A 65,241-nucleotide genomic window follows, 5' to 3' on the forward strand; every position below is an offset into this window, starting at 1 on the left:
AAAAATATTTTTTCATTTTTTTACTTTAAATTATTTTTTATTTTGAACTGTTTTGATACACTGATGTCATAAATAAATTTTAATAAATAATATTATTTTAATATATTTTAAAAAAAAAATATTTAAAAAAACAATCTCAGACACTACTGTAGAAAGTGAAAGTGCTGTTTGTTTATGAGATGTTGTCATGCTTTTAAAAAATCTTGATTTTTTTTGTTTTAAATTAGTTTTTTGTGCTTTTAGTTAGTTTTGATTAACTGATATCATAAATAAATTTTTAAAAATATTTATATATATATTTTCAAGTAAAAAACACTTTATAAAATAATCATCATCACAATATCAAACACTATAGAAGATGAAGGTGAGGTGAAGAACCGATGAACAACAAGCCATAGATTAATTTTTTATACCAGAACCGTTTATGTTTGTGATATTGTGTGATACGGTATGTATTTTATTTTAATTATAAATTGAAAGTGTTTGATTAATTAATAAATAATATAATTTTGCATGAATTTCATTAAAAAAATATCTATTTAAAATATGGGGTAAAACAAAAGTATAATTTATAAATTTACTTTCTTCAATCACAACCGCTATCAAACAAATACTAATTTCGGTCTTATGCCGAGGCAGGGCTTCCGACCAGTCACTTGATATGCACATATGAAAGGTGAGGGGCGATGATAAAAGGAGTTCAAGATCAATTCTGAATGAGAGAACATGAGAAGTAATGATGAGAACCGTCCAATCTGATTTGGGTGGAATAATTTAGGTGGAGGGTCTTTCCACCAAAAACGGAATAATTATAATTTAAAGACAGCCAATGAATAGCCTGAGATTGTTGACTTGTGTGCTTGCCATTGTTTTTATTTTTTGAAGCTAAGTCAACAGGCGGCAGGATGATAGTTAGGTCTTTGCAGTATGAGGACAAATTGTACAATTAGTATATAAAATGAAAAAACATATGATGAATTCTAATAGTATCAAAAAAATTGGGATGAAATTTTATATTTTTAGATGTAATGATTTTGGATTGTGATATTTAATTAATATTATGGTTTAAAAATATAATATTTATTTAAATATAACAATTAAGAATCATAATATCAATTAAATATCACAGTTTATAATAACAAAAAATATTTTAATTGATGTTGCGGTACATAAATACAAAATTAATTAAATTATAGTATTATTAGGAAGGATAAATCGATAAACCAATTAATAATGGTTAGCTAAATCGACTGACCAGTTGACACTAAAAAAAAAAACAACTATTGTGTAAAAATTAGTTTTTGAGATTTTAATTGAAGTTTATTTTTTAGTTTATAAATTGGACAAAGATATGTACAAAGGTTGAAACACATATGTGCAACCCTATTTAAATAATAAACTAAATAGGTCAAGCCAATTAAAATTGAAATTAAATAAAATTCTAACACAATAAATCTAAAAATAACAGAAAAAATATATATTTTTTAAAATAGTAGCTTTCAAGCCTAATTTGAATATAATACTGACCTTGAATAGCACTAGCGATTTCAATTTATAAGGAATTAGGCATGTAGAATGTGTTGGCTAAATTTTAAATTAATCCAACAATCAAATAAAAAATTATGTATGTTTTTATTAAAAAATTCATTTAACTATAATTTTTTTTCTTGAGCTTATCAATATAATTTATAAAAATATAGTAAAAATATCTAAAACAAAAATCACATAATACACATCCCTCATCATCAATCAAAATTATAATCATTCTCTAATAAACATTACTTGGGATAATTTAAGGCCAACGGTTAAAACTGGAGGAAGTTACATTCATATTCTTGTAGGGGATCCAACAACACGAAGATCATTATAAAAAACGTTGGCCAGATAATGTTTTTCCTTATCAATCTATTAGATATTACGACTAGTAAATTTCTATATATCTTTCATTAGATTCCAACACTTTACTATAAAATTTAAGTTATTATAACACCTCTTCAAGTTAAAATTATTTAAACTTAAAACTTCCATGAACCAATAATTTTAAGTGAAGATTATATAATTAGACTTGACCGCTATTTTACATTTTATTAAAAAGTTAAAAATAATAAGAATTGAAATTTTAATTATTGAAAAACCATAACTTTGATGCCAAATTAAATAAATATTTCAATAAAAAATAAAACGGTAGGATAAAACTCAATAAATAATTTTATATTTCAACCCGTATCCTTTTGATCTTGACCTTAAAAAAAGTCTAATAGTAAAGATGAAATAAAAATAATCCCTTAACCTTATAAAGGTGTCCAATTTATTAAGTCAATTAATAGTTTGCTTGCAGAACCGATATTTTTTTAGCAATAAAACCGAGAGTCAGTCGGGATATTAGGCCAAGGTGGCCTTTATCGATGATTTCTGCTTCCAATATTTCAGCCGTTTGTTTCGTTTTCTTTGGTCAAGATTGAACTAAATTAGCTTTTATCTAGACCCAAGTAATGATGGAAGTATGATTTTGCCGTCTGAATATTGCTCTGGCATTTACTATTAGAGTCCCATCGTGAGACCTTATGCATATAATTTGTTTGATTAAGTGCACAAAGTCTTAACAAATGCTACAATTGTCTTGTGTAGTTGGGTCACATATAGCTTAAATCACAATCAGGATTCAATGAGCTCTGTTGACTAGACAAGCACGAAAGGGAGCACCATGCCATCTCCACTAGATAATTCTCGACCGAATGATACCGCAAAGGAGACCGAGATGGATACAATTTCATCTAATGGCTCGGGAACCAATCTTACAATGATCAGAAGTTAATATATATATATATATATATATATATATATATATATATATATATATATATATATATATATATATTGTACTGTTATATTCGTTATTTTTAAAATAAATACATTTCTAGAACTAATACAAATATATCAAGAGTCTTAGATAAGAAAACAAAGAACTCTTTAAAGAAGGTTTTAAAAACCTTTTTAATTCCATGTAAAAGAGAGAAAATAATAAAAAAAAAGTTTACAAACAACCAAATGATTTGTATTTATAGTGTTGAGTGACCGATACCGCTATTTATCTAGAAAGTGCAATTAATTTCTCAAGAACAATATTATGACTTTTGAAAAAAAAATCCAATTAAGGCTTCAGTTGCATATTATAAACAAGCGGTTCAAAACTCAAACTTAATGTTTGTTCAAGATTATTTTTATAAAACTTGCGCTTAACATTTGAACCTGATTTTTTAAACAACCAGTTCACGCTTAAAATTAAAATTCGAAAAGATTTTTTGAACTTTCATTCTATGTATTTTGGTTGTTAAACTTTTAAAATTATTTTCACTTTTAATCTCAAACTCTTTTTATAATACAATCTCATCATTGAATTCAAATTTTCTTATACTCTGAATTCATCAAAGTTTAGTCATTAATTATGTTGAAAATTTACTTTTTTCGATACCCATTCATAGTTATCACATGAAACACAAATCATGATTGATGATGATATGTGTAAACACTTGTAAATAATAAGTTTTTTTAAAAGGTATTGTCGCCCTAAAATTACATAATGAGTTGTTTTTTTTTGTTTTTTTTAAAAAAAAGAAGCTCATCTTAAGGTAAGAGATGTTTTTTTGCACTATATAAACAATTAAGAGTCTCATCTCCTAACTGGTATGAGATAATAACATCATAATAGCCTCCGAATATGGGGTTTAAGTAGTCACACATGACTGTTATCTCCACAAATAGTGCCAATAATTATATATGTTCACATCCATGGTAGGCTTTCTAAGAGATATATTATCTCAATAGAATAACATAATAAATTTTATCCTTTTAATTTAAAAGGCATCTTTTAGAGAAAAAAATATTTTTTATACTATATAAATAACTAAAACTCTCGTATCCTATTTGATATATGACAGGGTATCATCACTTGTCGTTCCATTAAATAAACTCGCAAGCTTGTTAAGCAAAGAACAACTTGAATGGATAAGCATGACGGCAAACCTAAAGTTATATACGGTCAGGAATATTAATGTATGTTTGGACGGGAGGTGTGACAGCTTTTTTTAATAAAAAACATGTATTTTTTTGTTTTTAAAAGAAATGATATATACTTTAAAAAGATTGTATTAAAAAAACAAAACCACTCAAACACACCGTTAGTCTATATAAGATTGAAGATGCTGCGAAGATAACAAATAATTGTGTAATTGTGCTTGCAAAAGTCAGACAATTGACTTTTGTTACTGTACTTAATTTCTATAAATCTACCCAATCTACTTTATGAAAAAAAAAATACATGTTTGGGTTTTTAATTTAATAATTATGGAATCATACTGTCAGATAATTCAATTATATAACGCCAGCCAAAGCAAATATTCAAACGTAATCAGATTATTTTAAAAATATTGGTGCTGTCTAGGACTCGAATTGTTCTTGACTATGTAGCTCCCAACCACTGAAGTGTTTAGACCATGAGTGAATCCATTCCACACCGAAGTCACTTGTCTTAGATTGATCTCGATTAATTAAGATTAAACACACATAATCCTACTCCACCGAGGAATTAAGATACTATTCTTTGGAGAGAGGATGACATTGAAAGATCATGACATTCGTATATATATATATTATATATATATATAGACTGACTGGTTCAAGCGTTTTTTTGCTCGGACTCTAGCATCACAAAGGTCAAAAGTCCACTCAAGAGCGTTGCTTTAGCAGTTTCAAAAGGGTAGTTGTTCGGCTCCACCACATCACATTATTAAACCAGTTGAATATATATATATATATATATATATATATATATATATTTCCTCTTGCAGTGAAGTGGGGGATAGGAGATTGACTAGGTTATTGTAAGCTGTCTTCTAGATTCCAATAATTAACATCAATTCAGTTCAGTTTCTCTTTAAGCAAGCCATGCATGTGAGTGAGAATTGGATGCTCAGAACCATTGAAGATGAATTGCTTGTCTCAGAATTAGAATATATTAGAGATTATTTTTTAAAGTGTTTATTTATTTGGAAATTTATATTTATATTTTTTAAATTTTATTTTAATATCAACACATCTAAACAGTATAAAAACATAAAAAACAATTAATTTAAAGTTAAGAAAAATTAAAAATTGTAAAAACCCTACAATATAAAACAGTGACTAAAGCAATACCTCTTTGCTAGAACCTGCCTTTTTTAAAAATAAAACAAGAGTAGATTGAAATTAATAAAGGAAAAGACATAAAGCCAAAAATCAACAGCTGGGAAAAGACAGCCAGACATCACAAAAGCAATATATTTAATTTTAATTAATTATTTTTGTCTGAGCTCGGAGCCTTAATTTCATTAGCTCAACCATCACTACTTGTAATTAATAATCTTTTACTTGGTAAAACAAGTCAATTTCCGTGCAAATTTAAAGTAGAAATTCCTATATATATATATATATATATATATATATATGCATGTATGTGTTTTATAGTCAAGACTATGTACCATGCATAAGCAATAGTTTTTGTTTTTATGCTGATATTTTTAATATAAGAAAATATATAATAATCTAATTTATATTCGAAGGTATTATGTGAATACATGATATTATAACATAAATGAATAATATTATGAACTTTGATATTTATTTCATCTACTTATATAAGCTACAAATTTTATGAGAATTTTAATTCTCAAAATTATAAGTTAAAACTCTGCAGTCCAGAAAAAATAAAAATGCACTGACTATTTTTTTTTTTTTTTATCACAAAGAAGCATCTATCTCTCCTTGATCACTTGTGACTTGACCTCCCCAAATCATTAACTTTCTAATTCTAAATCTCGCACAAATAAGAAAACGTTGCCTTACAATCAGAAATATTTTTTGTTATATAATTACATAATATTTAGCTGCATAATGATCGATATATAAAAAAAATTAAGAGTCTGGCTTAGTTTAAAACAAATAAAAAATAAAAAAATTATTATTATTATTTTTTAAAATAATTTAAATATAAAAACAAACCAACTTTTAATTTTTTGGCTTATTAAATTTTGGGTTGACCAACTGTATCAAAGGATTAATTACCAGACAAATTGACCGAGATAAAAACATACTTACATCTTAGGTTGAACTATCAATTTTATTTTTTTTCTTTTTATGTCGAATCAACCTCTACTTCTTCCATAGATCATAGTTCCTAGGAAGTGATTGATTGATGTTTATATCCTCAACAACTACAATTTGTATTGGCTACTTTATCAGAAATGTGTTGCTATAGATGTATTTGTGTCGTCTTTTTAAGAAATCAAAGGACGTTTCACTTTATTTCCCTCTCCTCGACATGTCACTTACCATCGTTCTTTCAGTGGTCCTTAATTTCGTGTCTCAGGCAATGCAAGACTTCCTTGTCTCTAATGGCTCCCCGAGTGTGAAATTAGGAGATGGTCAAAATCACGTTTTTTAGTTCTTAGTGGACGTTGTTGATGAGTAGCTTGTCATGCTTATTTATATATGCGCGTGTGTATATTGGTATAATTTTAGTTAGTTAAATTCGGGTTGATATATAGGTTAAAAAATAAAATATTTTTTTATGTTTTATATAAAAAAAAACTGAGTTTTTTCACAGAACCAGTCCCGGTTCAAAGCCCGGGTTGATGGATTAGGGGTCCAACTACGGAGCGGGCTGGTTTCCGAACTATTTTTCCGAGATTAAATAATGGGCTCGAGAGTGAGTCGTCTCGAATGTCATTTCATGTGGACCCAACATTTGATGACTCGATTTTACCAAATCCAAGGAGGGAAGAAATCAAGGAAAAAGACTCATATTCGACGGAACCCATGTAGGCCCACTCTATGGTGGAGTGGGGCCATGAACCATGGTCGAGATAAGAACCCACACACTTTTCTTTGCTGATCATGGCAACCTTTTCAGCTTGTTAGCGGCGTTTGATCGGGGAGTCTTTCCTTTTATTTTTAAGACAAAAATCAAATTTACTCTTAAAGTTAAAACTATCGAGGGTAGTATTGATTTTTTACTTCAACTCTCTTTTATCATTTTTATCTTTAAATTATTTTGATTTCTTTAATTATTTTTTCGTTAGATTCATTTAATGAAATCATCAAATTTTATACAAATCGATGTCGTTTAATTATAAAATAAAAATATAATTTAAATATAAATATGGATAAAAATCTAAAATTAATCAGGAATTTTTTATTGAAGATTTTTAAAAAATTGAGAATAAAATTGATATCATCAAATATTATCTATATAATTGGAGCGTGTTTTTTAGATTTTTCCTTTATTTATTTATTTATAATATTTTTTTTTCCTGAAAGTGTAAATGAACTTTTTAGCGAATAATTATTGAATATTGCCGATAAACTGTATACCACTTTTATCTAAGGCCCATTTACGATGTAAAGGCTTACGGTTCCTTAGAAATCTGTCTTTCCGTTAGGCTTCAGCAAGCCCCAAATTCAGGCCTAACAATTATTTAAGAGTCTGCCCAAATCAAATTCACAGTCGTTTTCCTTTTCCAATTATCAAAAAAAATAATAGCCGTTAAGCTGTTCGAAACAGCGTTTTAAAAATTGTGATTTTAATTGTTTTTTAAAATATTTTTAATTTTAAAATATATTTAAATATTTTTTTTATTTATTAAAAATAATTTTTGACATCAAAATATTAAAATAATTTAAAAACACTAAAAAATTATTATTTCAAAGCAAAAATTTATTTTTTAAAATTATTTTAAAAATACTTTTAAAATATAAAAACAAACAGATTTTCTTAGATGCTTTGCAGGCTTGAACTGAGGAAGGCGCTTCTGTGCTTAGCTTCCAACACAGACCAGCTTCGCACTCAACTATACCAAAGTTTATGATTTATATAAATAAAGTAATTGTGCTTTCGAGTGCTTATTGGTTACCGATCTAAGGTAACTAAACGTGGAACTGGAAAGAAGATTTGCACTCAAATGCACTTTCTTTTTCTATAATGACCTTACTCACTTTGCAGTTGTGATGCTGGATGAAATAATTTTCTTGTCACCTTCATAATGCGGTTCATTTTGCGTTCAAATACCGTTTCCCAAAGTCAAATGTGTGTGCCCTCTTTCTGCTACTTCTGTTTGGTTGACCAGCTGAAAATGGCCTCCAGGAGGGTATATTTAGTTCTTGAAAGAAATTACTCCTCGAGTAATTGCCATGGCAGGAGAAAGACCGTTGTCCTTTTAATTTCTTTTTCCGGTGATTTTCTTGTTTTCATCTTCTTTGATTCCACATGAGTCAAAATACACCTGCTAACTATTCCATCTCAAGTTTCTTCTTTTAGCCATTGACTACCAGGTCCAAGCATTTCGTGTTGATCTCAAATTTAAGCAGTCTGTTGCTTGGACTTGGTAGTCTAAGAGAAAAAACTTGAGAAGGAGAAGTTAGCACCTACATTTTGTGTTTTTGACTGTTTTATTAGCATCTTTAATGGTTCTTTCTTCGAATTACAGCTGCTGGGAAAACTGCATGAAGCTCCCTGGACTCATACAAGGTCATTCATTAATTAAACCTTGGAAGTATGCCACTGTGGATCCTGAGCAATATTATTGCGACAAAATTGAGGAAATTTGTTGGTGAGATGCTGCTCGAGGATGGTTGCACTTTATTTTATGCCACAATGTCCACAATATCAACTTAAATGATTCTTTTGTAGTTAAAGATCAGCCTCAATTCTAGATTTGAGAGGAAAAATAAAGTTTAAGATCTCGTTTGATTGCTGGAAAATATTTTTTTTTAAATGATTTTCTTGGAAAATAAATTCCTGAAAAGAAAATTATTTTTTGATATTTGATAGTGTCATGGAAAATAAATTAGAAAACACTTTCCAGTATTTGATTATGTCTTGAAAAATGAGTTGGAAAATAACTTATTAATATTTTTTTTCAAGTTTATTGAAATAATGAGAAACAAATCCTACAAATTAAAAAGTTGAATGAGAATGAAATTGAAAAAAAATAATCTAATTTCATAAATTATCTCAAATAAAATAGATAACAATCAAAATAATGGAGATCAAATTTGATAAATAAAAAATTTCAATTAAAAAAATAATAAGAAAAAAGCAAATAACAATCATAAAAATAAGAACCAAAGTTAATATAAAAATCAAATTCTAAGGGGTGAAATTGAAAAACAAATTCAAAACAAAATATATAGCAATTAAAAGTTTGATTACCAAATTTGTTACAATTAGTAAATAATATAATATTTCTAATTTTTTCACAACTTCTGAAAAATGTTTTTCGCCCAAAATAAAAGAAAAATATTTTCCTGAAAACTAAGCCAAATTTTCCTTTGAATGGAAAGTGTTTTCGTTGACCAATTTTTCTAATGACAAACAAACATGAAAAAGTTTAAAAATAGTTTCCAGAAAACCTCTTTTTACCAGACAAACAAGGCCTAAAATAAAAAGATAACATTAGAGCATAAGTGAAGAAAAATGTATGAAAATCTAAAAAAAAGTTATTGGAAACTCTTCATTTACCTTTCTGCAGTGGATTTTAAAAGCTAAAATATTAAATAATTAATAATGGTAATAATTATAATTACTTCTCAAATTATCAATATTTAATTAACCATTATATAAAAAAATTAAATCTGACCATAAATCTATATTTTTTACCTGAAAAAATTGTTCAAATTTGCATCTGGATGAGATTATTAATATTCATAGGTTGAACTAAATAACTAATGGGTTGAAAGAAATAGTTCTTTGTGGATGAGGATAAAATTCAAATTTTAGCTGGCAAAAATAATCTTTTGTGAACTAAAATATTATTTTACAATAAACTCAAACTCAGACCCGAGCTGGGTCAGGCTAGGACACGTGCTCGTGGATTTAAACCAAAAGTCTACTTTGCCTATGACCTCTCCCCTTTAAGAACTTAAATGTCTTTAAGTCTAATTTGAACTTTTCAACTATTCACTTTATAAACATCAAGAAAGTTTTGTTTTTTTCTTATATGGAATAAAAGCTTTTAAAGAGTTTTGGGTTTCACTAAAATATATCAACCAAAAGTTCTTTGATATCAATTTCTTATTTACCTATAATTTATCTAAATTATATTTAAGTCATGTTTAAAAGTATGGTAAATGTTGTTTTTCAAAGTGTTTTTCGTTTAAAAATAATATATTTTTTTATTTTTTATATTAGCACATCAAAATGATTCAAAAAAAAATTAAAGTTAAATTTTTTTTAATTTTTTTAAAAGTATGGTTGGACTACACTATAAACAAGATCTTAATGTTTCATTTTGACAAAGTTTTAAGCCAAAAAAATTATGAACCCCACTTTTGATTTGAGTTCAAATGTGAACTATGTTCTTAAACAAATTTCTCAACAATGATACCATCTGGCTTGTTGTAAATTACCTTTCTTCTTGTTTACACCGGAGAACATCAGCCCTAGTCACGTTGCATGAGATCCGCAAGAGTGATTTTGCCACAGCTGGTACTAACTAATGAATCAAATTGGTTGCAGATCTGAAGCATGTCTTTCTCTGCTATCATCCCCATCTCCTTAAGCTTGTAAATAACAAATTCAGATTTGCTGCAACCATAAAAGAAACCAACAAGGCGTATCAAGCACATACAGTTTGAACAAATTGCTGTACAGTGTGTTACTAGTATTATGCTTGCATTGAAATCTTAAACATGCTACATAATCTGATTTACAAATACCGAAATTGCTAGATATAACTTTAAGGACATCCTTTAGAACAATCCTAAGATGTAAGCTGTATTCATGCTTCTTTCTTCCCAGATCAATGTTGCCTGGTAGTTGTGCGAAGCTTAGAGAAACCCTGTTTTTATTTCTATCAGAACACCGCATTATTGTGCCAAGTTATTGATTGAAATCAAGTTTGGAAATATCAATTTGGGAGGGAAAAGTAAAAGAATATAGCAGTTGGCGAAGGATTTTGATCAACCTAGCCTTAACTAGAATCCTGTTTACAGAAAATCATGAACATTACCTGATGGATCCATCATTATCAAGGTCTGCAGCTACTAAATCGCCGAGTGTCATCTTTTTGTGAAGAATCCATTTCGCAATCCTGCGATTCCTCTTGTCAATCCTTAGCTCAGTCAGGTATAGAAATGCCCTGGCAACTGCCAATGTGCTTACTGATAGCCAAATAATGGCAAAACATCTTCCAGTTATGGTCGAGAAAGCAAAATCCCCATAGCCTACGGTTGTCACAGAAGTAACAGACAGATAAAAACTATCAACCCAATCCAACTTCTCTAGGTAGCGCGCCGAAATAGTTCCTACCGCAATGCAAACAATGACAACTGCTGAAGCCATGCCCACTTTCATTCTGATCCTCATTCTACCTTTAGCTTTGTCTATCATATAAGCTTGAACCATAGTGATGGACTTACTCTCATCCATGGTGCTTAACAGAACTGCTTCTTGCCTGTCGCAAATGTATGTGACTAATCCATTTAGCAAAATATCGATGAAACCAAAACCAACCAAAACGAAAACACAAGTAAATAACTTGGTAAATATTGTATCTGGAACAATATCACCGTAGCCTATGGTGCAAAGTGTGACCACGGTGAAGTACAAGGCGTCTACAGGCTTTATTGTTTCAGTTCCCTTAAATCTACCACCGACAAGGAATATCAACACAACGACCAATATATATAAGAATACGGCAATAAAAGCCTGCCGAACGATCAAAGGAGTAGATTTTGGGGCTTGTCGGGGGTCAAAAGAATCCGTAAAAGACTCCTTGGAGTCAGTAAACACAGATGGAGCTGAATGGGATCGGTGAGCGAGTCTTGTTTTCTCTTTGTTCAAATTGGCTATGAGATTTACAAATGAAGAAGTGTTTGGTGTGGTGATAATGGGGATAATGACATCATTAGTTACAAGATGTGCAGTCGATTGACGTAGAGACTGGCCAAGATCAAGGTAGTTAGAGGGATGTTCTCTTCTTGGCGATGGCCTGCTGATCTCTTCTGCTATTGTTTTGGAGAGAAAAGGCTCATCCATGTTAAATCAGCATGATTTGAGACGGGGGCATAAATTCTTTGGTTTTCCATGCTAGAGATATTCTTGTTTTCCAAGGTGTTACCGAACACTTCCAACAAGAAGTCAATACACTTAAGGGTAGAGTTCTTGTTTCGATTTTGGTTCATCTAACAGTCAAATGTAGCAACTCGCTATTTCGAATGTCAATCACGTGCATGTTGTTGTTGGGAAAAACTTCCAAACATTTGGGTTAGCTACCCCCCCCTCTCCATTTAAAGCCATTAGTCAATGATATAAAACCGATTGCATCAAGCAAGGGCCACTCCCTCAATTCCATTCTGTTATAAGTTGCTGTCAGCACATTCGCATGCAGCTGCAAAAATCAATGTTTAGTGGCGACGACTGACTACTAAATCACTGCTTGAACGGTTACGACTACACATTCGCTTCAACATTGTGAAAACATTTATAGTATTAAATCTTGCTAACGGCTCACTAAATCTTGAACAAAATGATTATTTGGCAAGGCGACTGAGCTGCCATATGTCGAATACATCTTGCTGCATCATTGTATATAAATCAGAGCTTTCGGTTCTAAACAACAAAAAAAAGCCCCACTCACTGAATTGGTATTGACAGAACCTAATCTTCGACAATCTCATTAATGGGTTATGAGAGTGCGAAAGTGATGAGAAAGTGAAAATAAAGAGAACGTTGTTTAGTGGCCGAGGCCCAAGGATTCGAGAATAAGCCTTGAGGTTGGAGAATTTTCAGATTTAGGTCCCCTACCAAAAAAAAAATTGAATGAAAAAAGTTAGCAGCAGCATTAAGAGAGAAGTATCATAGGCTTTAGCTTGCTACAAAAAAAAAAAAAGATGGCATATAAATGCACAGAGGGATTAATTCGTTGTTTAAAGATTTTCACCCACGGGGATCAACTAGGTCGTGGTCAATTTAAACCGCAAAATGGCGAAGCACTCGAAGGCAATGAGTTCGTCAAAATTTGTTTTCATGTGAAATTGGTGGATACGAGTATGGAAAACATGTTCGCAATTCTTATACTTAATTCTGTGGATGTGTTGGCCATCTATAGTCGACAACTACTGGCAAAATGTGGCACATAAATACAAGTGATATACACTATTTAGAACCATCTGCACTTTCTGCCTTGACATTCATTAGCTTTCTCGCATGTAATTTCTTTAACTGACGAGAACATAAGCACACGAGAAGCACTAACAGGGAATGTACCTGCAACAGTTAGGAGCTTGATAATTGGACAGCTTTTTTCTGACCTGTGTTCGTGCTCAAACATCCTAACCAGTTGATAGAGCTCTAATTTTCAAACTGCAACATGCTCTTCAGGAATAGGTTTTTTCGATCCAAGGCATGGCGACCCAGTTGCAATTAGTATGACTACCAGAGAGACAAGGACGCCAGAAAACAGAGTGGATGCGTAAGGTAGCCCTGCAGCTTCCAGCATTCCACCCATATTGATCCCAAAACATTCCAGTGATGATGGATAAAACAAGGCCACCACCTCCAAAACCTGCTAAATTATGTCACTGAGAGGCTGTCTCCCTACAGAAAGAAGCACAAGCACCACCTCCAAAACCTGCTAAATTATGTCACTGAGAGGCTGTCTCCCTACAGAAAGAAGCACAAGCATAACGAGGAACATCATAACAGAAATCACATGCATCGAGCCTTGACACTCAATAACCCTGGAAAGTTTATCCTTTTTGTACACCTTGGTATGGATTGGCAGAACATTGGAACTCCATGAACAGAGATCGAAATAAGATCTGCCATGTTGCCTTATTATATGCATAAATGATCAAATATAATCGTTACCATTGACGATGTTTATTTATCTTCCGAGAGATCAACTTTGGAAGAAATTTTTTGTCAAATACAGTGATGGGCAATTCATATTTATGAAACAAAACTATTTTTAATCATCGTTTAATCATTTTGACTAAAAATATTTTTGTACAATTATCAACTCTCAATCTTCGATGATACCATCGTCTAATCATTTTAACTACTGCTTGCCAATTCATTTGGCCGTTGTTATTTTCATTGCTGATAACATCCTTTTCATCGTATCCATCCATTAATTAATTATACCTCATCATGATCAAGCTCGTTTTCACTGTTACTTTCTTGTTTCGAAACGACTATATTGCCTTCACAATAATCACAACATCACCATCAATCTCCAATGAATTCCGATGTACAACTTAGATTTCACATGTCATAATTACTCCTCAAAATAACTTCAAGTATTTTCGCTTTATAGTTTGGTTGAGCTTATAATGCGCTGTATTGAAACTGCCTCCCTCCGAGTCCTTTTGGAATGGAAGTCCAACTGAAAGTTTCCCTCCCATGGGGATCCTCTCTCCCTGCATATTTTCGTGCTGTGTTTGATAAGGTTCATGAAATTAGGGTGGGGAGTAATGCATGATAATTCAAGTCTCTGGACAGGTGTGCTGCGGGGAAAGTACCTAAAGACAGATGGTAGTCTACCCTTTCCACAAGCTAAAGGAAGAGACTCTCCGCTTTGGAAAGCTTTATGTAAAACTTGGCCTATGATGATGGATGCAGGCGAATCAAGAGTTGAGATGAGAGTCATTCGCTCATCTACTTCCTATTCAGTCAGTAATGGTGGTGGTGATGGCAATAATTCAGGGGTCTATAGAGTGTTATAACTTTTAGAATTATTATAAATTTATTTGATTATTAAATTCAAGGTCACGAGATTAATTAAAAAATATATAAATTAATCTAAATATACGCAATTATAATAAAATAACAATAATAGCACTAGCAATAATAATTACAAACCACCCACCAGCTGCGAATTTAGGTGGAGATTCGATTTATTGGAGACAGTCTAATAGTGGTTACTTCCACATTAATTCAGTCGGCTTACAAAGCCTAGATAGATCGAAGACATTATGCTACGGATCCTTGTTGCGGCCAGCCGGCCACTGTCCTCAAGTGACAGAATCTGTGGTACACGTGTTAAAGAGATTGTCCTTTAGCGAGGAATGTCTGGAATGCCCTTGTCAAGCCTGGGGAAAAAGATTATTTCTTTGCTGGCGAGCTCATAACATGGTTCATTAGTAATTTGTTACAGTGAAAGGCATCCTGGTCTAACCTATTTGGAGTCACTGTTTGGTACACGTGGAGATGGAGGAATAATAGAGTGCTTGGTGAGGATTCATTTTTACTATCTAGCCCTTTGAACTCTATTTGGGGGCTGATCACTGATATTGAAATAGCAAAGAAGGTGCTTGCAATAGATTGAGAACTGACGATAACTCATGTATTTCGGGAGGCAAACTCTGCAACTGATTAGTTAGCTAATTTTGGTTTGATCAAAAGTCCTTTGAACCAAGATCTTTTGTTAATTAATGTTCTGCATGTTGATTCGATCTTGTACTATGATATGGTAAGATCTACTTATCATCGTTTGATGTAATAATTTGGGATTTAAGCCCCGATCTCAACAAAAACAAAAACAAATATTTTCATTTTATTTATAAAATTTAAGAAAAAATATTCGTAAAATAACATAAATAAAAAAAGTTTTAGTAAAATAATATAGTTTGACATGTCGCTATCAAAAAAAACATAACATATAAAGTTGTCATGATGGTAAAACATGATATTTTAAAGAAATTGATAAATGAGCTTACATAATTTACAATGAAAAAAGACGAGAGAGGAAAAAAAAAACATTAGAGACACATCGAAGATCAAGTTACTGAACATTAGCGCCATAAAAATAATTCCAGCAAGACAAATTCAACAGCATCAGGAAATGTCACCAACGATGACTAAAGTGGATTATATATTCCGCCCAAAGACAAGTGAGTAATTACAATGAGGAGAGACGAGAAAAGAAAAGAAAGAAGACATCTTGGAGGCATATTGAAGCTTTGATGATAATATCATCATAAAAATCTTGACAAGATAAATCTAACGACATAAATAAATGTCATTAATGGTGATCAAAGTTGACCATTTACGCTACTCAAAGACGAGTGAGCAATTATAATGGGGGGAAAGAAAAATAAATAAATAAAAAAATTTCGGAAGCACATTGAAACTTTAATTATGACACTATTAGCACTATAAAAAATTTCTTGGTAAACCAAATCCAATGAAACCAAAAAATATATGTCACACGAACCGCCCAAAAACAAGTGAGCCACTCGGCGCCTTTGGACATAATGTGTGGCCTACTTCAGTAATTGTCGGTGATCTTTTTTGGTGTTGTTGAATTTGTCTCATCGAGATCTTTTTGATGACATTGGTAGTGTCGCAATTGGAGTTTTAATGTGTCTTTAAGATTTTTTTTTGTCCCTCTCTCTCTTCTCTTTTATTATTATAATTTACACTAGCTTATTTAATAATTTCTTTGAAAATATCATATTTTTCACTAGTAACATCTTAAAATATCATGTTTTTAACAGTGATGTGTTGCTATTTTATCCAAAAAAAATCAATATCTTCTTGAATTTTTATCTTGAAGATACTGTAACACAAAATGAAGGGTCCTTGATTGCATTTTCATTAAGGAGGTATAAGAGAATGGTAACGGTTGTTTTTTAAAGTGTTTTTTATTCGGAAAATATATTAAAATAATATATTTTTTATTTTTAAAAAATTATTTTTAATATCAGTACATCAAAACAATCTAAAAATATAAAAAATTAATTTTTTTTTTAAATTAAATTTTACCCACCCCTATTTAAAACATAATACAAAAGAGGGGCTAAACTTTCTTGGGTTGGGTAGAAAGGAAATTTGCCCCACCGAGAATAGGTGAAGGCAATTTAATGTACAGTACGACCGGAATGGTAATTTCACGATGAGCCTACGATCTGAATAAAAAAGAAATAGAAAATCAGAAGAAAAATAGTGAAAATTGAATGTCATTGGGAAAGCTCAAACATATAATTTATATCAAAAGAGATGATTTTCCTTTTCCAGTAAAGGGAAACGTGGAACCGCAACCAAAGCAAAGTCGACTTTTGCTTCTTTTTTTTTTTTTTTTTTTTTAACTATTTCACTTAAAACAGTTTTATTAAAAAAAATTAGGTGAGTCTATTAAAAGGTTCAGTGTTTAGTTTAGCTTAAATTCAAAAAAAAATAAAATTGACAGATCAAATTTGGATAATAATTCAACTTGATTTGATTTTTATTTTTATTTTTTTAAATAACATTGTTTTAATGGTATTAAATCCACTAATCCAATCCATAACATTAACCATAAATTGTAATGATCGTTTAAAAGTGAAATAAATATTATTTTTTAAAAAAATATTTTTTTTTTTTATTTTTAATTTTTTTTAAATATTAATATATTTAAATAATTTAAAAATATATATAAAAAATATTTTAAAACTAAAAAATATTTTAAAATATAGTTAAATCACAGTGTAAAACAAAAAAAAAATAAAAAAACCTCATAAAAAACCAAACCCCCTACGCCGAAACAAAACCACACAAAATCCCACCATCATATCCGTTACAACAGTCACACCGTTAATTAAATATCGCAAAAACATCTCTTTTGCGGGACCCACTAGATTCTCAAACGCATGCAAATCGAACGGCTGATAATGAACCGTAAGAAAATAAAACCAACAAACTTGTTAGATCGAAACACTATAACTTAAAAAAAAAACAAAAAACTGTTTATACTTCTAAAATAAACTATATAAATAAACCTAAAAGAGAGTAAAAAAAAAAAAAGAATAGGTTTTTGTTCCGTTTTGTTGGGAATCTGATAATCCAAAAGGAAGAGGCCGCAGACACACAAATAAAAAGAACAGAGAGAGAGATAGAGAGCGGAGAAGAGATGGGGAGTGAAAGCAAACACGAAGGGGGAGTTATGCAGATACCGGGGGCGTCAAAAAAGGTAGTGCAGAATATCAAAGAGATTGTTAACAAGAATTGTACGGACGCAGAGATCTACTCAGTACTTTGCGATTTTAATATGGACGCTGATGCTGCCGTTCAAAACCTCCTTAATCAAGGTTACTTGAATTTTTCTTTTGAGTGTTTTTAGTGCGTGTTTTGTTGATAAAAATAGTGGCATTGAGTGGAGTACAGAGTTTTGTTTTGTTTTTGTAAAAAAAAAAAAATTGGCGTTGTTTAGGGTTTTGATAGTGGATTTTTTTTTTTTATAAGGAAGATTTTCTTAATTATGTTTTTAGTATTCTCTGTTGAATTCTGTTTGGCTGTCGGGAAAACTGTTCAAAATGACTAGTACCGTTGCCTTTTTCCTAAAGGCTTTTTTAATTTAATTTGATTTTCAATTCTTTATTTTATGCTATAAGAAAACGCCGAGTCCCCAATGCAGTTGCATCATATTAATTTTTTTTAAAAACGGAACTTGATTTACTTTCTGGTTTTAATTTACATCAATGCATTGATAAATGCTGGTGATTTTGTATTTGCTATTGTTTTCTTGAGTATGGATTGATGTTTAACTTTTTTTATTTTAGTGAAACATATACTTTTTTTGTAATCCTTTTTCTGGTCCAGCGTGATTTTGCTTGCAGAAATAGAATCAAAGAAATTGCAAAGAAAAATTTCTCTTGGTGGGCAATATGTAGCTTTGATAAGATATTTCGGCTTGAGTTACCCTTGGTGCCATAATAGAGGGTTTATATATAGATCTTGTTATTTGAAAATTCACTTCTTCTATAGTTAGTTGATCTAATTCATTTCTTAAATGTAAAGTTTACCGATTGTGATGTGCTCGGTTAGAAGTCCTTATTAAATTAGTATTTTCAATTGTGTAGATCCTTTTCATCAAGTGAAGAGCAAACGTGAAAGAAGAAAAGAGGTACCTTATGAAAATAAGAGCTCAAGTATTTTTCCTTTTTTGGGGTAGGGAGGGGGAGGGGGTTGTATTCTTTCCATTTCAACGGATTATAAACTTTGGCATGTGAAATGTGTCAAAATAGAAGGTTTTTCTTTGGCTGTTTGGGATGCGTTGATGATTTCCCAAATATTGCTTATGAATTAACTTGTTCAGCATAAGAGATCAGTTTATAGGCTGATTTTTAGTCGTCAGGGATTTCAAAATCAGTGTTTAACAGCTGCTGAAGGTTTCTGTTGGCATATATCTGCTGCTTGGTTTTTTAGTTAATTATGGTCTCAAGTATTTTTCTCTCCACTTTCTTTTACTGGTTTTATTTATTCTCTGTGCTGCACCAGATCAATCATTTTGCTATATTTGGCTTATTACACATAGGCTCGCTTTATTCTCCTTACCATAGACTAGGGTTTTATTCATGCCTATTTTTTTTTTTTAATATCATAGATTGCATTCCTGCAGATGAAGGAAACACAAGAATCAATGGCTCGGGGTAGTAACAATGGTTATCATGGAGTTAAAGCTGGTGGTGAATATAATTTTGGGCTTGTACCATGTCAAATCAGCGATAATGGTGTGTTTATTATACTGAACAATGTTAGACGCTTGTGGTGGATGAATTGGTGATACTGATTTGGATTTGCTATTGTATATTCTTACTAAGTGAACTTTTCTCCCCTTCAGACCTTGGTAAAGCTGCATATAGGAAAGAGAATGGGTCGGTTGCTCATCCGGGGCCTTCATCAACTTTAATATATCGTGTGAAATTGAAAAATGAGCAGCCTTCATCCAACAAGTTAGTTCTATTACGAATTCAAGTCAATTGATCTCCAGTATACATCAAAGTTTTAAAACAGATTATCGATAACTATACTATAATATACCCATACTTAGTTTTATTCAATTTTATTTCGTATTATTGATTAGTTTTGGTGGAGTAACTTAAAAATGTTAACTAATTTGTCTAGTGATTAGTCTCTGAATTCGAAAATGATGTATGCGCGTACCTGTCTGTCTCATGTCAAGTTTCCTCTTGTTTCAGCCAGCAAATGTTGTTTACTATGTCCTTTAAAATCTTCTTGCCAGTTTTATACACACGTATATGGGTATGTGTAAATGCATGCATGTATCCATCTCTCAGTTCAATCCATCTGATTTCTACCATGCACAATTCTGCTTTCTCTTTAAATATCTCACAAGTTACCCCTTTCTTGAAATGGTATGAGTTCAGAAGAAACTCATGTTTGTGCTATAAACGTTCAAGGTCTTGCTGCCTTTTCTTTTAAGTTTAACTATGAAAATGATATTCTGTATTTGATAGTTACATGCTATATTAACATTTGAAAGTATATGATGCTATCTTTACAAGAAAAATGAGAGGGGAAAGTATTTTAATTCTTCTGAAAAGGCTTGAATTTTTTCCAAATAGATTATGGCATTGCCTATCTCATTTTAGTTATAAATTTTCATATAGATGAGAAGCAGGGGGTTTCTAATTTTTTCCAGGTGGATGCTTTGATTGCAACATTGCACTTGGTCCTGGGTGATGTTATGCAGTTAGGACTTTTTTGCCATCTTAGTTACTATCAGCATGCTTTACTAATCTGTCTCTTCCTTAGTTTTTAGCCCATTTAGTTTAGGAATTTGCTGCTTGTTCTAAATGGTTGTGCTTTTAATAACTTAATAGAGATATTTTTGAGATGAAATGAACTTTTTACCATGGCATTGACTTGATTGTAGATTATAGATTATAAATTCATGACCCTAGCCCATTCCAAAAATAATATCGCACTGTGAAATCTTTATTCTCGTCCAACTAGTTTCTAAGATTAGGAATTTCTATTATTCTTTTCGAGGTTTTACATTTACAGTCTTTGTTTTTATGGGGTTTTTTTTCTAGATGTGCAATCTTATTACCTCATTTGAATGTTTTGATGGTATATACATTTCATTATTTCTTTGGATTGATCTTGAAAATTCTGCTGCAGTGATTCTTGCAATCCTGATGACAGCAGGCAAACTAAAGCTACAGGAACTGGAGATACCATTTTGTCATCTGCACAATTGTCATCAGGAACTCAAGCTGCTTGGTCAGGAGGTACTACAGGACATGTTTCAATGGCTGACATTGTTAGGATGGGTAGGCCGCGCAGCAAAGGTTCCCAAAATATGATGGACACTTCTTGCACACCTCAAGATGTAGTAGGTTCAGTAAACTCATCCCAGTACTGTCATAAATCTTCGTGTGATTCTTCTCCATCTCCACCAGAAATGCACAAATGTCTGCAATACCCACATCCTTCTCAGGTGCCAGAGACAATTCACGAGTCTGGTGTTGCTGCAAGCTCTCATGATGAATGGCCAGTGTTTGAGCAGCAAACAGCTGCTGGTGGGTTATATAATTTCAATGTGTCTAATTCCTCCAGCACTGATATCTTTTCTAATCAATCTTACTTTTATGGTGATGGAACTAATTCGAATGAAGACCACCAATTAGAGGAGGTACAAGCATCAGATAGGGATGCTGCTAACAAGAATCCAGGTTCTTATTGTGCTGAATCTGCCTTTTCATGTAGAGGACAGGAAAATGTGAATACTGTTGTAGGTGATTCTCATAGGGGTGATTGTTTACTGAAGGATAAAACTTACGATTCTCGGAGCTGCATGGATGATCATTGTGAAGGTAATTCACATGGTTTTAGGTTGATGCTAATATTTGTTTCTCCTTTCCCAATAAATGTGAGTGATCCCTTGCCAAACAGTTATCATGCGCTCTGTGAATGCCAACATTGCCTTTGTCAAAAAGCATATGGTGCTATGATTTACACGTTCTCACAGATCCAATATTTACCAGGAGTGTTTAAAGAATCGAAAAATCTGCTATGTTAGTTTTATCTAACCTGCCCCAATTCAATTTAGTAAGCCTTTGTAATATAGCATGTAAAATTTCAAATGTCATGTAACAGATATGATGGGCTGGGTTGCAGGTCTTAAACCTGACATGCCCATATCATTGCATGTGCATGTATCCCTATTAAAAATAGCCTATCTCATGTGACAGCATTATTTATTCAGTTCACCCCACTTCTTTGCCGCCACTCACAACCCAAAAAGTTCCAAGAACCTTCTCAATCCCTTCATCACTTCTCCCTTGTAGAACCCAAAAGGCCCTAAGTTGAACCCCGGATCTTCAAGAAACCAAAAAATTCCGAAACCACCAAAAGTTATTCTTTAAGAATCTCATTTTGCCTACCACTCTCTTTTCTCTTTCACATTTCTTTCTGTTTCCCTCTCCTCTTGGTTTGGGGTTGACTTCTTTGTTGTGGGCTTTTAATTGGTGTGATGTAATGGAGCCTTTTTTTTATTTGGTTATGAAGGCGCATTTGATCAAGAGCAACAGGGAAGTTAAATTGTTTCAAGTCTGCTTATTTGAGGTTTTTTTTTTAACATAAATGAAGCAAACAGATTCATCTTTCTTTTAAATCAAGAATAAGAATGAAGATAGCTTTTTTAATTTTATTCTTAATTTTTAGCTCAATGTTTAAGACAATTGTTTCTAGGCAAGCCTGGTTTATTTGATTTTCTATTCTAGAGAAATTATGTTGGCTCTTAGTAATGGACACTGTTTTTCCTGCTGAGAATGGCCTGAAAAGGAGTTGCTATGTTGAAGTTAGTGGACACTTATGAAAGCTTAAACCTAGTTTGGAAGATGACAAGAATTGAAGAGTCCCTGGTTTTTAAAGCATTGATTTATTAGAGTTTTGTTTATAACTCCCTCCTAATTCACTTTAGGATAATTATCCTTGAGTGTCTGATTGAATTGAACCATTTCACATTGTTCCATCGTTTTGTCGGCTCAAAAGAGATCAAGTGATGATACTGCACAATTATCTTAACTCAGCTTCCAGTGGCACATTGTTTTTTTCAAAATATTTTATGTGATAGGTCAGATGAAAATACTGCTTAGGTAATGGCCTATTAAATGAGAATGTTCTCTTTTCTGTTCTTTAATACTCCAAATATATTTTACAAGCCTTACTTTTTTCTTCTTTCCTTGTCCCATCACTGTGAATTTTAGGAACTGGAAGTGGCTTCCATTTACGTTTTCCAAATTGTGCTGCACCTTTGAATGATGAAGTATCATCAGCTGCTGTGAACTTGCAGCAGCTAAGTTTGGGGAAGGAGGAGCCTGCATTGCCTCCATCTGAGGATAATCATGCGGTGGTGTTTCCTGATTATATGCAAGCCTTCGCTGCTGACTGGTCACATTTGAGTTTTGGTACATACAAATCTGGGGCTTACAATGCAGTTTCTGGGGCCTCAATAGCTTCAACTCCTGTAAAGACTAACTTGGAGGAGACTTCTGCAGCAGCAAATAGTTCATCTACTCTGTGCAAGGAGATTAGGCACGGGTCTTTTAGCTTAATTCCAGTAGTAGTACTTGTGTGCTTTAATGGCTCATTTTATCACATGCTTTCTTTCTGTGCAGAAATCCAGAGCACCTTGATGAGTACCTTCGAGATGAGCAACTCAGATCCATATCCAATACACATCGATTTACTGCAGGTGTTGGGATTAATAACATGCATGTATATTCACAGCAAGAGCTAATGAGACAAAACATTCATGAAGTATCCCATAGGCACAAATACACCGAACCATCATCTGTACCTGATTCTAATTTTAAGAAAACCCAAGAACGGGATTGTCCCTTGAGTGTTAGGATACATCCACAAGCTAGGAACCTTTCTTCTCTTCATATGGAACTGGTAATAATACTTCCAATATTTTGTTGTTTTTCTTCGTTTACCATTATAGTAACTTTTGACGATAAATGCTATCTAGACTTGTCTTCATTATTTAAACATGAATTTATTGGAGAAGCTCTCATTGTTTACTGAATTACTTGCTAAGCTGCCAAAAAGAAAAGATTGGGTGGTTGTCATTTCTTTTCTTATAAATCCCATCTCTTTTCTGTGTTTTGGGATTGGTACTAAACTAAATTTGTTCATAGCCCCCTTCATTTTGGTTTGGACTTCTCCTTTTCTATTCTCAGTTTCATCGCTTGCTCTTGGAACCGGTCTTGCATGACATGCTAACAGTGAAGATGAAATTATGATGCTGTTGTATTATATGTGGAGATTTATATTTTTTTTGTGTGCGCGATCTTTTCCTGCATTTCTTTATTGGTTTACTTCTGTTTCATAGTAGTTCTCTTTGATCTCAAATGGTTAAAAAATAGCAATCCCCTGTGGTTGTAATTTTTTTTCTTCCAAGTCTAATTTTTCCATCATCAGCTGTTGGACAATATGGTTTATGGAGATAATATTGTCTGCCTTCATCTTTTTCTATTCAAGCTGATGGTATTTAATTTACTTTTTCTGGACTTTGAATTGCTGTATTTTAGTAAGCATGGACTGTTAGATCCTAATCTCAGACATTCTGTTGCAGCAAGCTAGGGCAACAACTATACCGATGGATATGTTTGCATCAAGTATTCAATCTTCAAGAGGTTCTGATTATGCTTCATCTTTCCTTGGAACCCAATCAATGCCCTCAAGATTTGATAGTACTGTATCATCCACTGGCAATCCAGCCATCTCCCAGTCAGAGGTGTGTAAGGAATATCTGCTGAATTTTGAATTAGGTGACTTTATGTATTTGTGCCTGAATATTTTATGAGCATTTTAATTTGTTACTCTCTTAAAGAAAAAGATTAAGGTAAGGGACACAGAATTTCTCTGTGATGAATCTCTGAATAGATTTATGGAGAATCATGGACCTCTGAATTCCAGGCTTCTATAGCCACATCAACTTTGTATGCTTGATTTGCAAGATTAGATTAGACTGCATACATGGGATTAAATTTCAATTTTAAGTACAATCAAGTTAATTGATTTTATATAACTATAATATGTCAATGTGATGTAAATTGGTTTTGATAAACTATAATTCATAAAAACTTTGCTTTATGGTGTTCATATGATTGATTGGTCCTGTATTGGCTGTTTGGCATCTAGCGTATTATTGTTACATGCCCCACCTATATACATGTCACATTGCAGTGCTAAGAACCTCATAGGTGAAATGCAACAAAGCTAATTTTTCTTCATTTGTACTCGTGAATGCTCAGATTCCGAGCCGGGTTGCTTTTTCTCTACCTATGTCATATTCACCGACACTGCCCAGTGCTAATATTGTCCCACAAACCACACTTCCCCAGCATCCGTCAACTAATTTGCACAATCAGTCTATTGTTTCCTTGGAAGAGCTGGCCAATTTGACTGGCTATCCTGCTATGCCTCGGAACTATGCTCGTAATCCATCTGCTTTTCAGCAAGCTTATCAAGATAGCACTGTGTTCCATGATTCCCTGTCAAACATGGGCTACAGCCACGCACAATACAAAACAGGTGTTTCCAGGAGCAATTTGCCCTTGTCTGATGTGAACATTTCTGGTTATGGAGGTTTAGGGATCCCTGCCAACTTTCCTGGAGCCGTTTTGCAAGCTGCTGCCCCTACTGGTTCTGCAGGTGGCTATGATATTTTCCATTCTCAGTATCAAGAGAGAAATAATTTCACCACACGTCAACAGGTAATGGTAATAGGGTTCCCTCTGTTTTTGTATGAACATTCATTTTGCTTTGTCATGTGACTTGTGGAAGCTCTTTACACTATCTTCAGTACTTAAAAGAGATTTCTTTAATTTATTGTCCTTCGCTTTTGTAATTCTTTCTATTAAAAAAAAAAAACAGAATGATGGCTCTTCAAGAACGATGGCAGCCCTCCTAGACAACGGATATTTGAGTTTGACTGGACAGAGTCAACCGCTTTCTGAATATCCACAAGGTCAGCAGCAGCGCTCACATGATCATAGGTCCCTATTGCACACACGTAATTATCAACAAGGTCAGCAGCTCTCACAGGATTACGGTGCTCCATTTCATCATGCAAATGCTTATCACTCTCAAGCCGGAATTCGACCAGAACAACCACGCCAAAGCCTTAGTGACCTTAGTAGTTCTCAAGGGCCAGCACCCGAGCAATTACAACATCTCTGGCAGCAGAGCTACTTATCATCTAATTGATCACACCACTTTGAATGAACAGCTGCTGATGGTTCCTGTAGCTCCTTTTGTGGCGAGTTAAAAAGCGGCAAATTAGGTTGTTTTTTGCAGTTAAAAGTTAATCGACGGTTTGGCTCTGTCCAATTTGTAAATACTTTAAACAGGTTTATCCAATGCCTCAGTTTTGAGATGCAGCACCGCACCCAAGTATTTTACCAAATTGATTGTGGCATAATGTCTTAAGTTTTGAGATGTAGCTTTGCTAATGTGTATCTCCTCAATGCGAAAGTACCACACGTCTGCTTCATGCTATTAGTTAGAAAAATGATTCAATGGCGTTATGCTTTACAAGCATAATTCACCTCACCTCTCCATGCTGTTAAAAATACAGGGGAAAAAAGAGAGTTCTCTATCTGATAGTTTCCAAATTGAGAGCAAGTTATCATGGAAGTCTTCGTGTGTGCATCATATAATTAATTTAAGACTTCCCGAAATGATTTTTGTGGTAGCGGTGGTGGTTTAAAGTATTTTTTTAAAAAAATATTTTTAATATCAGCAAATCAAAACAATATAAAAACATAAAAAAAAGATTATTTTAAATGAAATTTTTTTTTTAAATTTCTGAAAATGCAGTGCAAACTGCATTCCCAAACAAATTTACTCTGGGAGTCGATTGACATGAAGGGCATGCCAGTTGGGAGGTAGGCAGGGCGAGGAATGCATATAAACTAGTTAATTACAAGGTTGGTGCCACTTAACCTCCTCCTAAACATGATCATTCTTTTGGCTCCATGCAATAAATTTATTCGTGCATAATGTGCTACTTAAGCTCAGAAACCGAGCACAGTTCCTGTGTATTCTTTTTGTTTATGAATGGCTGGAGCTGCAGACCTAACATTCCCTTCTCTTGGATCTGAAAGAATCATGGATCGAAGCCAAGGCTTGGAGAAGGTTAATAACCACAGACCGAGCATAGAAGCAATCCTTATGACCCCAAAATTGCCCAAGGCAGTTCCACCAGTTTCTTCAGCACCGGAGGGTGAAACTATGATCAGGCGTCCTCGTGGCAGGCCAGCTGGCTCAAAAAATAAGCCAAAACCTCCTATTATTGTCACTCGAGATAGTGCAAACGCACTCCGCGCCCATGCAATGGAGGTGAGCTCTGGCTGTGATGTGTGTGAGAGTTTAGCTAACTTTGCAAGAAGGAAGCAGCGTGGAATATCTGTACTTAGTGGGAGTGGTTGTGTAACCAATGTTACCCTAAGACAACCAACTTCATCTGGGGCAATTGTAACCCTTCATGGGCGTTTTGAGATACTCTCACTGCTAGGATCTGTCTTGCCCCCACCTGCTCCGCAGGGGATCACGGGACTAACTATCTACTTGGCAGGGGCTCAAGGGCAGGTTGTTGGTGGAGGTGTAGTTGGTGCGCTCATTGCTTCGGGCCCTGTAGTAATCATGGCTGCATCATTCATGAAGGCAACTTTTGATCGCTTGCCACTGGATGACGATGAAATAACTGCTGCTGTGCAGAATCAGCATTACCAAAATGGTCGTCACCATCACCTTGATATTTCAGATTTGTACGGAATGCCGCAGAACTTGCTTACCAATGGTGCTGTGACCCCTGAGATTTACTCTTGGACACCAGGGCGAACCATGTCAAAATCCTAGTTAGCAGCACATCTTCTAGTCTCTCAAATTGGCAAATCATAATATTAATCAATGTTGTGTCATTTCACTAATGTTTTCGGGCTTCCTTGTAAGATTAGCTACCTGTTTTACCTGGCATGAACTCTTTATTTTCCATCAATCTAGAGTTCCTTCAAAACACAGTGCAAGGTTCGTGTGTGTGTGTGTGTGTAGAGAGAGGGAGATTCGTTTGGACACGCCTTTAAAATATGGCCTTGTGTTTGAATCAAAGAAAACATGCAAATCAGTGATGATCATTAAAATCTTAAGAAGCTAATTCATCGTTGGTGATTTTAACTGTTCTTTGTTTCACTGGAGTTCAACCACCAGTATCAGAACGCATCCTTGTTACTCGAAAGAACCCATTTCAAGTCATGATATAATTCGCTAGAAACAACAATCTTAAATGGTTCATAACAATCCTGTTCCATCGCCTTTAATACCCATCCCAAATCATCAGATTCATGGTAGATTTCTTTGGATGGTGCAAACTTCCCCCAGAAACCAATTCATGAACTTCTCCATTAACTTCAATCGAACTACATCCAGGTTCTTTGTCTATCTGCTTTTCTTTCAAAGAAAACCTTTGCTGCATTGCTTCGTCCAAATGACAGCATAAACATTCGACAGAAGTACAAAACTTGAGCTCTTTTTTGGATTCAACTCACTCAGTCACGTGCTTCGCTGCTCGTTTCGCCATCTCAATTTTTCCGTACTTCCTGCAGAGGAGAGTAAAGGCCCCCCCATATAACGGCACCTGGATTTACAGGCATGCTTCTTATTAGCTCTTCTGTCTCTTCGAGGAGTCCAGCTCGGTCTAGAACATCAACCATACAGCTATAATGCTCTATCGATAGTTCGATCTTGATTGTTTTTGTCATTAACAAGAAATAGTCCGTTTCTCTGTCCACCATACCACCTTGATTACAAGCCGTCAAGACACCTAGGAAACTGACATGATCCGGTTTGCAATTTGAAGACTCAAGCATTGAAAATAATTGGACCGCATCATTCTCACGGCCATTCATAGCAAGGCCTAAAAGTAGGGAGTTCCAACATGACAATGCTTTCTTGGGGGCGCTCTCGAACACTTGGAGAGCCTTATCCACACTTGGAGCACCGTCTATAATTGCTGTAACAATAATAGCATTCAACGCAAAGTTGTTCTTCCATATATAATCATGAATCCATTCTCCCTGTCCAAGTGCTCCTAAGCAAGCACAGGCATTTAACAAGCTCACCATTGTAAGAGCATCTCCAACGAAAAAGCCAAATAAAGAGCCAAATGTTAAAAATTATACTTTTAGCTTTTGTTTCTTCATTTCTGCACTCCAACGCGTGAGGCAAACAGACAGCTATTTTAGTTATTTATTACGTGAAGAGCCATTTCTACATTTCACTGTAGAAATGGCAAAAACAAATAACTGTTGGCCAACGGTTATTTTTATAGCCATTGACCAACAACTCATTTTCTCACTCTAATGCGTGAGGCAAACAATATCTCAATATACAAGTGTTTGTATGACTCAATTCTTTTATATTTTTATTTATAGTATTCACGTGAAAGTTTACTGTTACTGTTTAACTTTGAACTGTTACTGTCTGACTTTGAACTGTTACTGTTTGACTTTCCAACTATTATTGTTTGACTGTCTGACTTTGAACTGTTACTGTTTGACTTTCCAACTGTTACTGTTTGACTTTGAACTGTTACTGTCCAATTTCCAACTGTTTACTGTCTGAATACATATCAGATTTTTAACTATCTCTAAAGTTCTAAAACATAAAATATATCTAAATTAGTTATATAATTATATTAAAATTAATTTAACATAAAATATATTAAAATATAATTGACTTTTCTAAATAGCTTTTTACCATTAGAATGTATATAATCAAAAAAGCTATATTTATATTATTAAAAAAGTGATTTTTTTCATTTGGTTTTTTAATATAATATTTCCCGTTAGATATGCTATAAGAAGCTCACTTGGCTTAGTCGTCTCCTCTTTCATTCTTCTAAACAGATCCGTTGCCTCAAAGAACCTTCCTTTCCCGACATACCTACGAATCACAGAATTCCATGACACGGTACTCCTCAGCACCATATTGTCAAACAACCTCCAATAGACTTATCAATCTCTCTGCATTTAGTAAGTCCTGTAATCATTGTACTCCACGTAACAACATCAAACCCATAGCTCCATCAAATATTTTTTCCCCGCTTCACTCAAAAACCCACAATTTACAGCTTGTATATTGTATGAACTGATTCGCACAAACTTTTTTTTACCTTCCGCCACCTGTATTTGACGAAAATCAAATATTTTGGGTTATTACCTGTGAGCTGTGGGCTTGACTTTCTGTTACTCTGAGATCCACACCAATAATTTGGGTTTTTCTTGCCCACTTATTTCTTTGAGTGGGCTTTTGGGAAGTCCGAAAGTGGCACCCAACCTCTTTTTTTCTGGGGGAGAGGATGGACCGGTAAACTAATTTATAATCCTCAATATTTATCAGTGTTTTTATTTTAGTCACTCAATCTCAAAACTTATTTCTTAGTCCCTAATATCTTACAATTCGATGACATTATTGGGTGGGGACTCTTTGATTATAGCACAAAATATTAGAATCTATCGTTAGAGAGTTCCTTCTTCAAACGATATTATAAAATGGCGAGATTTTATCTTCATTTTTTCCAAATATATTCTTAATTTTGAGGGGCGTAGCATGTAGCATGTGTATGTTTTAAGATTAATCCACATTAAAAAGACAAATTTGTGATAGCTATAGCAATTATTATCAAGCAATAATGCTTGTTCTTTTAAATATTTTTACTTCAAATTGTCCCCATCAAACACATGCCCACTTAAAATAATCTAGCAAGAGAGCAACGATCAAGAAGTGGTTTTATTTGCACTAAAAAAATTTAAGTCTAGGAGTATATTATATAGTAGTACCACATAATGTATCCAATTGGTCAAAAGTGCAGCCTCGGGATAGAGTTTTGGACGGCTCGCCTTTTGTTTTTGAGGAGCAATTTTAGTTATTTTCTTAACATTTTTAACAATGGTCCCCTTCCTTGCAAATTTAAATATAAAATTTTGTTGGAATGGTGGTTCATATGAACGTTTGGTATTAGTGGCCATCAAATGCTAAACACTAGTAGATGATTGTCGACGCCACCATTTACACGTTAATTAGGAGACGATGATTTTTATTTTTTATAAGTATAAAAGACACATTTCTTTTTAAGAAACGCATTTTAAAATTAAAAAAATCACTGTATAGTTCGAGATGAACAATATCTCTTGAAATGATCTAATATGTACGTCTTGAGGCAAGTCATAACCAATTTAGGGTTATGATTAGTTTGAGGTTAAAAATTGGAATTAAGGAATTACGTGCTGAGGATCGATATAAAAAAGTGATATAAATTATTATGATGTTTGGTGATATTGTAAAAAGCTATTTATAATAATGAGGTTCAATAATTTTTTTAATTAATATCAAAATCAAATATAATAAATAAATAACAAATAATGGCTAATGGTAGAAGCCAATTGTAGTTTTTTAATGAAATAAATATTGAAATTAAAAAATGATATGTACAAATTCTAAAATTCCTCTCAGGTTATTTTTTCCCTCGCCCTCCTAGCATCAAGTGTTAACCCTCTCTCCCCAACAAAACTATCAAACAAAGCTAACTCTTTAAAATCGAATCCCCTCCGATCCAAAATCAAAAACAATTCAGGCTAAAAAATATTATTTAAGAGAAGAAAAGGGAGTTGTTAGAGCTCTTCACGAGATGAGGAATAAAACTTAGTTGTGATCGGTTTGTCCTGCATGGTTTTTCTTGGGAGCTGACCGTGAGTCTACTCTACTCTTTTCTTTTCTTTTTGAAGTTTTTTCCCTGCGTGGTTGCTTAAAAATCTTGCTTCGGCTTTTCTGCTCGGCATCAATATACGACGACGCGTTACCTGAGATGGGCACGCTATGCCTTAAGCACCACTCTTTACAGTCAGGGAATCATTATCTATTTCCATGTCGAAGTGAAAAATTCGACAGGTTTGTGTCACCGAGAAGAATAAGAAATGAAAGGCACATTCTCTCCATGTAGTTGGCAGTCTTGATCAATAACAACCCAACAAGAAACTGTAGCAAATACTTTAACCCAACCAAAAAGCAGAGAGAATACTTGAGTATCACTCACCCCACTTCGGGAGATCCAGGCTCGATCATCCCACATAAGGTCAGTTGTGCAGTGCCAGATTGATCACAAAAACATGCAGCACATAATATATATCAAAGAAATTGACTGGATCCAATCCAAGTTCGACCTGTGCTCTCATTATTTATAAGACAGTGAAAGAAGAAGCATAAACTTAAAAAAAAATATTAAGACAAATTAAAGGCAAGATGTATACATCATCGTCATCATTACAACCATCACTTGCTAGCCCACAAACCAAATCTAAATTCCAAAACGATTCTCTCCCTTTACTTCTTTTTCAACCTTCTTCTCACCTTTTCCCTCCTTTGTTGTTCCATCTCTTGCTTGCACCCTCCTCTACACCCATGTCTCCTTTCTCAAGTCTTCCTCTACACCCACATAGAGCTACTCTTTCTCTCTCAAGACTGTACTTATTCCACAAGATATATATTTTCATAAAGCACAAAGGATGCAAAATCTTGTTTTCTCAACAAGATCATTGATGCGCGCTTCTGTAGTTTAAGATTTATTTGCTTCTTTTCCCTTTACTTGCTTTGAATAAAGGGTAAGCTGATTGGATAAATACATCATAGAAGAGAAAGAAGGAGAAGGAGAAGGAGAAGAAGAAGAGGGCTTGGGGTTTAAGCCCATGGGTGGCAGAGTCATCTACTCCCTGATGTTTTTCTTACTCGGTCTCTTCCTTTCTTCAGGTGATGATTTGCTTTGTATGATTGGAATGACTCTATTGCAGAAAAATTGTGTTTCACAACTTCGTTTCCATCAGACCAGGGAAGCAACAATTTCACATTTTCGATTTATAAATACATTACTGATTTTTTTTTCTTTTCGATTTATAAATACATTACTGATTTTCTTAATTTCTTGTTAACTCAAGCATACATGATATATTTCAATTAGATTTCAGAAACATTATGGAGATTTATTTTTTATTAATCAATCGAATATACATACATACATACATACATATATATAGACACACACACACACACACATATATATAGTGCCTTTGCTGTGAGTTTTATCTCCTCATTCAAGTTCTTGTTTTATTAATTCTGTTCTTTGGAGCCAAGCTTTCGCTACTTTTTTTACATGTTGGAAGCAGAAATATTTGATAGCTTTCTTCCATGTGGTTTTAGCCCTCTTTTTGAAAATGATGCTTCTTTCTTCACACATGATTCGTTCCTATCCATTGGGCTATAGTCTATTGTACGAAGTAGATTTTTCAAATTTCCAATCATGGTTCTTATTCAATTTCAAAGCTTGTCCTTCCTTTTTTTTCTTGTCAATTATTAAACATGGTGGCCTACTCCAGTTGGACACTCTTGCTGCACTGTAAATTACCATTCTACTTGTGACTTTAGGCTAGTCGGTGAATTTTGGAACCATGCACATAATAATATCTTGATGTTAAGTCTGAAATAGTGTGTGAACAGAACTAAAAATCTCGACGATTCCAAGGAAAGCTTGATTTTACTCTTGATTTGAAATCCAGGTTCAAGTGTTGCAGAAATGTTAGCAGATGAGAATAGTAGACAGGCAGACCATGGAACAAAACAAGTTGTCGTGGATGCGAGTTCTATTTCCAGTACCCGAAAGGACATCACCACCCCGATAACAACTGTTCCCACAATAATTCCCACCACTCCCACTGCTTCAACTCCAGTAATAAACCCAAATTCTGAGCCTGATTCCACATCGCCTGCTACCATGACACCAATGGTAACCCCAACCTCAACGGCATCACCTGTATCTCCCGGAGCTAGCTGGTGTATCGCTAGCCAAAGTGCATCACCAACAGCGTTACAAGTTGCTTTGGACTATGCTTGTGGCTATGGTGGTGCTGATTGCTCAGCAATTCAGCCAAGTGGAAGCTGTTACAATCCAAATACTCTCCGTGATCATGCCTCTTATGCATTCAACAGCTATTATCAGAAGAATCCAGTGCCCAGTAGCTGTAATTTTGGAGGAACTGCTGTTACTACTAGCACCAATCCAAGTAAGTTAGGTCCTTTATTGTGCCGTATCCACTCATTCTCTATGTTGCATATTCATTCATTATATGAGATTAGTTATAACTTAGTCCCCGTATTTTATCAGAATTAATTAATTAGCACTCGTGGTTTCACAAATTAAATATTTAATCCTTGTATTTTTTTTTAAAAAAATCATCTATAGCTTAATCATTTTCGTTCATTTTATGCTATTTTTCAATTTATTTTTATTTAAAAGATTGAAAAAAGAAAGATAATAAGTGGATGATATCAAAATATTAATGAGAAAATACAGCATTTTTTGGTCAATAAAACTACTAAATTAAGTATATTCAATAGTGGTCAAAGAACTATTTAATAAGTTTTAATATCAAAAAAAAATTATAATACTCAAGAAAAAATTAGTGAAATCCTATTAGCTATTTTATAAAAACAAAATTTATACTATTGGGATTAATTATTACTTTATATATATAAACAACAGGAGTATAATTAACTCTTCATTACATCCAACCATATATATTAAAAAAAAAATTTCCTACAAGTAGATTTGGGTTAGAAATCAACAATGGGAGTTGGTAAAACTTACCACAGCTAGTTAATTGATTGACCAGTTAATCCAACTTCCTTTTTGAAACTAATGCTTGGAGTCTCAGTTTTCTCTTCTATGTTCACACTTTACAGTGAAGTTTTTAATTTTCCCTTTTAATTAACACCTGAATTTCTGTCTTTTTTTATTATTATTTTATGAATGATCAATGGTAAATTCCAGGTCACACACTTGTAAGTCTACCTTTTCCACTCATTTGTAAGTATCGGTCGTAAAGGTTTCAGGGGATTCGGCTTCTTTATTCCTTATTCTGAACAAAAAAAGAAAGAAAGAAAGAAAAAGCAGTGCCTTTCTTTTATTTATGCTTAATTTCCCATGTTCAAGTTCTTATTAGAACAGTGCTTCACTCTGTTAATGAACAAAAAAGCTGCGCTCTCATTTACTTGTTCTTTTTTTTTTTTTTTCAATACAATTTCAGGTACGGGGACATGTCAATTTCCCTCCACAAGGTGATCTTTCTTACTAACTATAGTTCTCTCTCTTTCTCGTCAAATCGGTAAACTTCAGCTGGTTGATTTTTCTCCAAACTCAACTTACCTGGATTTGGAAATGTCTTGCAGCACAAGCTCATCAATCTTGAACACCACAAATTCAAATGGAGCAACTGTTTATGGTGCAGTCCCTTCAAATCCTACCCCATCGGTAGCTGCCAGAATTAACGAGACACCACATTTTATGTCTGTGACATTTCTCATCGTGTTTCTGGCTCAATTAACATCTTCTCTGTGCTAGAGGGGATACACTTGCTCGATTCGGTACATTAATTAAACGGTACTGTCCTGATCGATTGCTTGCCCTGCTTGCTAATCTATGCTTTTTAGGAGACTTAGAAGCACATGTGCAGGGATGGTGAAAGCTAGGGGTATATATCTCGTTGCCTTGGCTTTTTTGTTACAAAAGTATATTTGATGTGTAAATTAGTCTTTAGTGATCACATTGAAGGGAGGTAGTGTAGAGAAAGAAATCTTATTTTGTTGGTGGGGTTTTTTTTGTACTGGTAGAAGAATTTGCAGATATCTTCCTTTTTTTCTGTATTTGTTGATGATGAGAATAAGAAATTAGTGTAGAGAAATAAAATATTATTTTTGATAGTTTAATGTGTTGATATAAAAAATTAAAACAAAATATTTTAATATTTTTTAAAATAAAAAATATTTTTTAAAAAAACTTACACCACAATATTAAACACATATTAAAAGATTCTTTAGCAATGCTATCGAAATGTTGTTTGTCTAAATTTTAAAATTTCTTTGCTTAAAATTAATTTTTTTTTATGTTTTTAGAATAGTGATATGTTAAAATAAACTTTAACAAAATTAAAAAATTATATTATTTTAATGTTTATTTTTAAGAAAAACTTTTAAAAATAATCTTTATTACATCTCAAACCGTCAGTAAACATAACGCATATCTCTTAAAGATTAAACAGTATTCGACTCCAAATTAGTGATTTTTTATTCCACTTGCGCAACCAAACCAAACTTCTGACATAATAGAATGATAAACACATACTAAGAGGGCCCTTGCCATTCATTGTGCTACATTATTATGTCTTAACCACTCATTTTTTTACACATCCTTTCATTGAAGACCCTAACAAATTTCATGTTATTTTTTATTTTTTTTCAATTCACAAAACTTGCGAGCAAATGGAGCTAGCAATGGAGATTATTTTCTACCAGGGAAAACTAATTGTGAACAAAATGCAGTGAGAGCCACGCCGAAATCTTGGCCACCATATTATGAAGTCCTCTGGTTTATTTTTTCTTGGACATGAAAGACTCTGTATGTATGCAAAAAGTTAAGAACACAACATAAAGAAATAGGGCATTATATGGTGCTGACGAAGATTACCAAGACACGGGTTAATGAATTACATGTATCTGAGTGGTAATCAAAAACCTTAGAAGAAGTTTGAAGAAGAAAAGGGAAGCCCTTTCTTTTATGAATGAATCGATTGATTTCACAAGAAAAAAGGGTCGAAATCCAGGGTTTAAAAGCACGGATTGAGGCTTAGAAAAGAACCTTGCAGGTTCACGACAAAAGGCAAAAGATTATACCATTGATGCCGACCGAGTCTAGACAAACCAACCTAAAAAAAGACAAGAATCAGAACCGCAAATTGTGAATTGCCTTGCTATAGCCAAAAGCTCCAAGACAGCTAAAACATTGCCTCGCATTTCCAATCCCAGCAGGGAAACAAGAGAAATGAAAGTGCTCATAACCCAGGCCAAGAGATCCCACCTACAAGCACTCCTAGAGATCTATAAAATGAATACACATTCCCAGAATTCTCAAATTATGTCATGGCACTCGGCTGATCTTAGTTCAGCCTCACATGAATATAATAGTGATTCCTGCTTGCCCCTCCTAGTTGCCCCTCCTAGTTCCGCCGCTGCCCATACATATCTTTTATACCTTGGGCCACACCGGTCGCTTTGAAACGAAAATACTTTCTACAACGACTTCGACGTGCCTATAAAAATATAGGCTGCTCGTTTTCAAAGGATAGTTGCTTGTGAATGTGAAAGGATCGTTGTAATTAAAAGTTCAAGTTTAATAAATATATTATTTTAATAAATTTATAAATATAAAACATATCGTTTAACACACTCCTAAGCATGCCCGAGCTCTTTCACCAATATATACAGTTTTGCATTTATCTTTTCATTCATTCATTGAAAGTGCAGAGGATTTGAAACCAAGCACGCATATCAGTATAGCATGGAAAGAGGGGAAACTCCCATGCATGTGCTACAAAGATAAAACCACCATTGCCTCCCGTCCCTGCCATGCTTCCTCAAACTGTAAAAATGTAGTAAATATCTGCTTTCATTAAGATTTCCAAATTTTAAGAACGTTGATCAGCCGCCACCACATGGACCTGTAAATGCTTCAGTCATTGGAAGGCAAATCATGCAGATTGCAAGGCATGGATCCAAAGAAACTGGATGATCATGAGGGGTTGGAATGTTAAATCTTTTGTCTTGAGAAGATCATTATGCACAAATTAAATTACTATGCTATTTTTGGAAGATTAAAGTTAAGAGCTTTTTTGAAGTATGGGTCCGCTGTAGCCCACCAGTGCGCCGCTGACACTTTTGGCCGCAGGGCATTGATTAGTTTGTCAAAACGCCAAAATTTAGGTTAGACTTTTAACTTGTTGATGAGATAAAACATCTCTGCTGCATGCTCTCATTTAAACTGCATTTATGCAGACATTTGCGCTGTCGTCTTCCAATTAATTCGGGTCAGCTTAAAAAATATAAGAAATGAACTCTACCTCGCCCAGTTTACATAGCTATTTGAAATCGCGGTGAAAGTTTTTTTTTAAAGTATTTTTTATTTTTAAAAAATATTTTTAATATCAATACATTAAAATTTTTTAATGAAATAAAAATAAAAAAACTAATTTAAAATAAAAGGAATAAAATTTAAAAAACAAGATCTCGACCCCGATTCTAAACACACAAATACAAGAAACCAGCAAAACAAATTCAATGGCGTCAAATAGTTAGTAACAAAATTTGTCAGGGGATGTTGACCACAGCCTTTGGTTTCTGTTACCACAGCACTTTGCATTAATTGAAATGATAATTGCTTTTATATTTTTAAGGTTTTCTTTCCTTTCTCCCTCCTGTTCTCTTCTTCTTTAGTTCTGTTTTTCTTTATTAATATTTTTCTGCTCTGAAAGTTCCCTTCCATGGCTAAATTCTGGGTTTTGTTTGAAATTTTGCTCTCTCTCCGACTATTTTCATTTAGCATTGAAATGCACTTTTCGAGGGAGTTCCTTACCGATCCTTGAGTCTGTCAACAGCCTGGAGATGGGAATCGGGGGGGCCTTCATGAGTAGATTTAGATTTCCACAGTCCATTTTAATCCTGACGAACAATCTCGAGTTAGATGACCCTTACCATCTGATCATTGTAACTAATTTAAAATTGGAAGGGTCAAAACTCCCGAGTAAATTTCAGCCACGTTAGCCATTGGCTTATGTTGGTAAATGTCATTTATCTAATGCTCATTGTTAGTTGTCGTACTAAGCCAATCTGAAGGACCCAGAGGAAAATTGATATGATCATAGCCATTACTTTTGATTGATTTCCAACAAAATTGATCGTTGTTATCATAACTTCTTGATGATTGTCTAAGATAACAAGAATTGAGATGTCCTTGACAAGTATTAGGCATCATAAGATATTATATTCAAACCATGCTTTTAAAAAAAAAATTAATTTTAAATTAATTTTTTTAGTATTTTTAGATTTTTTTAATGTATTTATTTAAAAAATAAAAATATATATTTTTATATAAAAAACATTTTAAAAAATAATTTATGCTACACTCTCAATGCTATTAATGTATTAGAATTTACATTAACTGGTGGGATCTTTGTTTGTAGAAGAACTTTAATTATATTTGTTATTGCAGTCCAACTGTATTTTTTATATATTTTTAAATTATTTTAATATGTTAATGTCAAAAATAAATTTAAAAAATAAAAATATATATTATTTTTATATAAAAAAATATCTTAAAAGTAACACTCTTAAACAGATGATAAAACCAAACAAAGTTGTTGAGAACTAATCAGTATTTCACCAGTAATGTAATTATGAAGTTTTCTTTTAAAATTGTGCCAGTTTCCGAGGTTCTTTGAAAACCCATCTGCAAGGGTAACATGCATTGTTTGTTAGGTGCCGGCCATGCATTACAGGGCGAAGTGGGCAGATTTCATTGCGTGATTTAATTTGTTAGAATCTATATGAACATATAATTTTCTTCAACTTTTTTTGGTTGATATGGTAGGTAAGGCCATGCAATTCTCATCATTAGTGGTATAGTACTCTTAAATCATCTAACTTCAATGTTTGGCTGGCTCGGACTCGACTCTAATCTAGACCACTAGAAAAACTACTGTCACCGCTATTTTGCTCTTCCATCGCTGGTGTTTGTCATTCCTGGCATATGTTACAAAAAAAAATCCGAAAAAAAAAAAACATAAACGCAAACTAACTGTTTTCAAATTGGTTCGTGCATCTTTTCAAGGAAGTGTGGTGGCAATTGGTGTGAGAAACAGTGCTGTAGGTTGCATAGCACATGGTTCGGCGAGTGATGATAGCAAGTGTAGTAAAATTCACCGAATTAATTAGTGATTCTTGCGTGCAATACAGTGAAATTCACTCGGCTCGAGAACATAACAGTTTAAAACAGTCTTATGGTAAAAAAAACATAATCTCTTCACGCCTTTCGCACTGGTCAGTGAAAAATATAACATGATTATTTTTTATTTGATTTGGTTTTTATTAAAAAAAAATAATCAAATTGGTTTTTAAAAAAAAAACCGAAACCGGTTCAAATTGAACGGTTTTGGTTCAATTCAGTTATTTTAGAACAAAAACCGATTCAAACCGGTTTTTCAGTTTGGCTCGAGTTTTTTCGGTTTGACTCGGTTTTTTCGGTTTAGTTTTTTCAGTTTCAGACTTATAAAACTAAATCAGTCGGTTTTTAAAAATTATAATCCGTTTTTTTCACGATTCGATTTTTTCAATTATTTTTTTTTTAATTTTCTCAATTTAATTAATTTTTTTATTGTTTTACTCATCCATAGATCAGATCAGTTTAAATCATGGGGAAATGGACGGGTGCTTCTTCTTTTTCTCGAATTGATCTGCTGTCTCATTATTTCGAGAGAAAAAAATGATACGTACTACCAGGATTCTCGACGCCTTTTGACGGTGATGCATGCTGCACGCCGGTGGAATGCGCCGACAGTCTTATTTTTGCCTACCTTCAAATTTGGGCAGTCAGTACTCATTATCATTGCTGGAGTTCAACAGGGTGCCATCCAAGTTACAACCAGCTAGCGCTGCCACATTCGAAATAATTCACTCATTTTGAGCTAGATAGTAGAATGATTCATATATTTTAATTGATTAAATGTAAGTTTGCTTTGCTAATCTGGTTACCTGATAATTTAAACATTTGACTACGTTGTTTCTTAGGTTTCAATTTTATATAGCAATTAACCATAAGAGAGACGAACCAAGAAGAAAAATGTCGTACGTGTTCCTCGTATTCATGGATTTAGGATAGAAAAATGTCGTCCGTGAGTTCTCTCGATTGGAAGAAAATTCGGCAAAGTTTCAGTTCGACGTTTGGGCATGCAATTATCTATCTTAAATCAAATAGTGGTTGATCCAATCCTCACACTCATCTAGATCGAGGACACAGTTGATTTTCTCGTGGAATTAACATCTCTATCCTATGTCCCAAAACGAAATATAATTATATGATTTTTTTTTTGTCTACAGATTCCTTTTCAAAAACCCTATTTTCCAGTAATAGTAGCTTACCAGCCGATTTTATTTCAGATGCATAATGTCAATTTATTACCAAAAAAATCAACATGTGTTCATTCACCGTGCAAAACGCAGCATGGAAGTGTAATGTAATATAAGATCAAAGTTATTAAACTTTGCTTAATTTAATGTTATAATTATAAAATAGATAGTTAATCTGAGTTAATTTAGATCAATTTATTAATCTAAAATAATATCATTTTATTTAAAAAAAATAAAACGACTTTGTTTTTTAAAAAAAGTTAAATTTAAACTAGATCTTAACTAGATTATGAGTTGATTTTTTGAGACAACCGAGTCCTATCATGTTAATTTTAATATGATTTAATTTAAATCTTGACTGATAGGATAGGATTTATTAGTATTTCTAAAACAATTTTTTGTAGGTCAGAGTCTATTTTTTCTTACAATAAGCTAGCCCCGAAGGGAATTCAAAAAGTAATTAAGGCCCAAGCACGAAAAGTAATTAGGGCCCAAGCACGAAGATGGCCCCAACATCTAGCGCCACTTAGCTTGGCTCCATTATATCATGCTCGGCTCCTGGTGCCCTGCACCAGGCACTTGCTTGAGGCTCATAGGCTTAGCCATTACACCTTAACCCAATCATCAAATACATGTATAGAGTCTATAGACCCTGCCTTATGGCCTGGACCTGACACTTATTCTCTTTAGATTTTTTATTTTTTTATCAAACCTAGTCAATTTTGTCTGGACCTTATTAAATTATACAAGTTTTAATAATTTACCATATTTTTATTTTATTAATATTTATTTAAAAAATATTTATCTTTTAATAATACTACAATAGTAAAATAATTCTCCATCCATTTCTTTAAAACAAATAGACATTGGTATAATGAATTATCCAGGTAAAGGCTTCATGATTTTTTCATTCTCAACATATAAATATGACACAATTTTGTTATATGGTGCATTCATTACATGAACAAGAATAAACGACATTGTTTTGGGAATTTAATGTTCTTTAATATATTTAATGAAAAAAACCAATTTTTTTCTTATTTAAAAGATTTTGAGGGTATTTATTTGTCTATTTATAAAAAAATTTAAACCAATAATCAAACATAAAAACATCGTATTTCTTGAACCTCTTGAATCTTGAAACATCATTATTGAACTAGATAACAAGATTATCCTGTTAACCCGCGAGAACGGCGAGTTTAATAACACTCCATAAAATCTGCAGTGTATGATAAATAATATTCAAGGGCTGCAAAATATTATATACAGAGGCGGTCAGGAGCCCAGAAAATAAAAGGCACGATTCAGGACTTTTAGGGGTGGGAATCATTTTTCAAGCTGGACAATAATATATGTGTAGGCCCTATGGGCTATGGAGAATAATCGATTTTTCGTATAGTTAACTTTAATTGTTTTTTTTTTTTTAATAAAAAAAAAGGTCAGCTCCGCGGGGGAGAATCTCGCCGCTTTAAGTACAGGAACCCACCAATCGAAACGGTAGGGTAATCAGCCTCCAGCAGAATTGACGCGGCGGAGGCCCCTCTTCTGATATCCTTTCAAGAAGTGTTTGGCTACAGGGGTAGAGTAGCCTGTATGAGAAATAGATTATGCTGCTTTCCTTCTCGCCTTACAACACCTCTTCCGTTTGAAAAAATCCAAAGCATTTTCGTTGGAATGGATTCCCTTACAAAGCCCATCTTATAGAATTTTTTTTTTTAATTTGAGTTGTTGGTAAGGTAATAAAATAAAATTTATATTTTTTTAAAATTTTTTTGTTAATAAGAATAAAAACATCCACTACAATAATATATTACAACAATAATAGATTTAAAAATGTCATGAAATATAAACACAAATTAGGAATTATTAAACTTTGAAGAATATATCAAAAACTAACTCTAAAATATAAAAACAAATTAAACTAATTTCCTCCCTAGAATATGTAAACGTATATTCACACTCTTCAAACATAATGAGTGATAATAATTCTCCAATCCCACTATATATATATATATATATATTATATTTTTTTTTCTAATTTTTTAATTGTTTTCTCTATTCACAATTACTAGAAAATACCCCCACCAATGAATTAAGTCCCCGTTTTAAAAATAATTAGTTAGTACAATTGAAATTATAAACCTTTGCCGGCCACGCGTGTAAAGTATCCGAACAGACCCTCGAAACCTAGTACGGCGCCCCGTGTTACAAGTCACAAAGAAAGAGCGGTGTTGGAGGCAGGGGGAGTGAAAGAAGGGGCAGTGCAGTGGAAAAAGTGAGGGAAGGGGCAGTACAGTGGAAAAAGAAAAGCAGAGAGCAGAGAAAATGGAGGTGGACAAAGTAGAGACACAACAACAACAACAGAAACAGAAGCAAGTGCATCTGTTTTACTGCGTGGAATCCGAAGAGCTTGCCCGTAATGTTGCCGCTCACTCTGAACTCATCACACTCCAATCCATCAACTGGAGGTCCCTCCCTATCTCCCTTTCCCTCTCGTACTGCTCATATTCATTATGTTCTGTTCTTTCTTCTTTCTTTACTTTTATTTTCGTTCTTCATCCATGAATATGATGTGGGTATTTGCTGTTTTAGTCATTTTTCTTTGTTCCCTGATAAAGAATACCCCCCTTTTCTTGAATTGTTCGAGTGCATATGGAATTTGTTTTGTCATAAATAAATTCTCTTTCACGGTTCTAGAAATAGAGAGTTTACTGTATAAATTCACAACCATTATGAAAAACACTACAACATTATCTACTACTGTGGAATTATAAGTTTTTTTTTAGTGTTCCGGGGGACTGCTGGAAATATTACTTCTGAATGTGAGTCATTCTATCTATTCTGTTTGAATATTTCCCTTAACTTATTGTTCAGTTTTCATATCCCATTCAAACAAGTCTTTGATTGAGTGGCAAGTGACCTCGAGGTTGTGGTGTTCGGTTTATTGCATTATCTTGTGGTTGAATGTTATTTAAGCGGAAAAACTTAATGATTCTTTGTTGTTATCAGGAATTTCGATGATGGATTTCCTAATCTTTTTATAAACAATGCTGAAAATTTGCGAGGTCAACATGTCGCCTTCCTTGCATCTTTTAGTTCTCCAGGAGTTATCTTCGAACAGCTTTCCGTCATTTATGCACTGCCGCGTCTGTTTGTTGCCTCCTTCTCGTTGGTGTTGCCTTTCTTTCCAACTGGCTCCTTTGAACGAATGGAAGAAGAAGGGGATGTTGCAACTGCATTTACCATGGCTAGGATATTATCGAATATTCCCATTTCAAGAGGTGGCCCCACTAGTTTAGTCATCTATGACATACACGCACTGCAGGTTGTTTCACTCTTGCTCCACAAGTGAACCCATAATAAATAAGTATACATGTTTCACCTTGTTGCATTGAAAATATCTTATTGAATGGCATATCATATGTTCTTTGTTATGAATTACTATTATTAATAGCAGGCTTCATCACTAGTCTTTCTGTAACATTTGAGGTGCCAGGCATGCCTCAAGTTGTTTTTCTCTTTGAACCATAGTTAAATTTATTCTCCAGGGGTTTCCTTTTCTCTGTTTTTTTTTTTTTTTTTGTCATCTACCAAAATTTAACCTCTGATCATATTCAATTCATTGAGCATCTCAAAAACAGCTTGGTTCTCATTCTCCTCATCTAATCTATACCCTTTGAGCATTTCTCAACTATTTTTTTTTTCTTTGGTGTCAAGTAAGAAGATAATAGTTTGTTTATCTATCTTCCTTGTGCAGGAAAGATTCTATTTTGGGGACCATGTTTTGCCTTTATTTGTTACTGGGATTCCTCTGTTAAAGCAACGTCTTCACCAACTTCCTGAATCTGATAAGGTTTGTATTACCAGAATGCTGATCACCTCTGTGAAATATGGTCTTGTTTCTGATCATTGTGATGATTTTTGTGTCATTGCTGTGACTATAAATCTATCGCCTCTTTGAAGAATTTTGTAGCTCAATAGGATATCTTGCTTGCCACTGATTGTGTTCTCCAATTTTAATTTCAGATTGTTGTTGCTTTTCCGGATGATGGAGCCTGGAAGCGGTTCCACAAGCTGTTGGATCATTTTCCTATGGTTGGTTTAATTTCTCTCAAATGGACTGAATGATATCATACACCAGTTTACATGTTGTATGGTCATTAATGTTGTTGGAGCATGAATTTCAGGTGGTATGTGCGAAGGTTCGTGAAGGTGATAAGAGGATAGTTAGAATAAAGGAGGGAAATCCTGCCGGCTGCCATGTGGTTATTGTTGATGATTTGGTACAATCTGGAGGCACCCTTATTGAGTGCCAGGTACTTGTTTTCCAGCAAACCCTATTTTTCCTAATCATTTGCTCTTCTGAATCTTTCAATTAAAAGTTGGAAAAGATCACTTCTCGCTTCTTTTAAGGCCTTCAATTCCTTTTCTACTTCGTTGGGAAAAAAATATTTCTCATTTCTTTAAGGCTTGCAATCCTTTTCTACTCAGTTCTTTGCTTTCTTTCTTTTGGTCATTCTGTTCTACATACCTTTCTTTCATTTTCAATCACTGTATTCTGATTTAAGAATTCAAATTCTTGCCAATTTCAAGCTGACTTCTTTTGTTAACATAGGTAACCCACATATTTTGTATATCTCTGTTAACACTTCCTTTGTCATCTATATAAGTTGTGGTTTGTATAACATTCCCAATTTTCCACCTTGCTCTTCTCTCAAACTTTAAATTTTGTTGGCTTATAAATTATACGCTTCAGATTTGAACATTTTTATGATATCCTGAAGAGGATTTGATCCAAATTTTGGAAACAAACATCAGGCTCAATTGTGGGAATAAAAGTTAATAAACTTCCATTTATTGCAGGAATTAACTTAATTTTAACTGCTTTTTGCTGATATTTTTCAAGAAAAAACCCATGTAACATAAACTAGTTCGTTTGTTTATAGTTCATTGGTTTGAGGGAGGGTCCTGCCTTGTTTTGCTTATGATTAAACTTTTGTGAGTGTTAATTACCATTATCATATAGGAGATCGGCAAGAGTTATGAGTATGGCCATCAGTTTAAGCCTTGGCCACCATTGAGTTTGTTTAGATACCACCTTATTTTGTTTAAAATAAAAAAGGAGGAATCACCTATTTTTTGCAGATAAATTGTGTATAGGAATTGGGTCCATCTATCTTTAATAAGCAATCTATATATAACACATGCATCTGTGTATAACCAGTTGGTCAAGTTTATTCACATTGAATATCTGCAACAATTGTGAAACTCTGGCAAATTAGCTCTTTATCCTTGCCTCTTTGTTCTTCAGAAAGTATTGGCAGCTCATGGGGCAGCAAAAGTCAGTGCATATGTCACCCACGGGGTGTTTCCTAAGCGTTCCTGGGAGCGATTTACTCACAAAGATAATGGTAAAGGCCTGCGTGTTATAAGGCATACTCTTCTGTTTTGTTCTTGTATATATTTCTGCTGAACCTTTTAACTTAAAGCCAGATGATGATAGTGCCATTTTTTTCAGGCATGGAGAATGCATTTGCTTATTTTTGGATAACAGATTCCTGCCCTCACACTGTGAAAGCCATCACAAATAAGCCTCCATTTGAAGTTTTGAGCCTTGCTGGATCCATTGCTGATGCTTTACAAATATGACTTGAGAGTTACTCAAGGGGGCTTCGTATTGTGGGAACAGTTATATGCTCAAGGGAACTGAAAGACAATCTGATATTAATAAATTTTGAAGAAAGCCCGTAGCATGATTTTTATGCCCACTTGAAACAGGTGGCCCGGTTGTCTAGTAAAAAATAGAGCTTAAACTTGCTCAACTCGGTGAGTATAACACATACTATTGATAAGTATCCTGTCGTGAAAATGATTCTGTAATTAGAGATTTCGTCTGTGCTTCATGATCAGTTCTTAATGGACCTGAGTTGGTGATTTTGCATTATGAGAGGGTGCTTTGCGGAGCAAGGGATACTCGATGCGTGCTGATAAATCATTTCGGATGCATTGTATCCGTAAATTGGAACCTAAGGCAATCAAATATATATTGGCAAGCTGAAAGGATCATTTTTTAAAAAGAAAAGCATTACCCACGCTTGGGGAGAGGGTTGGACGACTGTACAAGCATATACACATCGACGAGTTTTTTTGGCGAAAACATAATAAGACAGGATGAATCGGATCCAGGGTCTGTTCATCTTCCATTCTATACAACTTATAACAGCCCTTAATCCCAGATTATCCAATTAACATATGTGCATAAAAACATGTCTTGACATATTTGCAAACGGACTCCAGAACCTGGTACAAAAACTCAATACGAGTTCCCATGTACAGATCAGTGAGAAATGCCCTCATGGTGGATACTTCACTTCTCAGCAAAATATGTTATGCCTTATTCTCACCCTTGGTTAAATAACACAAATGCGTTGCTCTACATCTGAACAAAATGGCCTCTGCCAGCTGTGAGATATTATGCAGTATCCATGGCGCAAAAGTGGAGACTGCTCATAACTCAACCAATATCGTACCCACTCTTTAGTTTCTCTTCCAAATTTATACATTCAAAATGCCTACACAATGGTTAGCACTCCTGACCACCATTCAAGGCCAAGAGCAAGTTTAGGCTGTTAATTCTTCTCCGCTTTCTCATCCAGACTGTCCTCTGGGCTGTCGAACGAATCCCCGAAATAAGATCCATCAGGCTGACGGATACAAATGTTTAAATTACCAGATAGGAAAGGTTCCTGGAGGATCCATGAAAAATAAGGTCAGCGAATAGAAAATGGAGTAACAATTCATCAAAAAAAGAAAGAAAAGAAAAACAAATGGTGTTAAGTTTTCTAACCCTTAATTTGGTCAGATATAAAATAACTAACTATTGTCAAAATGGCGTCCATCATTTTCCTCCTTGATTTCTTATTTTAAACAAAGTATGCATTATATCTACAATAAGTTCAAAGATAGTATTTTGAATAACATTCCAACTGGTTGACAGAATAATCACTCAGTACTTTTCTTATCACAAGCGTAAGTTAACTACAACTTTTTACCTGATCAGCAGCCTCTTGGCCCTCGGAGTGGAAGAGAATTGGGCGGCATCGCTTATCTTCATTCATTAAGCTTGAATTCTGAAAGTGTGTCACGAGGGCACCCTTGCCCTGAATTCGAGCATATGCCAGTGAAGCAACTTTTTCACTATTAAACTTCTCCCACCTCTTCCCATTAAATGCCTGCGTTCATTTTTATGCATAAGAGTCAAGCCAAAAATTGCCTGAATTTGGGATTCACCAGTCCTAATTAAACAATTTGACAATACTTTACCGCTTAAGAGTCAAAACATTCACTAGGAAAATGACAACAAAGTTCAGTTAATGATAAACCAGCCTTAATTAAGATTTTACAACAGAGATGACATGAAAGTACATATAATTTAATTATTTTAAGACAGCAATTAAGGTACCAGAACGAACCTCATAGAAGGAAATGATGTGTGAGGGAGACACCATATTGATGAAGGCATAACCCACATTGCATTTATTCTGCAACCAGAGCAGTTAAACCATCAGCACATTCAACTTGAACAAAATATGTAATAACAACAAATGAATGTTCTCTGAAATATCATCACCTTAAAATCAATGGGAAGATAGAGAAAGTCATAAGTACCGCGGTGAATCTCATCAATAGCAGCCAGCAGCATCTTTGAAGTGTACCTAGAAAGGAAAACAAAAGCATAAGAAATTGCCAAGTGGCCAACTTAGTCAAAACCAAACATCTCATCTGTTTTCAAACACTCAGCAGTGCTCTACTTGTTAGGGATGTTTTTAATCATTAAAGTTGTCCTAGTATCTTCCCCGCTAATGATTTTTTCCAAATCAAGCTGATACTGCTTCTTGCAATCTATCTGGCTCCCATTATTCTCTACCCGCCGACTTCGAACACGTTCAACAAATCCCTCATTGCCGATTGTCACTGGTCCTGAATAAGAACCAGCCCCCATAAACATAGGATTGTGCCTAGGCAATGACATCACCCGGTAACTAGGTGAACCATTTTCAGTCAGGGGACCTGGAAGTCCGATGCCAGCACCCACAGCTGCACGGCCACCCATGTTCATCATATAATTTCCAGTGTTGCGATTTAAACCCATGCCCCCCAGTGCAACTTGGTTCATGAAAGATGTTTCTGGTGATTCCGGGAAGAAGCCAAAATGCCTATCAAGAGGAAGACCGGATGGAGCAGATCCAACGTGATGGTGATGTGAACCAAGAAGAGATCCATGCCTACTGGTGTATGGAAAACCCTGTCCTTGCCCACGTGATGGAAATGCATTTCCAACAGATGATGTCGGCCATGCAGCAGAACTTCCCCAGAGAAACTGAGGACCAGTCAATGTGCCTATACCAGATGAATTTGACGTTGGAACAGGACTGGTGCTCAATTTCTGGTCGGTGAATGAACAAGAATGTTGATAGGGTGCTCCTTGCATTGATCCAGAGTTGGTAACCATCTGGTTTGCATGGTTAGCCCTTCCATGGTCCTTGCCAATTGGGGCAATCTTTGCAGGGTTAGAGACATGAGGGGGGAGAATTGAAGCCAAGCCAGGCAAATTATTTCCATTTACAGGACTTAAAGTTCCAAGACCTGGGGACTTGCTAAAACCATGCAATGGATTGTGTTCAACTGGGCTGCCAAGCCAGGCACCTGTCACGAAAGTATCATAGATTCAGCCCATAATCCAAAATCATTTCAACAGTACCGGACCTTGGAGCTGATAGAAAATACATAACAATAATTGAGTTCTCAGATAAGTATAAAGAAACTTAAGAAATCATTTACCTGGAGGAGAGTTCCCCACTGGTGAGCCTACTTGATGTCGAAAACTTCGAACTTCATCTTGTTCCAGCTCTTGACTTATTTGCTGCATCATGCTGTAGATAAAGGAGACTCAAATTCAGGATATCAGTGAAGATGACATACATCATGCTGTGAAAGAAGATTCAATAAATATACACGGTTTATATTTTGAAGCCCATAATCATGAGGTGTGAATAAAACCAGCAAACATTTAACTAAAACAGTAACAACCACTCTGCAGATATGAACCCATTACAGAATCATGATTGTTACTTAAACCAAGGATCTTTAGCAATATAGTCTCGTTTTTGATCAATATTCTGAATGTGCTTCCTAGTTGCAAGGCCTTCCTATGAATTTCAGAAACTTTTCATATTAATGTCGATTAGGACTTCAAAAAAAACAATTATCTTGTCCATTTTACTTAATAAAAAGATCCTCATTAATTCCGTTCCATGGATGGAAATGGAATAGAAACTCTCCCATTTCTACTACAGGCAAAAAACTGGAATCCATAGCATTCACAATGTTAGAAATCAACTACTAATTCCTAAACTTTGCTCAATACAACATATTTCCAGCTGATGTTTCTGGTCATGAGATACCCACACAAAGTAAGTATCATTCTGCCCCTTCCCATTACTGTTTATTTTAGCATATATATGACTGTCATTTTTCAAAGTTATTGTTGCAACAACCTTTTCCAGAAAGAGGGAAGAGGGCACGTTTCCTACTGCACCTAATAATAGGCTTAACAAAACAAAGAGGCTTTGGGGACAATTTTTGTGGGAAGCATTAAAGAAACAAGTCCATCTAAAATTGACAATAAGAACCCCATGTATTGATCAAAACTACTTTCTCACATGAACATTTTTTTCTATTGCATTTATTTAACCAATTTGACAATGAGCAAGAATCAACTCCAACAAGAACGCAGAAGCATGAATTGCTATGCATTAGCAACATCATACTAATACTTACTTTCTACGGGCTCCACCGGGGCGGCTAGGTTCAAGCTTAATGCGCTTTCCAGCAATGTCACTCTTATTTAATGCTCTCAGAGCTGCCTCTGCAGCTCTAACATCATAAAATTCAATGAATTTATGGTGCCGCTTGTGTGGTGTTTCTCTTATCTGTATTTTGAGTAATGGAATAACAACCCATAAAGATAATGAACGTCTTGAAAGCTTACATAGAAGAATCATTCTAAACAAGTAATAAATAAATCAAATAGACCATCCTAATACATACCTCTTTGACCTCACCATAAGCCCCAAATATTAGGCGAAGATCATCATTTGATACAGATGCATCCAAATTGAAGACTACAAGAGTCCCTTGATTTATATCCTTTTCAGACGGGTTATCCTGGTATGAGGCAGGGGAATAAAATTTGGTAAAGATGTTGATGGGATCAACAATGTTAAAAACGAACAAATTTATCTAAACTCTCTCTTTAAACCTTGGGAATTGAAAAATGAATGTCCAGTTTTCTCCGCCTTAAGGGCTTATTTTGTAGCGCACGCATTGCAGTCCGAGCATCTCGAATATCATAGTAAGATATCATCACAAAGCCTCTATGCTTGCATGCAGTGTATAATGTTCTGATATCCCCAAATTGCTACAAGAATTGAGAAAGCTTGAGAGTGAGCACTAGGTATTGAGAAAAACTCCACATTTATTTAATTATACTTCTATGACCCCTTGCTTCATTGAAGAGTATTTAACTAAATTGATTTAATTAGCAGTAGCAGCACAATGCAAAACAAAAAATTTCATATCTATTTTACAATTTAACAAAAGCAACACTACATACATCCAGACATCAGAATATCAACAAATACAATAAAGAGGTCAAGACTTCAGTTTAAATATAATCATACGAATGCAATCAAACCATAATTAGTGATCATTAAAAAGGTTCATTGCAATAGCTAAATACAGATGCAAGTTGCACCAACTTCCACAAATTTTATATTGATTTAAAACCAGAGGGATAGTTTGCTCAAAAATACTAAAAAAAGAAATTTCAAAAGTGAAAGAAAGCAGGCAAGTAGATTCACTGCAACGAAACCATTCTATCACCTAAAGGCCTTCCATTACTTCGACAGTGCTCTTGAAGAAGACATTTATGACAGATAGCGATATTCACAATATATAACCAGAGTCCTCCACATTACTATTGATATTCTGAAAAATCATTGTGGTTTAGATAAGTGATATCTGGCATTTCTGACAATTATAAAAATACCTCGAAGAGAGATCTCAATTCAGAGTCCTCCACATTACTATTGATATTCCGAACAAATAATGTTCTTGAAGGATGCTCCCCATATGGATGTTCCCCAGCAACTGTTCCCACACCATTTGGAAGAGGATAATGACCAACCCCATTTGCAGGAATCCCATCAGACATGTTTAGCTTGGACATACCAATACGAAGGCTTTCTTGGGATTCAAAATCCAACTCCATCCCCCCTCCAGGACCAAAGAAATCACATTCTTCCAAATCCTCCACTTGACTAGGCAACCCACTAAGATCAAAATCATCCATTATGCCAGAAAGAAGTTCGTCGTCATCAGGAAGCAAATTTCCAATTGCACTTGGTTCAATGTCTTCAAATAGATCTGTGACCTCAGTTTCAAGGTCGAGTTTATTCAAGTTAGGTGAGCTATCATCAATAGATCGACCACAATTCTCTGATTCATGAAAGTTCACTGCATAGGAAAAAAAAGTCTCAGAAATTAAAATATCTGTTATGAGTGTAAATCCATAACTTAGCAACAAGAGCTTAGACAAACGCTTTTCATGTGGAAGGACAGGCAATGAGCTAGAAAACAATCTTGCATCAGTTCTAAGTGGGATCCCCCATGCTCCAGTGCCCACTTTCTTACTACTATTAACAACTGGAATTTTTGATGGACCTATAAACAGAACAGAAGGTCAGTCGAGAAATTACCGATTTACTGCATACACATATACTAACAAGATACAAAGGGGTGCGCGCACTGGGTTTCAAGAAAGGAAGGAGTCAAAAGAAAAGGAATGCACCAGGACACTTACCAGACATTGTGCCCTTCAAATCTTGCTCCATTTGATCACTCCTCACTAAAACAGAAAACAGAAAAAACGGAGTCAAACCATTGAAAAGGCAGACACGAGCATAAATTCATCATGCACATAAATAAAGGAAGATCAATTCAGCACCGTTCAAAAACGATGAGAACTTAAATTGAGTTCAACAAACAATTTCCGATACTTTCAGTAAAAAAATTAAATAAAATTAATCCCTAAACCCTAATGCAGACACGTTCTCCAGACCTATCAGTTAAAGAAAATCTCCACTTTTTCCCCCTTCTCCCACGTTCTAATTCTGCAAAATTACAATCTCAATCGCATGTTAAATCTTATCAAAGGCTAAAAACGGCTGCGGAATAACAATTATAACACAAACACTAGCAGTAGGTACCAAGTCAACAATCTGAGAAAAAAAATCCATCCACACCAAAAGGAGCAAAATTTGAGTACAATCAAAATCATGCAACCAACACACGCAAAAAAAAAAAAAAAAACCCAGGTCGGCAGCAGCTCACAAAGTTCACTTCACAGTTTACTCAATCTCAAGTCAACCCTAAACTCCAAACACCGAAAATTAGCCAAAAAAAATTAAACTCAAATTTAGCATGCCCAAAAAAACGAGAGAGAGAGAGAGAGAGAGAGAGAGAGAGAGAAACCCCTAACAGCACCATTAACTATCTTACCAAAAATAAAATAAAACAATCAAAGATCAAAGTATAAAAAGCTTAAACTACGAATTACCTTCAACAAACAAAGATTTTAAAAAAAGTGATAAGAGAAGAGAGGAAGAAAGAGTACCAGAGCAGTTAAAAAGAGGCCATTGAAGACAGATTCCAGACAAATTGAGCTTTTGTATTGACGATAAAATAATTATTATTTTTTAACTTAAAAACACAGTAAATAAATTATAATCAAGAGAGAGTTTCTTAGAAGTATAGATATATCTTTCTTGTACTCTTCTACTTCATTTGCTTTCTCTCTCGCTGGGAAATTAGAAAGGAAAATAATAAGCAAATATTAAATATTTAAGATAGAGAATTTATGTGTAGAGAAATAGAGAATATGATTGGAGAGGGAAGGAAGGGCGTAGTGGTGAGTGTCGCGAACTTCTTCAGAGAAATTATTATTATTAATTATTGAAGGAGACGAGAGGAATTAAATATGTTTTTTTTTACTAATATTAGAAATAGTAAAACACGATTCCGCTGTATTTGAATTTTGTTTGGCGTCCGTTGACGCAAATCCATGGCTCTTCAAAATATACTCTCTGTTGAGATAATTATAAAAACCTAAAGGGTAAAAAAAGAATAGGCTCTTTAGATAGTTTTATAAGAAAATTGACATCTGGAATTGTTGGAATTACGAGTTTGCCATGCTGAGTGGCATTGAATGTCCTTGTCGAGGATGTGGCGTGATTTGGTTGGCGTAAATACTAATAACTGGTTGATTAAGGGAGTTACGTGGAGTTGAGTGTACTCGATTGCTACACATTTTGTGAGTCACTTTATAAAGTGGTGGGGTGAGTGACGTAATGTTAGCGTCAGCAAAAGTGGATGGATTCTGCAGCTCCTTGTTTTAGATACATTCGGGGAATAAATGGGCCCAATTATGTAATGCCACGTTTGTAATGAATTATGTTGGGTCCTATGACACGTGGATCCCACGAAGGAGTTTTGCTTATTTCGACCACCTCCGTTTGCATTAGAAAAAAGGGAAACGAGACACACGGAACTCAGCCGTTTAATTGGAATGAAAATCTTTTGGCAGTGCAAGTTGAGAAAATATTGAAGAAAAGAAAAGGCAGCAGCACGAAGGGTATGATTTGGTTGTTGTAACTTTAAAAAATTATTTTATAAAATTATTTTTAGTTGAGATTTGTTTAATAAATTTAATTATTTAATTAAAATTGTAATTGAAATTAAGACTTTCATATGTTTGGTTAAAATAATTTTTATATTGATATTTGATTGTGAAAGCCAATCATCCCATGAATAAATTTTGTGTACTATGTTAGCTTGTCATGGTTATAATTTTGGGTGTGAAATTTGTGAGATAAAAGACGAAGAAATCTTGGGAGTAAATAGTGTTTTTAAAGTAGAAATAGAGAGTTAAAGGGGGAAACAAAGACAATTTTTGACGAGTTTTCAGGCAGCTATTGCGCCACACTTACATTAGTTGGATGGGGAAGAAAGGATAGTGATCGTGTAATCGCCTTTCTAATGCCTATCATGAAGAACACGACCCAAGGTTTAAAAATAATTGGCGTACTTGAATAAAGAATTGAAGTTGAAGCATTTAAATAAAATTTAATAAAAATATTAGAAACTTAATATACATATCTTTTCTTTTTTCGACTAAAGCCCTCGTTTTTGCTGCGATGTAAGATAACATTCATATTTTCATTTAACTCGAGGAACTTACTATGGGTACTATACAAGAAATATTATTGGAAAATTAATAAATACAAATAAAAATAATAATGAAATATTTTCACCGGTAAATTACAGTGAATTTTATCGATAAAAATATTCTCTTGGTATATATAAAGGGAATTACGATGGAAAAAAATTTAAAATAAAACCAAAAAATATGATGACGTAATATTTATACCAACATAATTAATTTCGTCAGTAAAATCATTGGTAAATTGTTCACATCTCCATGACATTGTTCATCATGTCAATTACAAAGGGAATCACAAACGGAACATTCCGTCGGTATTTTCCGAATAGCTCTAGAACTGTTCACTTTCTAATTAAAGTATTAATTATTGTTTTTCACAAGAGAAATCATCGATGGATTGAAAAGTCATTGGTGTTGTTTGACGGGTTTCTGAAAATTTTTGAGTATATTGAAAATTTAAATTAAATATTACAGACAATATTGTCGACGAATTGAAAAGTCGTAGGTGATATTTAGCAGTTTTCTGAAATTTTTTATTAAATATTACAGACGGAATCACCGATGGAATGATTAGAAATGTTAATATTTAATTATATGTCAGTAAAACCACTGGTAAAATGTCCCAAGAAATAAAATCTCTCATTTCACAATAGACGGACCTCCTCTTCTTTATCTTCTTCACCCCCTGTGTAAAAAACATCAACATCCATTTTTTTCTTTCTTTCTCTCCTCTCCTCAATTCCTCCTCCTCCGCTCCCAGGTATGTCTTCTTCTCTTTTTAATTTTTTTTTAATCAACATATTTTATGAATTTGTTTTTTTTTTCTATTCTCAGCTTTATTCACAACTACATTAAGATAAGATTTTCTTGTGTGTTTTTTTTTCATTGTATTTGTTTTTATTTTTATTTTTTATACTCTTAATTATTGTATAAATGTTGCTGTAAGATTTTTTTTCACATGAGATCAATGTTGTCATTGTTTTATTTTTTTGTTATAAGTCTGTTTGAGTTGATTTTCTTTTTCTTTTTTTCTTTTTAAGCAACCTAGTTATGAGTACTATGAAGTGTTGATTTATATTAATTTAATTATTTAATAGTTCTGTTAAATAGATTTTTTAAAAATATTTTTAAATAATCACCAACGGAATTACATATGATATGTTTTTGGTTATATGACAATCTTCCCGAGGAAAATACCAATGGAATGAAGCGAGTAATTTTTTGTATATCTTTTTCCATCAGTAAATCTATCGGTAATAATACTTTTTTATTATCGACAAACAAAAACTTACCGACGAATGATTTGCCAACGAAGTATTTTCATTTATAATTTTATCGATAAATTAATTGCCAACAGAATGATAATACAAATACCGACAGAAAATTTTGTCGGTAAATATAAAAATTCTGGTAGTGAAAAATAAACAGTTTAAATAGATAAAATTGAAAATTGAATACTAAAAAGATTGGACACTGAATTTATAATTTTCTCCTGTTACTAGTGGCAAGGGAGTACGTGTTTTAAATGTTAGGAACATAAAATATTTGACGTGCCTACGAACAACAAGGACGTTCTGCAATGCTTTTTAGAAAAAAAAATTAAAGGTATTGTTCCTATTATAGATATTGCAGCACGCAGCTGAATTAATCAAGAAAATTACGATTCTTCGAGAAATAATCGAACCATGTTTGGAAAGTCCGATGATGTATCAAAGCAGAATGCCCGAGCATGACGACATCTAGACACGAATCCTGATCATTGAAACTCTGTCTTCGTAAGTCCCTTGCCTTGAGATCGAAGAACCAAGGGGCATGTATATTGCACGGGCTACTTGATGGTTTCTCGAGCTAGTTCAAGGATTCTCTTCCCAGGAACAGTACTGTCCTTTTATCATGCACGCGCCGAGATACATCTCTTTTTGTTTTTTAATTAACAGGATTTGCGCCTGCTTTGGGAATTTTAAATGCTATAAAGCCGGAATCAGCGGTGTCAACTTGATACCTCATCAGGGCCACTGAAAAAACCGATTTTTTCTTATTTAAAAAATTCCGAGGGTATTTATTTGTAAATCAAGTTATTTTTTAAAGTATTTAAAAAATATATTAAAAATATATTTTTTAATAACAACACATCAAAATCCTTACCAACACACAAAATCCATCTCAAATGCCCCTTCCTTGCCTCCTAAAAATCCTTAGCAACACAGTATATTTTCTTTCTTTGCTAGATCATAACTAATGGCAGCTGTCCTCTATCAGAGGAAGGTATCAAATGGAAACTGACAGCCAAACATAGTAGTAGTTTAAGGACATGTTTATCTTAAAATGGGTTTTTTTCTAAGATTATGAAATAAAAAATTCTGGGACCAATACTTAATTAACATGTTATTGTCACGTGTCAAGTAAATCTGCTATAGAAAGTTAATTCTAATCTGCAACCCATCAACCCAGACTGAGTTTATATCTGTGCTCAATGCGCTCATGATCAATATCCAACGAACAGGTTAATGGCGGATCCATCGTGCGAAGTGTGGACTCGAACATCCATGACTCTGTCATCACATGGGCAGCCTCCGTCGATGCCATCCAGTATACACTATACACAGTTCGAGGAACTGTCCCATGTCACTCTGGATTATCGGGCCTGTTGGGTATCTTTCCTCGAACAAAACTTCCAAATAAATCCACTGTAGCTATTGTCTTCTGGGTCTCGGTTCTTGGAAGCCCATCCACAGCCTTTCTTTTGCTTCTCGATATTATTTTATCATGGTTTTTTTTATCGGATCACTGGTTTGTATGGTTAATATCACACGTCCCATTCCGAAAGTACATCAACTAATCTTTTCTTTTAATCTTTTGCTAAAAATTGCTGTCTAGGAAGTTTTTGTGAGACAAACAGTTTAAGCTGGACTTTCAATCTACTCTTCACCTTCGAAAGTATAAGCTTAGAAAACTCTTATATTGAGATTTTAAAGTGACATGAGATTATGTTAGTAATGGCTTTTTAAAATGATTTTTTATTTGAAAATATAAATTTTTTTTAAATACTGTTTGGAATGTAATTCCAAACAGTTATAGAGTGAAAGTTTATCTATTTAAAATAAAAAAATAAAAATTTAATTTTAATAAGCAAAGTTATTAAACATAACTGAATATACAAGATTAAGTATCTTGAATTGTTAATAAATTTTTTATTTATTGACACATATAATTTTTGATTTATTTAGCAAGATGTAAGCATAGATTTTTTTATTTACAATTTAAATTTTTCATATAAAAAAAATATTAAAAAGTCTTGTATATTTAATTTATTTTTTATTAAAAAAAGAAAAGTACACGAGAGAGAGTTTATCGATGAATTAAATCTCGAGCTTCTTTCTATACTATAAGTGTTCATATAAAAAAAAGTTTATTTATTTTATTCTTGTACAATATATTAGTGACAATTGTTAATTTTAAACGAGTGACTTATTTTTATGGTGACATATGTTATTTATTCTAGATAACAAATTTTATTCCTTTTTTTTTTTTTGCCTTGGATCCAAGAAATAAATAAAGCACACACCAGCTCTTCAAAATAATAAAAAACAAAATAAATTCAATCCAATCTTAAATTTCCTTACTCTTGTCATAGCCAAGGATAGCCTAAACCAAATTGTTTCTAGAGCTAAATCCAGTAAGTATATTATTTGGTCATGTTTATTTTTGTATTTAAAAGTATTTTTTAAAAAAATTAATTTTTTTTATTTTAAATTAATATATTTTAGTATTTTAGATCATTTTGATGTATTAATATAAAAAAAATTTAAAAAATAAAAAAAATTATTTTAATATATTTTTAAATAAAAAATATTTTAAAAAATAACTATATTTCCGATCATACTAAAAGAGTTATGCATATACTGTAGAAGGATTTCGACTTTTAATCCCTTAAACAACACGGCAAATTCTATGCTCAGGAAAAAGAAAACCACGTAGACTTTGAGGGTTTTTTTTTTTAGTTTAACGTGGATGTCCGGACCAGTTTGCACGTATCTCGACTAATCTCACGGGCCCTGAAGTTAACAATCATATAAGTAACCACAAGACCTGAACCAGAAATAAAAAAAAAAAAAACAAATCTCTAATTCTAAGTTTTTACTAGTTGCCACCATCAAAATGGATACTTTCAGCGTTTTTTTCTTGATAGACACCACCAGACTTGAACCCAGCACGAATAAAAATACTACAAGTAGGAGACTGGCCTCCTATCGAATCAAGGGTAACATGATCTAGAGTTCTAGACATCGAACATCGGTGTTTTACTGTCAATTGAATGATTGATGTTTAGCTGTCGGCTGAATATTTGGGCCTTAAAATGTACATCACGAGGTGACTGTAAATTTGGAAACAACATCATGGGCTTGATCACGAGCCGCTGATTGGTAAATAGTAGTCCGTTCGTAATTTCAGTGGGTCCAATAAAACGTGTGCTTAATTGGGGAGTCAAAGGCCTGTGACTTATTTAAGCACCTGGGTCCTGGGCTACAAAGCCTACTGTTGCACAAGAACCTTCCACCCGCAAATGGAGATTTTTCTGTAAAATGTTTGAACAATTTAAGAGTAAACTCAAGAACTATCCACGCATAATCGGAGATTTGTAGCGGGGAAAGGCGCTGTACTGCTTTTCCACGATCTTAGAATCTATAATATCAAGCGACATACAAAGAAAACGGAAAGCACTTACTGGAAAAGTAGAAAGAAAAAAAAAAAAACAAGTTAAAGACATGGAGAGGACAGGAGAAACGTTATCACATGTTAAAATGTTTATCAATGGAAAGATACTGTTTATTTTTATGTTTAGAAAGCAAAGTATTTTTAAAAAAATTATTTTTTTATTTTTTTAAATTATTTTGATATGATAATATTAAAATTAGATTTTATAAAATAAAAAAATATATTATTTTAATATATTTCAAATAAAAAACACTTTAAAAAATAATCTTCATTTAGGCCCCGTTTGTTTGCTGGAAAGTAGTTTTCTTTTGGAAAGTGAATTCCGGGAAAGTATTTTCTGATGTTTGGTAGTGTAATGGAAAATAAGTTGGAAAATACTTTCCAGTGTTTGGTTATGTCATAGAAAATGAGCTGGAAAATAACTTATTAATATTTTATTTTTCTCAAGTTTATTAAAATAATGAGGAACAAATCTTACAAATTAAAAAGTTGAATGAGAATGAAATTGAAAAAAAATATAATTTCATAAATTATCTCAAATAAAATAAATAATAATCAAAATGATAGAGATCAAATCTAAAAAATTTAAAAAAATAAAAGGTGAATAAATTAAAATAATAATAATTAACATTTCATAAATTATTTCAAATAAAATAAGTAACATTCAAAAAAATGAGGACCAAATTTGATAGATAAAAAATTTCAATAAAAAAATGATAAGAAAAAAGCAAATAACAATTATAAAAATAAGGACCAAAATTAATATAAAAATTAAATTTTAAAAGATGGAATTGAAAAATAAATATTCAAAACAAATTATATATAGCAATCAAAAGTTTGAGGATCAAATTTGATATAATCAGCAAATAATGACATTTCTAAATTTTTCACAACTTCCGGAAAGTGTTTTCCGCCCAAATTTTCTAGGAAAACACTTTCCTGAAAACCAAGCCAAATTTTCCTTTGACTGAAAAATGTTTTCCGTTGACCAACTTTTCTAATGGCAAACAAACACAGGAAAGTTTGGAAAGTGGTTTCCCGGAAACCACTTTTCGGAAAACAAACACAGCCAAAAGGAAAAACATTTTCCTGAAAACCAAACCAAATTTTTTCTTGACTGGAAAATGTTTTCCATTGACCGGAAAATATTTTCGTTGACCAACTTTTCTAATGGCAAACAAACACAGAAATGTTTGGAAAATGGTTTCCCGGAAAGTGAATTCCGAGAAACTAACATAGCCTAAAATACAAAACAAACTCAAAAGATGCTTAAAGTCAACAGATATAAAGATAAATTATATTTTTATTTTTTATAGTCTGTTTAATATTGTAATAATAGTTGTTTTTAGAGTATTTTTTATTTGGAAATGTTTTAAAAATAATTTTTTTAAAAAAATATTTTTAATAACATTACATCAAAACAATATATAAAAAAAAATCATATTATTTTAAAAACAATTTTTAAATTAAAAAAGAAAAATAAAAGACGGGAACAATTATCCTGTGACTTGTGACGACGGACAGTGTGACCTTCTTTGTCTAGAAGGCACACACCAAAAGATGTGGACCTTCATGCAATGGGCCCCACATCTCTTACGATCACCAGTTCAAAGTAGCGTTCACGTGGCCACGTGGAATGATAGCAACAGGGTTTACCACATACTTATGATGGAGGTTAAGTATATCCTCTCTCCGTACCATACGTTACATATACGAACACCTTGCTAAATAATACAAAATACGTATAGGCGGTGGTATCTATACATCACCAGGGTGAGGCAGGGGCAAATGTGTGATGCAGAGGAGTGAGGTGAAGTGGCAAGAAGGGGATTTGATGTTTGGCATTGAGCTGTGTGTGTTTTTTAAAATATTTTTAGTTTAAAAAATAATAAATTAATTTGTTTTAATGGTTTTGATGTATTAATGTTAATAATATTTTTTTTTTAATTTTATATATTTTTAAGTAAAAAAATATTTTAAAAAGCACTTAATATCATAATTTAAAGAGTTGTTTGGGAACATGATCGGAAAGGTATTTTCTTAATTTTTTTATTTAAAATTAATTTATTTTATGTTTTTTTATTGTTTTGATATAATAATTTCAAAAATAATTTTTTAAAAATATATATTTTTAAATAAAAAATATTTTTAAAAACAATAATTATCCTACGCATGTATACATTTGGTTTTACTTGTGCTAACTCGCCTTCCATGGAGATATCATGCTTTTTCATGGGTTTAATTACGTATCAATTATTTTGCTTATACGACCCATACGGGCATAGTTTTTAGACTTGATCTAGTCTGAGACTTAAGTTTCGGGTTTTGATCGGGTTATTCGGGTCAATTTTTTTAAAAAATTCAAAACGGTATCGTTTTAGTAAAAAAAAAAAAGTCAACGGGTTACAATCGGGTTTTGATCGGTCTTGCCGGATCAACCGGGTTGCCAGGTTACACCGGGTTCTTTCATCTCCTATTTTTTTTCAATTCGGCCCGATTCCAGTTTTGAATTAACCAGGTTTCAAATTGACCTGTCGGACCGAACCGGGTTTTAAAACTATGCATATGAGAATTGACTACTACTCATATGGGAGAAATTAACAGGAGGGGTGGGCGACAAATGGGGAAACGAGAGGGGCCTTCCCCGACTCGAATGTTAATTATTAGGATAATTTCACTATTAGTATATAGCTTCATATCTGTTTCTCAATCAGTATACAAACTTTATTTTTTTCACTTAAGTGTTTTTTTTTTTCAGAATCTTTAGTTAAATACTCTCATTTTCCGTAAATTTTTTGGTTATTTGATGACGAGTCATTTGCTCTTGAAACTTTGTTGGTGATCCAATTCTTATTTTATATTAATCTAGTAAATGGACTTTAATCTTATTTTATTATAATACATTGAACATTCTTTTTATTGTTTCAATCAAGTATTTCAGTCAATTTTACATTTTCTAAGGTTTTTTTAGTTTAAAAAAACCCTCCAAGATAACATTATTTTTGATAAATTAAAATGTTTAAATTTAGAATAAATGTTTTTTAAAAAATATTATAAGTTATTTTAAGATATAAACTTCTTTTTATTAATAGTACGTTATTCATCTATACAAAGACTAAAAAATATTTTGTAATTAATTAAAACTAACAAATAAATTATTATTACAATTAAAATATTTACTGGTCCAACAAGATAAATGAATATCATGTGATTGCAATATAAATAAGAAAAATTAATGAATTTTTTCATAGAAGTATTAGATTGGCACAATTGAAAACGTGGGGTGTCAAAATGAAAAAAAAAGAAAAAGTCCATGTACCCAATTCAAGAAAAAATTAAAAGTTGGTATACCGGCATTGTAACTGTTTTAGAGCCTATTGGAGAGTGTGATTGCGGTTGCTTTTGAAAGTGTTTTTATCGTGCCGAAATGTATCAAAATGATATTTATTTATTTATTTATTAAAAATTATTTTTGAGATCAGCGCATCAAAACAATCAAAAATACACAAAAAAATAATTTTAACAAAAAAAATTTAAATTTTTGGGGAACGCGGTTTGCACCGTGTTCCCAAACGGAGATTTAATAAGGTGGTGGTTGGGAGTGTAATTACGGTTGTTTTTCAAAGTGCTTTCACTCGGGCATGCATCAAAATAATATTTTTTTATTTTTTTAAAAAATATTCTACACATCAATGTATCAAAATAATTTAAAAATATCAAAAAATTATTAATTTAAAATAAAAAAATAAAAAATTATTTTAAAAAAAAATATTTTTAAAATATAAAAACAAACATGATACTAGATGTTAAATCACACGTCAGCCAAAGCAATTAATAGAGTTTAGATTAAAGTACTAGATTGAGATTAAAAAAAAATGAGTGTACCTGGATGAAGAAATGTGCTCAATTGAAAAAATGAGTGAAATTGATGTACTGATAATGCAATTATCCTTTAATTCTTCTACTTCTCAAGAAAAACCTGAAAATATCAACTTTATTCTCGAGCAAATTTCTATATCAAATCTATCCTTCAATAATTTTGATTTATGTTGGAATTTCTTAAGAAAAATATGGATTTCACTAAAAAATGACATCGTTTATAATAAAAGAGTTCAACGATCAAATATAAATAGAAAAACATAACTGGGAATTTTTGAAACTTGAGCACATAACTGGTATAAAAAATTATTTGAAATCAAAATCGAGACTGGGAATCATTTCTAAGGTTCATACTGGTCCACCTAACTCGATAGTATATGATCTTCTAATATCAACCCTGATATTTTCATAATGTTTTAATTGAGCCCTTAAATGTTAAATGTCTAACATATGTTCCCGACGAGACCTTTTGAATGTTTCGATTTTTTAAATATTTCATAGATCATATACACAAGATTCGAGATAGAGAGGTTGAGGAAATGCACGAGACTCGGGAAAAAAAAAAAGATCATATACATAAAAAAGAAGAAGTGGGGTTCGAGTAGATACATATATCGTCTCAAGTATAAATTATTAATTATTTTAATTATAAAAAATAAATATAATTATTATAACCAATTAATTGACTACTGATTATTCTATTTTGAAGCTATATTCCAGAGTAGTTAGATTTTAGTCATCACCATGATTACTTGTCCTTTGACCTGAAAGAAAATAAATAAAACGAGATGCATTGTAATACCCTGCGAATTAGCACAAAAATTAGTAAATTACGGTTCGATTCCCCTTACCTATTAACGTGGATAGAAAGAGAAGCTGAAGTTGGCAATGTTTCCTTCACAGGTAGAGAGTCTTACTGATGCTGGGAAAATTGCAGTTTAAACTCCAAAAACTCCACAGACTTGTTTGGGTTTACCCGATGAATATCCAATGAGTATCTAGAACTTGATTGGGTCGAGTTTAATTTATACCCGATCAGATTTAGGTAAAAATCTGATATGGATATTGTAAAATTCAATTTGTGGGTATTTATTTTTTTTTATTAACGTGGGTGTCCGGACCAGCTTGCGTGTATCTCAACTAATTTTATGGGTCCTGAAATTAATAACTATATAAATCTCCAGTGACCCTGAGATTTGTGAGACTCGAACTAGTATTTCTACATATTATGCGCAGATGGGAGATGAAATGTTTGTTAAGGTGACATTATATTAATTGGATACAATGGAAGCTGAATTAATCCTTTAAAGTTTTTGGGTGGTGACATTATATTAATCGGATACAATGGAAGCTGAATTAATCCTTTAAAGTTTTTGGGTTAACTTAGTTGTAATGGATGATCATCAAACTAATAAAT

At 33.2% G+C, this 65,241-nt stretch overlaps 6 protein-coding genes and 1 pseudogene across 12 annotated transcripts; 4 read left to right on the plus strand and 3 right to left on the minus strand.

The window, feature by feature from the left end:
* Positions 1 to 10,298: 10,298 nt before the first annotated feature.
* LOC7468735 (two-pore potassium channel 3) lies at positions 10,299 to 12,155 on the minus strand. Its single transcript, XM_006386222.3, has 2 exons — positions 11,043 to 12,155; positions 10,299 to 10,618 (listed from the first exon to the last, which is right to left on the minus strand). Exons 1-2 carry the CDS (start codon positions 12,068 to 12,070, stop codon positions 10,474 to 10,476), a joined length of 1,173 nt encoding a protein of 390 aa, XP_006386284.1. The 5' UTR covers positions 12,071 to 12,155; the 3' UTR covers positions 10,299 to 10,473.
* Positions 12,156 to 17,795: 5,640 nt separating this feature from the next.
* Positions 17,796 to 26,237, plus strand: LOC7480725 (uncharacterized). 5 transcript variants are annotated; one of them, XM_052450555.1, is made up of 12 exons: positions 17,797 to 18,102; positions 18,874 to 18,917; positions 19,413 to 19,524; positions 19,635 to 19,746; positions 20,939 to 21,152; positions 21,258 to 21,339; positions 21,436 to 21,633; positions 23,029 to 23,356; positions 23,440 to 23,719; positions 24,402 to 24,563; positions 25,084 to 25,545; positions 25,706 to 26,237. In XM_052450555.1, exons 1-12 carry the CDS (start codon positions 17,925 to 17,927, stop codon positions 26,036 to 26,038), a joined length of 2,505 nt encoding a protein of 834 aa, XP_052306515.1. In that variant the 5' UTR covers positions 17,797 to 17,924; the 3' UTR covers positions 26,039 to 26,237. The 5 variants fall into 5 exon arrangements, with proteins under 5 accessions (XP_052306514.1, XP_024451161.1, XP_052306515.1 ...); XM_052450554.1 differs by having other exon boundaries at positions 17,796 to 18,102; positions 21,258 to 21,633; XM_024595394.2 differs by having other exon boundaries at positions 20,939 to 21,339.
* Positions 26,238 to 26,745: 508 nt separating this feature from the next.
* LOC7468736 (AT-hook motif nuclear-localized protein 16) lies at positions 26,746 to 27,852 on the plus strand. Its single transcript, XM_002300843.4, has one exon. The coding sequence runs from the start codon at positions 26,891 to 26,893 to the stop codon at positions 27,689 to 27,691; it is 801 nt and encodes a 266-aa protein (XP_002300879.3). The 5' UTR covers positions 26,746 to 26,890; the 3' UTR covers positions 27,692 to 27,852.
* A 207-nt stretch (positions 27,853 to 28,059) lies between these two features.
* Positions 28,060 to 32,289, minus strand: LOC112326675 (pentatricopeptide repeat-containing protein At2g42920, chloroplastic-like; annotated as a pseudogene).
* LOC7480726 (glucan endo-1,3-beta-glucosidase 12) lies at positions 32,150 to 35,635 on the plus strand. Its single transcript, XM_002300844.4, has 4 exons — positions 32,150 to 32,632; positions 33,436 to 33,939; positions 34,963 to 34,993; positions 35,105 to 35,635. Exons 1-4 carry the CDS (start codon positions 32,572 to 32,574, stop codon positions 35,274 to 35,276), a joined length of 768 nt encoding a protein of 255 aa, XP_002300880.2. The 5' UTR covers positions 32,150 to 32,571; the 3' UTR covers positions 35,277 to 35,635.
* Positions 35,636 to 43,031: 7,396 nt separating this feature from the next.
* Positions 43,032 to 46,832, plus strand: LOC7468738 (ribose-phosphate pyrophosphokinase 4). The gene is made up of 7 exons (XM_024595695.2): positions 43,032 to 43,356; positions 43,898 to 44,213; positions 44,646 to 44,741; positions 44,915 to 44,983; positions 45,076 to 45,204; positions 46,200 to 46,299; positions 46,407 to 46,832. The coding sequence occupies exons 1-7, from the start codon at positions 43,214 to 43,216 to the stop codon at positions 46,535 to 46,537; spliced, it is 984 nt and encodes a 327-aa protein (XP_024451463.1). The 5' UTR covers positions 43,032 to 43,213; the 3' UTR covers positions 46,538 to 46,832.
* Positions 46,833 to 46,930: 98 nt separating this feature from the next.
* LOC7468739 (protein MEI2-like 2) lies at positions 46,931 to 53,967 on the minus strand. Of its 3 annotated transcripts, XM_024595694.2 has the most exons (14): positions 53,625 to 53,965; positions 53,070 to 53,121; positions 52,812 to 52,856; positions 52,550 to 52,672; positions 51,999 to 52,465; positions 51,210 to 51,368; positions 50,999 to 51,115; positions 50,729 to 50,880; positions 49,730 to 49,821; positions 48,700 to 49,594; positions 48,519 to 48,603; positions 48,361 to 48,429; positions 47,941 to 48,120; positions 46,931 to 47,634 (listed from the first exon to the last, which is right to left on the minus strand). In XM_024595694.2, the coding sequence occupies exons 3-14, from the start codon at positions 52,840 to 52,842 to the stop codon at positions 47,518 to 47,520; spliced, it is 2,487 nt and encodes an 828-aa protein (XP_024451462.2). In that variant the 5' UTR covers positions 52,843 to 52,856; positions 53,070 to 53,121; positions 53,625 to 53,965; the 3' UTR covers positions 46,931 to 47,517. The 3 variants fall into 3 exon arrangements, 2 of the variants coding, with proteins under 2 accessions (XP_024451462.2, XP_002302143.3); XM_002302107.4 differs by lacking the exon at positions 53,070 to 53,121 and having other exon boundaries at positions 53,625 to 53,964; XR_002980499.2 differs by lacking the exons at positions 46,931 to 47,634; positions 53,070 to 53,121 and having other exon boundaries at positions 48,041 to 48,120; positions 48,557 to 48,603; positions 53,625 to 53,967.
* Between the last annotated feature and the right edge of the window lie 11,274 nt (positions 53,968 to 65,241).

Source organism: Populus trichocarpa, chromosome 2 (assembly GCF_000002775.5).
Source record: "Populus trichocarpa isolate Nisqually-1 chromosome 2, P.trichocarpa_v4.1, whole genome shotgun sequence".
NCBI classification, from domain to species: domain Eukaryota; kingdom Viridiplantae; phylum Streptophyta; class Magnoliopsida; order Malpighiales; family Salicaceae; genus Populus; species Populus trichocarpa.

Excerpts from the sequence above, each read along its gene's own strand:
- LOC7468735 (XM_006386222.3), bottom strand. The coding sequence starts at position 12,070 with ATGGATGAGCCTTTTCTCTCCAAAACAATAGCAGAAGAGATCAGCAGG. Across the intron at positions 10,619-11,042 it reads GATAATGATGGATCCATCAG|CAAATCTGAATTTGTTATTT; the intron begins GTAATGTTCATG and ends TTATGGTTGCAG.
- LOC7480725 (XM_024595393.2), top strand. The coding sequence starts at position 17,925 with ATGGGGAGTGAAAGCAAACACGAAGGGGGAGTTATGCAGATACCGGGG. Across the intron at positions 19,525-19,634 it reads ATGTCAAATCAGCGATAATG|ACCTTGGTAAAGCTGCATAT; the intron begins GTGTGTTTATTA and ends TCTCCCCTTCAG. Across the intron at positions 24,564-25,083 it reads CAGCCATCTCCCAGTCAGAG|ATTCCGAGCCGGGTTGCTTT; the intron begins GTGTGTAAGGAA and ends GTGAATGCTCAG.
- LOC7480726 (XM_002300844.4), top strand. The coding sequence starts at position 32,572 with ATGGGTGGCAGAGTCATCTACTCCCTGATGTTTTTCTTACTCGGTCTC. Across the intron at positions 33,940-34,962 it reads TACTACTAGCACCAATCCAA|GTACGGGGACATGTCAATTT; the intron begins GTAAGTTAGGTC and ends ATACAATTTCAG. Across the intron at positions 34,994-35,104 it reads TGTCAATTTCCCTCCACAAG|CACAAGCTCATCAATCTTGA; the intron begins GTGATCTTTCTT and ends AATGTCTTGCAG.
- LOC7468736 (XM_002300843.4), top strand. The coding sequence starts at position 26,891 with ATGGCTGGAGCTGCAGACCTAACATTCCCTTCTCTTGGATCTGAAAGA.
- LOC7468738 (XM_024595695.2), top strand. The coding sequence starts at position 43,214 with ATGGAGGTGGACAAAGTAGAGACACAACAACAACAACAGAAACAGAAG. Across the intron at positions 43,357-43,897 it reads CTCCAATCCATCAACTGGAG|GAATTTCGATGATGGATTTC; the intron begins GTCCCTCCCTAT and ends TGTTGTTATCAG. Across the intron at positions 44,214-44,645 it reads ATGACATACACGCACTGCAG|GAAAGATTCTATTTTGGGGA; the intron begins GTTGTTTCACTC and ends TTCCTTGTGCAG.
- LOC7468739 (XM_024595694.2), bottom strand. The coding sequence starts at position 52,842 with ATGGAGCAAGATTTGAAGGGCACAATGTCTG. Across the intron at positions 52,466-52,549 it reads TGTCCTTCCACATGAAAAGC|TGAACTTTCATGAATCAGAG; the intron begins GTTTGTCTAAGC and ends TTTCCTATGCAG. Across the intron at positions 47,635-47,940 it reads GCCAAGAGGCTGCTGATCAG|GAACCTTTCCTATCTGGTAA; the intron begins GTAAAAAGTTGT and ends TGGATCCTCCAG.